The 72,089-nt window shown below is 41.0% G+C and overlaps 5 protein-coding genes and 1 pseudogene across 6 annotated transcripts; 2 read left to right on the top strand and 4 right to left on the bottom strand.

Moving 5' to 3' along the window:
* Nucleotides 1–2,161: 2,161 nt before the first annotated feature.
* On the bottom strand, nucleotides 2,162–9,612 carry znf1035 (zinc finger protein 1035). Its single transcript, XM_079274786.1, has one exon. It carries the CDS (start codon nucleotides 9,504–9,506, stop codon nucleotides 2,856–2,858), a length of 6,651 nt encoding a protein of 2,216 aa, XP_079130912.1. The 5' UTR covers nucleotides 9,507–9,612; the 3' UTR covers nucleotides 2,162–2,855.
* Nucleotides 9,613–26,712: 17,100 nt separating this feature from the next.
* LOC306782547 (uncharacterized protein) lies at nucleotides 26,713–32,787 on the bottom strand. Its single transcript, XM_079275962.1, has 2 exons — nucleotides 32,665–32,787; nucleotides 26,713–29,325 (listed from the first exon to the last, which is right to left on the bottom strand). Exon 2 carries the CDS (start codon nucleotides 29,160–29,162, stop codon nucleotides 27,249–27,251), a length of 1,914 nt encoding a protein of 637 aa, XP_079132088.1. The 5' UTR covers nucleotides 29,163–29,325; nucleotides 32,665–32,787; the 3' UTR covers nucleotides 26,713–27,248.
* Nucleotides 32,788–36,202: 3,415 nt separating this feature from the next.
* Nucleotides 36,203–38,486, bottom strand: LOC306782758 (chemerin-like receptor 1; annotated as a pseudogene). The gene is made up of 4 exons (XR_013773163.1): nucleotides 38,452–38,486; nucleotides 37,761–37,825; nucleotides 36,439–37,544; nucleotides 36,203–36,329 (listed from the first exon to the last, which is right to left on the bottom strand). The product of XR_013773163.1 is annotated as a chemerin-like receptor 1 (transcript).
* A 3,993-nt stretch (nucleotides 38,487–42,479) lies between these two features.
* On the bottom strand, nucleotides 42,480–46,252 carry fpr1 (formyl peptide receptor 1). The gene is made up of 2 exons (XM_079275244.1): nucleotides 46,197–46,252; nucleotides 42,480–45,527 (listed from the first exon to the last, which is right to left on the bottom strand). The coding sequence occupies exon 2, from the start codon at nucleotides 45,508–45,510 to the stop codon at nucleotides 44,362–44,364; it is 1,149 nt and encodes a 382-aa protein (XP_079131370.1). The 5' UTR covers nucleotides 45,511–45,527; nucleotides 46,197–46,252; the 3' UTR covers nucleotides 42,480–44,361.
* Nucleotides 46,253–50,140: 3,888 nt separating this feature from the next.
* LOC306782073 (trypsin-3-like) lies at nucleotides 50,141–53,681 on the top strand. The gene is made up of 5 exons (XM_079275253.1): nucleotides 50,141–50,282; nucleotides 52,560–52,719; nucleotides 52,862–53,124; nucleotides 53,234–53,370; nucleotides 53,473–53,681. Exons 3-5 carry the CDS (start codon nucleotides 52,929–52,931, stop codon nucleotides 53,620–53,622), a joined length of 483 nt encoding a protein of 160 aa, XP_079131379.1. The 5' UTR covers nucleotides 50,141–50,282; nucleotides 52,560–52,719; nucleotides 52,862–52,928; the 3' UTR covers nucleotides 53,623–53,681.
* Nucleotides 53,682–56,458: 2,777 nt separating this feature from the next.
* has1 (hyaluronan synthase 1) lies at nucleotides 56,459–60,237 on the top strand. The gene is made up of 5 exons (XM_079275239.1): nucleotides 56,459–56,546; nucleotides 57,490–58,186; nucleotides 58,276–58,501; nucleotides 58,633–58,765; nucleotides 58,864–60,237. Exons 2-5 carry the CDS (start codon nucleotides 57,503–57,505, stop codon nucleotides 59,537–59,539), a joined length of 1,719 nt encoding a protein of 572 aa, XP_079131365.1. The 5' UTR covers nucleotides 56,459–56,546; nucleotides 57,490–57,502; the 3' UTR covers nucleotides 59,540–60,237.
* The last annotated feature ends 11,852 nt before the right edge of the window (nucleotides 60,238–72,089 follow it).

Here is a 72,089-nt window from a genome sequence, read left to right as displayed (position 1 = left end):
CTGGGGCATTGGGCCACATTGGGTCCAATTGATTCAGCCTTGACAACCTTAGCCAATCTCAAGCAATTCAATTAAATCCCTTCACCAGCACAAGTAATGTCCAGAAAGCGTTGTCCGCTGAATGGCCAGGCCTTTGACGTGGTATCCCGTGGGAAACAAGGGCATTGGTCTGCTTCACCAACCTGAGGTACAGTAGGTCCACATACATCCGGTAACCACATTGTCTCCACCTACTGTAGTTCTTCAGCATTGGGAACAGTGGGTTTCTAACAGTACACATGTGATAAACGTCAAACTGCTTCCTATTCTGCAAACTGGGCACATTGCCACACTGCCTTCCTCAACCTCTTGAATAAAGCAAGTGCTGCTGGAATGAAAGACTGCAATTACTGGCTGCTCTGCGGAAGAATGTGTGCTCTCATATTGCTATATGTTATACTCGAAGCACCTCAGCCAGGCTGAACATGAACTATATCTTCTTTTTCAGGATATGGATATTACATATTCTTGAATTTACCAAACTATTCCCACATCTCATGCAGCTCCTCAAGGCCTCCACTGATCCGGCAGTAAGAGGTTTAAAGTTAAAGACTATCTTCCTGACAAGTGTTTTCAGAGACACTTACTCACTCTTGGTGTGATGTCACGTAGGTCAATCTCCAACCAATAAAACTTCTCCTCATGAAGGAACCTTTTGCAAAGAAGTCAATATTCATTCAGTAACTGTTCGCTGAGTGGACTGGCAGTTACTCCCGATTCCCTAAAAAATGGGAATATCCTTCGTCCTGCTTGGGAAGATGACAGGGCATGCTCTCAGCTTCTTTTGCGGGATCAAGTCCAGTGCATCAGTGGCAGGCACTAATGGATCTGTTGAATGGGCCTTGGATCCTGGAATTACCCTTAAAGCAAAAGAAAAAGTCGCCAATGTTCAACTTTATCTCTACCTATCCAAGATCATAGTATGCAAAAGGCCTGCAGTTGTTACTGATATTCTGTGTCTCTGGGGTACAGCAGCTAAATCTGTTGTTTTTCCGTGTCCCATAGGTACTTTGCATAAGGAAGAACTACAGAGTATTACTTCAGCTTCTAATACTTCTTCTCATCGCTTGGCATCCCAAAATACGAGTGTGGAGGATGTTTATTATTTTTATTTATTTTATGGTTTCTGTCCGGTTTGAATGAAGTGTGTTACGATGAGTTAAAAAAGGCAATTAAACCTGTCTTAGGTCGACGTAGAAGAGAAACTTCAATTCAGAAGATGCAAGGTTGTATCTTTCTGTTAAGGTGTAGCAATATTTCCTTCATTAACATTTTGTGAGTTCATTTTATTTTTTTATCATACGTAGTTTGTGCACAATGAATCCTGGTACATGTAGGCACAGCCGGCTCTACTCCCCCAGCAGGAGATCAGCTTTCTCGGTCAATAAAGCGCGCACTTTATTTGCTGAGTAGGTGCTTCAGTCCGGAGCATCCATCCAGACTGAAGCAGTTTTTAGTACCTTGAGTCCTTCATCTCATTATACAATAAGTCAGATATATGTATATTTCATTTTTCTTTTTATAATAAAATGAATACAACTTCATACGGTTAGGTATACCTACTCACTTTAAGCTTGGGTGTGAATCAGTGTTAAGATGCAAGAATCTCACATTTTAGATACAGGATGTATTTTAATAAAAGTCTGTTTGTACTGAAACACCAAAATAAAGATAACTACCAGACGGTGACTCTGGGCATTTCCACCATTACTTTCAAAAGGGTAAGAGTTCAATTAGATAGAAGAAACAAAATCGGCCACGACATTTAACAGCATTTCGGAGTGCAGAAAACAAATGGTATATTCTTTTGCCTTTTCTACAAAAAACAATTCTGTGTTGGCAAACTAAATGTTCAAAGCTCTTTCCTAAATGTTTTTGCTCCAGTATGTTCACAAAGTATTTACTCTGTTTTTGTTTGTGCCAGTAATATCTACTTCGTTCCTCATGTGGAGTACATTAATGTAGTGCTCTGTGTGTGTCGACTTGGCTCATATTTGGATAATGGAATGAAGCGTAGCTTTTCATGGCAAGCTTCCTTTCTGTTGGCTTCCCACAAAGTACACAGAAATACAAAGAAAGTACACAGAAGCACAACGAAACAGAGACACAAATTGATTTTCTAGTTGACTTTACTCCTCAATTGAATGCATCAACTCAAATTTCTTAAGAAAGTAACATTCTCAGGTTGTTTTTGTGAAAAGAATATTCAATTAAAACATATTTCCAATGCATGTACAGTAAACTTGCAAACTACCAACTTGAAAAAAAAAAATGCAACCCATTATAAATACAGGGAAATGTTGAACTGAAAAATACAAAATCATCTATAGTACATTAAAATGACCAGCGTGAAGTTTATCTTACATATTATCAACAAAACTAAAGGCTATTTCAAAGTAATGATCATGTTTGATAACAACTACAGCCTTTATCCAAGACTTTCCATAAGCATCTTATGCCATCATGCATCATCTGTATTCATCAGACAGAATGTTTAACAGCTTTACACACGTTTACGAGCCATAGATTTACAAACGCTGTCAAGAAATGATCTGGCTCATTTACTGAATACAAATTTTATATTCGAACAAAAAAATATATTTACACTGCAAATACAATCGCAGGTGGAGAGGGTCTGTCATAGAGACATGAGCCAAGCTCTTTGTTAGTATGTTACAAGAGTCAAAAATACAAATTGGATCTAAATTGTGATAACAATTGGAGGTACACAGTCACATGTAAGGCATGGAAGGGATTTCAAGTTACTATAGCTAGCTATTCAAAAGGAGGATAAGGTAGATGGTTTGCAACAGCCCTTACTGAGAGGACCCAGCATGAGTCTGTTGATGTTCCTCCAGTAGGTGAGGAAAAGCGAAGGCTTTGTCACATTCTGTGCATTCATACACAACTTGGCCGACATGGCTTTCTTGGTGCCGCTTCAGATGAGACCACTGGCCGAATGACCTGTAGCACATATCGCAGCGGAACGCTCCAACTTCATTTTCAGGGTGCACTGTCATATGCGAGGTCAGATCTTGCGCCGTATTGAACTTGGCGGAGCACTTGGTACATTTTAACTTGCTTTCGACCGGGGATGAAGCCGGGGTTTGTTGACGATGTCTTTGCTCGTGCACTCTGAGGTACCGCTTCCTGGCAAATGTTTTTCCACAAAGCTCACAATTGAATGGCTTTTCATTTCGGTGCCGTTTATTTTGATGCTCCAAAAGACCACTCTTTGAGGAGAACTGCATTGAGCAAACGGCGCAATTGTACAAGTCCTCTCCAGTAACGTCGATCTCCTCCTCCTCCCCTGCTGCTTGATAAAAAGTTAGAGCGGATGTCTTAGCTGATGGATTTGAGTATTCAGCCTCTTTCGATGCAGGCTGATGATGGGAACAGTGGTGCTGTTGGAAAGCATCTTTCCCCCAAAACCTCTGACCACACTGGCATTCCACAGCTGTCACATGACAGCGCTCGTGTTCTTCGAGCTTACTTTTAGAGGGAAGTGTCATTTTACAAATTTTGCACTCAAAGGTACCATCAGGATGCGTGGGGAAATGATAAATCAACTCAGTGGCACTGGCAAAACAGTGATGGCAAACGGGACATATGAAACCGTGTGATTGAGCCACATCTGTATCTTCAGTGTTTTGTTTAATTTCTGCTGCAGCATCACCATGGCTCTTCAGATGGCAGAGGAAGCGCTGAGAGGTGGCAAAACTATTGTTGCACTGATTGCACGGATATTCACTATTAGAAAACGATACGTGATGGGTGGTCCTGTGCTTTTTCAGGTGAGACGCATGCAGAAAATATTTATCGCAGTCTGAACAGGAGTATGGCCGCTCCTTGGCTTCCATGCAACCATGCTCCGAGAGCTCCTCTGGGTCTCCGAAACACTCGCCACAAACACCGCAGCGATATTTAAGTTCCTTCGGGGATACTGATGAGCAGTCAGAGAGCAGAGCAGACTTCTCATGTTCTTCCCTTGAAATTGGAGGTGGGGGGCTGTCACTTGACTTAGAGTGGCATTTACGATGCTCAACTCTACTACTCTTGGAGAGAAACACAACACTACAGATATCACATGGGAAGTTCTCTTCACGGTGGGTAGACATGTGTTCCGCCAACTGCAACGGCCCTGGGAAACTGAAGTCACACTTGGAACAACGGTAGGGACGGCTCTTTCCATGAGTATGCTTGTGTTTACGCAGCGCAAAGAGCGAGACAAAGCCCCTACCGCACGCCTGACACTGAAATTCAGACTTGTGCATTCGTTGATGCTGCTGCAACTGGGATGCCTGGAAAAAACATCGACCACATTCTGCACATTCGTGTGGTTTATCACCCAGGTGACAACGCTGGTGGTCCTCAAGACTTTCCGATGTTGGGAATGTCTTTCCACACACGTGGCAAGGGAAGTATGGCGAGTCTGAGTCGCTGTCCTCACTGCCGGTATTTTTATCCTCATCGCTTTCACCAGCTGTGCTGACTTGACTGCTGGATGGTTGTTCAGCGGGGCTCTTTTCCTGTACAGTTCTCGCAAGATTCCTCTGCTCATTTCGATGCCATCTTGTATAATGTCTTGCCAGTGATTTTTTGACGGAATAGGCCTTGCTACAGAAACGACAAGAAAACACATCGTCTGGATGCTCTTCTCTGTAATGATTACATAGAGATGGTCTAGACCAAAACCTGTGATTACACAGTTTGCAAGGAAAAGGCCTACTTGGGTCATGACATGTTCGGTGGATTTCAAGATCAGATGGGGTCTTAAGAACTTTGGGGCAGTCAGGGCAAGAGTATTTCCCATCGGGTCCATGCATCTTCATGTGTCTTGCAAGATTTCCTTGACTAGCAAACTCCTGCCCACAGTCTATACACGCATTGCGCTTTTGCGCTTGTTCTTGTCTTCCATGGTCTTCAAGGTGACTAATGAGCATTAAGCCATCCGTGAAGCTCTTATCACATTCTGAACATTGGTACTGCACAGGTTTCTTCTCTTTACTTGAGCTGCTCTGCACCTGTTGTCCTTCTGAATTTTCGGAGGAGTTGTCCATTGGCTCATCTTTGCAGGAGAAGTTGGTCTGCAAAGCGGCAGTGCCACTTGATTCGGAGGCCTCTTTGAACACTAGAACAGAGTCCGTCAGCACAAAATCAATCTCTCCTTTCAAAGGAACTTCCAACTGTTGGGTTGTACTTCTCTCTGAAATGTGCCCAGATCGACATTTCCTTTTGTGATTATGGAGAAGCCTTTTATTCCAGAAGCCCTTCTTGCATGTTTTACAATTGTAAGGATAGTCCATTCTGTGTACACGCAGATGACCAATTAGTCCAGCTTTATTTATAAAGGACATATTGCACTCTGGGCAGGACAATGGATTGGGGACCGTACTGTCAAGAGCTGTATCTAGTTTACAGATGAATTTAGCACCATCATTGATCTGTTTGTCACAACTCTCATCCAAAGGCTCTTTTTTGATGTTTGCTATATTTAACAGATGGTGTTGTAAGGGAGCAGAGGATATTGGTGGAACCATTGTTTCCAGCTTGTGTGCATTTAAAAAATGCTCTTGAAGCTGTGAAAATAGCAAGAACCGGGAACTACAGTATGCACAAGAAAAGCCTGGTGGGCTTTTGGTGGTTGACTGTTGGCAAACTGTGGACTTGGATGATATTGGTGTTACAATGCATCGTATTTTGGTGCACTTTGCGGCATGACGAGTCACGTAATCCTTCCTTATAAATCTCTGGCCACAATCATCACAGGCAAATGGCTGCTCTCCTGTGTGCAGGCGGGTGTGCACGCTCAACTGCCAGGTGTGTTGAAAAGCACGGGGGCAATAACTACATGTGTATTTGTGCTTTTTGCTCAAATAAGGCTGGATACGATGTATTATTTTATTTCTCAGCCCTATAGGCGGGTTTGTTGGTGGATTAGTTTCCAGTGGCAGAGAAGCATCTGTTTCTTTGGAGAGAGTCCTGCACCTCCTCATCTTCTTGTGGCTTTTCAGAGATTTTTCATGAGCAAATGACGAGCCACAGCGTGTGCACTTGAATAATTTTGTAAGATGGAACATAGTGTTATGTCGGGAAAGCTTAGATTGAGTGGAGAAGCTCCTTGAACAGACTTTGCACTCAAATGTCTCCTGCTTTTCAGCAGCTGCCAGCATACCAAACCTATTTTGCCAACCCGTGCCAACATCATCTAAACTGATTTTGGGAATACGGACTTCCAATCGTGTTTTTTTCCCTCTACAGCGAGTCTGATGTACTTTCAGATGATCATACCTTGAAAAGCAGCTGTCGCAGGCTTTACAGAGATATGGTTTCACTTCATTGTGTGTCAAAATGTGACGTCTCAGGCTTCGTGATTTCATGAAAGTCTTGGTGCAGAATTTGCACTTTAACCCAGTTTCCCCTTCTGCTTTGGGCTTTTGTGCCACCTCACTGAGAGTAGGCATCTTTGACAAAGGAGTTCCAGCAGAACCATTGCCTTTCGACTGCCCCTCTTTGTAAACACCATCACAGAAAGCTTCATGCTTCAAACACATCGTCTTCTTTCTATAACTGTGTCCACAGCGCATGCATGCATAGGGGTACACACCAGTGTGTGACGAAAGATGTCTCAACAGTAACGATCTGTACCTGAACCTCCTTGTACAGTGCGGGCATTTAAACTGAAGCATCTCGGTTGCATTGGACTTTGGAGGCATTATGCGGACATCCTGGCTCGTCTGTGAAGTGCTTTTACAAACATAGTCATTGACAGATGATAAGCCATTGTTGAGCTCTGAAGTTCCTGTGCAGTTCCTCCGATGTTGATTTAATTTTGTAAATCCAAAGTACTGCCCACATTCTGAGCATAGAAGCAGAGTGTTTGCCTTGTGGCCACGATGATGATTTTTCAGACGGTTTCTCTTAAAAAATCTCCGTGGACAGTAGAGACACCGATGTGGCCCTATCTTACCGTCAGACTCCATTTTCACCAGACGTATGGTTGGAGTAGGCAAACACTTCTCACTGTGAAGTTTAAGATACAAGTCACGGTAAAACTGTTTTCCACAGTTGGTGCAGGAAAAGGGCATGTCTCCAGTATGTTTGAACATGTGGCGCAGCAAATAGCGGCGATTCACGAAATCAGCTTTGCAAAATGGACACTGGTGTGACGAGCACCCAGATATATGTGCAAGACAATGTTTCCTCAATACTTGGGCATCATTAAATACCTCTTTGCATAGAGAACACTGTAGCTGCTTTGGCCCACTCTGCTCTTTTAAGGATTCCAAGGACTCCTGTGGTTTTAATGATGGTCTCTGTCCAAAACGACTTGCTCTCCTTTCTCGGTTTTTGTGGGCGTCGAGGTGCCTAAGGAGATGTGCAGGATACTGGAACTGCTGATCACAGTCTGGGCATCGAAGCATTCCCCTTTTATGATGGGAGCTTCTGTGCTGGATCAGTTCGCCAATAGTTGGAAGAATCTTTCTGCAGACAGTGCACTGTATCCTCCTCTGGTGAACAATTTTATGACCAATCAGATACGCACGCTTTTTGAATCCTTTGCCACATTCCAGACAGCTGTACGGTTTTTGGCCTCCGTGACTGCGCACATGTTTCTTCAGTGACTGTGATGATTCAAAACATCTTCCACAAAACTTACAGCTCAGGGCAAGACTGCCAGTTGTCTCAGTTGATTTTGAGTTATCCATATTCTCTCCAGTGTTTGAACTACTTAAAGTTGCTGGTTTAGACATGGTGGAGAAAACTGAATTCCTGTACTTGAACATTTTACCAGTGAGTTTAAACACCTCATGTTTCTTCATATGTCTGTACTTTCCGGAACCATGACAAAAAACTGCTGGACAAAGACTGCATTTGTAACGTCGTACAGGCCCACGGGCTGTTAAAGTTGGGGGTGTTCGTTTTATCTGTTCACTTTTCTTTGACGGCATTTTCTGCTCAATTTCCTTTGTTTTTTTCTGTTCAACCTGTTCCTTTGATGTTGTCCTCTCTTTAGCAAGCCGATTTACACATTCTCTGAGGCAAACTGTTTTAATATGTCTGTAGCGGTTGCTTGATAAAGTGAAGGTAACGCGGCACAAGGGACACCGATATTTACCGGAAATCTTTCCCTTCCCATCACATATGGAGTTTCTTACGCAGTCACGCAAATGCCGAGCTCTGTTGTAGGAGTACTTGAAAAGCCGTGGACAGAGAGGACACTTATATTCACCCTTTGGGGTTTTCTCACCACTGTGTTTTGTGGTACACTGACTTGATGAAACTGCCAGACTTTTTCCCTTGTGTACGTTGAAGAAGTGCTTTTTGACCTTGTCTGCAGTTGAGAAGTTTTTACCACATGAACTACACAGATGAGTTGTAGAGATGTCGAAAAGCTTTACATAACATCCAGGTAGATCTGGATATGGTTTGTTCTTTACATGGTCCTTTTGTAGAGGTGTTTTAGTTTCTTTGATATCAGAATCAGCATCTGTAACTTCACGGTTTGACCCCTTGCATCTGCCCGGTATTTTCTTGTGCCTTTGCATGCTACTAGACTGTGAAAAATACGATCCACATTCATTGCACTTATAGGGTGTTTTGCCAGTGTGAGTTCGTATATGGCTGATATATTGAGTTAGTGTTGAAAATAGGAGTCTGCATCGAATGCACCTGTAGCTGCCATGGCGGTTTCTTTTCTTCAGTCGGCTGGAGTCAGAAGAGAGCTGAGGGCTATCTTTGGTCACCCTACACACATGTTTCTCCGATTGTTCATTCCTCATCAGGTAGACATTACAAGTCGTGCAAAACTGAAAGTTTTGCACCGAATGGAAACAATGGTGGTGTTCAATTAGATGATGTACATTGTGGGTTGTGTGTTGGCAATCGGCGCAATGATAAGAGTTAGTCGCTCCATTTACTGACTCGGATGTCTTCAATATGACAACAGGTTGCAGGCGTTTTCTCATTTGTATAGAGGCTTTGAGTTGAGGATTTGAGTTGCTCTCAGGTCTGGCCACAGAAGTGTCGTTATACGGACTGATGTCAAGGTTTGTTTCATCAGAATCACATGAAGAATCATCTCCTGACAGTGGTTCACCATAGAGGACACCAGACAAGGACAGCTCATCTGCAGGTGTGTCCAACTCTTTGAACGACTGTTCTGCATTTTCAGAAACATCTCCATTAAGACTTCCTTGTTCTACAGCCACTGGACTTTGATGTTGGGACTGTTCTGGAGAAGAAGTTACATTTGTATTCTCTGCTGGAGTTGTCAATTCTTTTTCTTCACAGGTAGTTATGTCTGTGCTTAAGGTGTTTGACTTTGAACAAGATTGTAAACCGTTCGAAACACTTTGTCTTTTACAGTCGCCAGTCAGAGCAGTGTCACTACAATCTGGTGCTGAGGAGGTTGGTGTTCTCTCTTCTGGTGAGCTTGTCGATTCCATTTCGAGACATGGATTCATGTCTGTGCTTGAGCCGTTTGGCTGTAAGCAGGATTCGACATTATTAGCAACACCTTGCTTGTTCTTGTCACTTGTATCAATAAGAAGACTAGTGACACCAGGGACACTACAATCTAGATCTGGAGAATTGGTATTTTTATTCTCTGCTGCACTGGTCCATTGTTTTTCTCGACAGGGATTGACATCTGTGCTGGAGCTAGTTGGCTGTAAGCAGGGATCTGAATGACTTGCAACACATTGCTCATTCTTGTCACTCGTCACAATTTCTTTCTCCTGACAGTTGGTCTCCATGATTTCATCTCGATCATCAGTGGAGTTGGGATGTAGGGATGTCTGCTCATCAAAAGTCTCTTTTTTTAATGAACTTGATTCAGTTTCTCTTTTTAAGACTTCACTTTTATCCTGCTTGTCCTCTCGCATAATTCTAACTTGATCATCTGTGGAGTTAGGATTACCATTTTCTTGGTTGAATGATTCCTCAATTTCCATTCTTAGGACTTTTTCGCCTGAAGGATCTTGCACATTGTTCAATGTAGTCATATTTGGCACAGCTGCAGCAATTGGCTCTTCGTCATTGCCATCTGGGTACTGTATTCCGTCAGTCAACTTTTCATTGCCACTTATTGAGATGTTGGAATTTTTTCCTTGATGGACATCTCTCTCCACATCCTCCTTTTGTTTCTGACCTGGACAACCACCATACTCATTTCTCTCCTCAACAGTCTTGCTTCCTGTAGTTGTCACCATGTTAGAAGTAGTAGAGGACTGATTGTGTCCTGTGTAAGATGCGACAGTTTTATTTTGACGTTCCATCTTGTCTTTAACTATGTTTTCTCCTGCCATCACATTTGAAGCACTTGGCAAAGCTACATTAGTCTCTGACATATTGGGGCACAGACTCTCAGTCGGAACCATCATATTTCCATTTTCAGTGAAAAGCCATTCTGATGAGCTGGGTTTTGTAGTAACAGCAGTTTTGGGTCTTCGAACTGAATTGCTTGCCATAAATTTACAAGAGGGCCTTGTTTCACCCACATCTGCATCCGAGCAGCTACTGACATCTGAGTAATCCTCAAGAAGTGATGTAGCTAGCATTCCACAGTCTTGCTTAAGTTCTTGCAAATCTGTCGCAAACGATGAAGGAAAAGATCCCGGTGTCGATAGTCCATCTGTGGCCAAATTGGAGATTTCATTGTTCCCACATCGTGGCAAGTAATCTTTTCCCATTTGTTCTCCATCAGCTTGCCACGGGATTTCGTTGTTGTATCTTTGATAAAGGCAATCTGAACTGGGATTTTCTATACAAGGATTTGAGTAATAGTTTGTGTTGAAGTTTGAGTTTGTTGCAGAGGCTTCATGTGAAGTCTCTGTGACGGGGAACTCATGATGTCCAATGAAATTCTCTATATGGTTGGAAAGACTTCCCTGTGACTCTGATGTCCTAGTCAAAGTGCTTGGTTCTGATGATAGAGGTGGAAGGTTGTGAAAGTATGAATCCCACCCATTAGCCATTCTCTGCAAGGATTGGAAGCTATAGCATATTTTGCCCAATCCTGAAAACAGAAATACGCATAGAATTACAAAACAGAAACTACAACCATTATCACTTAAAAAATGTACACAATACTTGACAAGAAAATTCTGACCTTTTCTAGGACTCACAAGGACTATCCAGGATGATGAGTTACATCTGCATAGAAACCTGGAAAATATATATATGGATCAATATTATTATTGTGAGGATTTTACAAGGCCACCAAAAAAGCAAATGCTGTCAAAATTCAATCCAAAATGAATTCATCATCAGATAGATTTACAATTTACTGTTCAGTCTGTGACGAGTTTGGATGGTGAAATGTGGCCTGACACAAGGGGGGTGAACTACACAATTCAAATTGGACTGACAGGATTGTATTTCATGTCTCCCAAGTAACTGAAGCAACGCGTCCCTCTGCAACATTTTAACGCAGGGCTGATTTATGCCTGAACATCCACTTATCTCTCTTTTATGGACAGTTGGACTCAGCCAAGCCTGTTCCACGCCAACTGGGAGGAGACCCTAGGCCACACCCAGAACATGCTGGAATACTTATCCCATTGGGTCTGGGAAAGCACTGGGATGCCAGAAAGAGCTGGATGGCATAGCTATGGGTAGAGGGATCTGGTCTACTTTGCTTCAGCATAGGACCCTGACTTGGATAAGCCTCAGCGCTGTATAAAAGGGACAGGGTTTGAAGCTGCGCCCATCCCGCTCTACTCTCGCTGGCACACTGGCAGTGTGAGTTTGGAAGAGACCCACATCATTTGGCAAAGTTAAGTAAGAAAGTAGAGTCCAAGGAATCACAAATACATACAAAAAATACCCACCTATTTAGATTAACTCAATGATTACGAGTCTTAAAAATATATGCAACGCTTTTTTTTTTATTAGCTTCTGTGAGTTTACGCACTGCATGTATTCTTTGTTTACTTGGCTGTTTTCTCTTGGATGCAGAAACATTTACAATCAATCAAATTAAGTTTGAAGAAGTAGTAAAAACAATAGTAGCAACAATCCTGCATTTGAGATGTTAATTTAATGGAATCCTTCAGATATTTCACATAAATAATTTCCTTTAAACCCAGCATTGCTCGAAGACAAAAACAAGCACACACAAACTTAACCAACATTAAAAACCTTGTGTACCTGGTGTTAAACGTCTGCTGTCATCCAATTATTGAAAGACGCCAATCCTGGCGGTCTGTAAAAGGGAAAGAAATACAATTATTATTACCATTATAACATGTTTTGCATTTACATACCAGTATGGGCTCCAATACAACCGCACCAGATACCACTACGGCAACGTGACAATAACCTCTCGCCAGTTGAGCCTGAAAAGCCGCCCAGCTGCAACAACAACCTGATGAACAAACCGGTTAAACATAGGGCTGGGCGGTATTCCGGTTTCAATTTCCCGTACGATATGAATTTTTCATATACCGTCATACCGGTGCACAGCCGAAACAACTGCTGTCGCTTCAACAGACAGCAAAATATGCTGTTCGCCGCTAAGCGCGCTACGGTCGGAGCTAGTTCTCTTAGCTGTATTGAGAGGGAACCCTTGTCATGGTTCTAACTTTATAACAATTGACAACTAATGCTCTTTAACAAGGCAAAACACCACAACACAACAGTTTGTGACAGATAAACAATTTGTAGCACTAATAATTGTACATTTATAAAATTTCTCCGCCAAACTGCATGCTGGGTAAAGCTCGCTAACCGTCTGCTAACCGCTAGGAGCTAACGTTACATTAAAGAACAATGTAGGCTCTGAGGTACAAGGCACCTTCATACCAGACTATCTGCCATAGCTTAAAGTATGGGCAGACTCCTTCACCACACTTGGCAATGCTTGCAAATATGGCCACAGAGCTTGTTTGTGAAACACATTATCACTGTTACCAAATTTAATTTTAGCTTAAAGTAAAAGGCACCCTAGTATTTAGACAAGGGTCATAACTGGCAGCATAACTGGATCCCAGTATACTGCAGTATAAAATCATACCGTGCACATTTCCTTATCTACAGTATTGTGTGTGTGAGTTGAAGGTACAGACAGGAGCAGACTGACTGCGCTGGCGATATGGCTGGGTGTCATTACAACGCTAGTACCAATACTAATACCGTTAAAAGGGATACCAACGCCAATCGAGTACTTCATTAAATACCCATCTTGTATATGGAAGCTGTGTGTGTGTGTGTGCCCCCTCCCCTGGTTATAGCAACTGTGCCAGGAATAAATGCAATGGAATAAAAAGTGGTGACACAACAAGCACGACAATCTGAGACGGTGAGAACTATTCTAGAAAAATGAAACTAAAGCAAAATGAAACAAATCAAATCATACCCTCTAAACCAGCGGTTCCCAAACTTTTAAGGCCACGCACCCCCTTCTAAAAAAAAAAAAAGCAACAGAGCCTATTTATAGCCGCATAAAAATCGGACTAATGAGAACAGTTTGCTCCCGCGTGGAGTTTGTTTACAAGATAGAAAAGACAAAAAAAACTTCCTGCACCGTGCCTTCGAAACGGTAACGGACGTTCACCAGAAGATTGGCCAGATTGGCCACATCTGTAGGCTCGTCTACTTGCAGAGAGTAAAACTCACTCTTCTTCACGCGACCGATTAATGTAGCCAGGATGTCTTCGGACAAAGCATCGATGCGGCGACACAGTGTGGTTGGACACCGGGATCACATCCAACTTGTTTGCTTCCCTCTCTCCAATCATACATTCCACCATCTCTTTAACATTTTTTTCCCTCTCCACCACCGCCTCTCCTTCTCCCTATTACGCATTCAGAATACTACCACAACACGCCGCCTGTCTCCGGCATAAAAGCGCTCATCCACGCACGGGAACAACACCGAGTTGTAATATATACCTCCATAACACCCCGCCACTCTCGGCTCATACCTCCCCAGCAACGAGGCACATCACCCGGTCACAATACCTCCAGAATATCCCCCGGGTCAAATCCGGGACTTGGTTTTATGGTTCCGAGTGGCGGGCGCTCACCCGTTGGCGCCGGACGCGAGGTCTCCAGCCGCCCCCGCCACGAGGCACCCGATCGTCAGGTCTGTCAGCCCTCGGAACAGGCCGCAATTTTTAGGAGACAGGACTACACCATTAGACCACCATTACATTTTTCCTCTCGCGCACCCCCTAGAGGCAGCTCGCGCACCCCACTTTGGGAATCCCTGCTCTAAACTAAAGAAGGGTTTTACCTGAAATCAAACGTGATTACTGAGCTTGTTCACAAGATGTGTAGTCAATGCTGATCTACAGAGGAAACCATAACATGCATTTTTGGATGGATGAGTCCTCATTAGAAAAAGGACAAGGTATGAAGTGCAACTTCAAACTCCTTAATGTTGTCAAAGTGGTGAGCTACATTAAAACTGAGCCCAGAGAACAAAAGATGTGTGAAGACCCCGAGGTCTGAATCAGACAAACGGGTACCTTCCAACATCTTCCAAACAGTCTAATTTCCTTTTGTTACACCTTTTTATTGCACAGCTGCAGAGGGGTAGAAACAAGAGGAGGGAATCCTGTTCTATAAAAACACAAGGTGGCATACGACACATACAGGAAAATCAATTTAAGCACAACACCGTAAAACATGCCATTTCAACTGGTCTTGGCGGTGTCGTGTAGATGAATTGACAGTTGAAAACAGACGAGTTGATCGGGCTCGTCAGCACATGACAACAGCTAGCGGGGCAAGGTGAGTACTGGTTGTCATGCTGGCAGAGCCTCCTCCTCCAGTTAGAAGTGGCACAAGCAATTTACGCATCCCCCCCCACCACTCACTGAGGGCTATCTGCATCTGCAATAGCTACTGAACTGCTTGGCCTTGACAGGAATGGCAGAGGCAGCCACTAAAACGGTGCCTGTGACACCTGGCAGTGGTGTGTAGCACACTCAACAGCAAAACAGCAGAATGCAGAAGACTCGTGTGAGCCAATAGGATGCATCTAATATTTTGGATCTCCAAGAAGAATGCTCAATTGTGATGATTTACAGCCTTTCTTATGTGAGCCACTATGTTTACATGGTGTACCACACACGAGGACAGAAAAGCATTGAAAGTTAATACTCTCTTGCAGAAAACACGATGCCTCACCCAGGCGATCTTCTGGGTAGACACGGACGAGTACTGTATCCCTCGCTGTGCCCTTGCTCGTTGCTGTTGACCTGTGACATGCTATGTTGCCTCTATGTCAGCTCTGGTCTTGAGTGGTAGGATTGAAGCAGGTCAGCTAGAGCACACCATGTCATGGTGTTAAAATATCAACTGCCAACTAACTTCACCGTCGTCGTAATAAAGCTACAGGAACGCGAGATCTGCTCGTGATGAGCTCGCAGAGTAGTGTCCAAAAGAGGATGCTAATTCAAACTGCTGCATAGCAATGAGTAGGCCTACAGCATGCAAACAACAAACCTCATATCGCTTTTGTACACAATTGTTCAACAGAATGGACTCTCCTTCATGACGATGGCATTCAAAAAAACATTTTAAAACAAACAAATGAGAACACAGCTAATGCGACCTAGCCCAACACCAGCCCAAGCCAGGCACATCAGACCACAGATTGCCTACTAAATGACAAGAAGGGCTGTCGTGATATCAGATTTTCACTACACTTGTGAAAATGACGAGTGTTAGGAGGTGGAGAGAGTCTGTAACCCTAACAATACAACAGCGGGATATAATAGGTGCTGGATTATGTACATGATGTTAGATGTGTACTCTTAAGATTGTATCAATATTTCCCCTTTTTTAAATATCACGGTTATTGTCAATACCAGTGTACAGAGACACCCCGAATTACTGCGGATTATTAACACATCATGCTGGTATACTGGTATCACAACTTTTCATTAGTTCCTCTCTTTAAATGGCTTTTTTGGAAAAGCCAAAACATGACACTATATTTTTCTAAATCCATATCTGAGAATAATGGTTGTCAATTCATTATTTGTACAAAGATATTGATGTTCTGTTTTGATTGAAACTGTCAGAGGTGATAATAACTATGTGTTTGTTGTTGTGGTTTTAGTTTGCAGTGCTGTTGAACTGGACTTGTGTCTTTCCCACCCCAGTTAAAAACACGAGTGGACATTTCAATATAATGCGGTCCAGTGGAACACCATAACTACGACCTCTGTAAAGTAACACATTAACAACACAGTAAGACATAAAATGTTGTTGATGATGAATTTCTCTGCTCAAATTGTACTCTGTAGTGCAGTTGTAGACACTTGTTTATCTCAGTTTACGGACAGATAAATCCCCTTTTACCTGGTTTTGTATTACAGACATGTTAAGGAAACACTATGTGACAGAATGGCTGAGGCTAGTCAGAGACTAGCCCAAAAAAAGGGGGGGGGGGATTTTTCACTCTTCAAACATAGACTCCCTCATTACCTGGAAAGCAGACCTCAGGTGCATACACTAGGATAAATGGTCCCACCCATCCATCAGCGCCTTCAACTACAACCCTGCCAGAGGACTAGTGAATTGATATGAGAAATACATCATCCGAGATAGTGAAACTATTTATGTAAAATATATTTGGGCCAATTTATAGGACAGATTATACATAATATACTTAAGGGCGACGACTTTGTTGCTGAAGAGTTCACTGAGCATTTGATAAACCCGTTTAGAGCAATTAAGCCACAGGTCAACAGAGCTGCCACACTCCATGGACTTATAAAAGTTAACCAGCAGGTGTTCAAATATTACCAGAACTTTTCCAGATAAACAGGTTATATTCTCGGTGATGCTATGGACTGAGGAGCATTTTAATCCCCCCCCCCCCCCCATGTTGTAGTTTTAACTGGAAATAACGTGGAAGCTGTGTGCTGTTCTCGTCTTGGTCGTGACATTGTAAGATGCTGCACTGGACGGAGGACATCGGCTCAACAAAAACAACCTCAGCAGCGGTTAGGTGTGCGACTCTAGCCACGCACTGACGCTGATTGATGTTATGGGTGAAGCTAACTAGCTAGCACCATGCTACCTAGCACTGATAACCAGCAGCTAACGGCGAACGACTCCTCTGCAGCTGGTCTTTAGCAGGACCTCTTACCAGATCTGTGCTCCCGTGTTGCTCTTCACGTGCTTCACCACCAGTTCCTTCGTGGCTTCGTTTTAGAGTAATCACTTCCAAAGACAGTACGTGTCGTCTTTCTTTTGTCAGGACACGAAGAAAGCCCCTGTCCTCCTTGCAGATGGCTTCCGTCTTTACTGGCGAAAATCGTCAGGAGAAGATCTTTTTTTCTTTCTTTCTGGAGAGTGAGACGATGGGGATCGTTCAATCCAACAAAAAAGTGTTTCCCCCGAACGACGACGTGGGCTACACGGCTTGTTGTGCCCCGCGTAGCGGCGTTAGAGCCAAATCCGCCTCCATTATCTTGTATTTGCGCAATTTTCAGACAATGTGCCCGAAAATGTGCGTACGTTACACAACGGTCTGGTCACAACCAATAACAAGGTGCGGGTACTCCGAGAGAGCCCGCCCCTGCGTGTTCTATGGCTGACACAGCCAGAGACGGTCGGGGTAGCAGCGCGACTCCTTCCGGGCGACCGCGCCACAGTTCCCTTCTTGCTGCAGCAGCTGCCCCTGTAACAGGAAGACTACTTGCTCCGACAGTAATGTGCACTGATCAGAGAAGTCCTAAGTGGGGCTTCAGCGCTCCCCTGTGCAGTTTCGGCACCACTTAGTTTGTGATACATGAGTATGATCAACGTTACTGGGGAACCCACCAATCTGACATGCATACTGGTCTGCTGGACTAGATGTAGTTGGTCTTTAAAGGGTTAAGTTGCATACCACCATTTTGTGTTCAAGGCTGCAGTAAAATGGCGCCACCTGTTCTTGTTCTGGTCTGACAAAAAAAACCTTCGGCTGGTTGCACATAAGAACCACTTACCATGGAGGAAGAAAACTCATTGTTCTTGAGAAGAAGAAAAAAAACTCCAAAGCTACATTTGTATCTACCAGGTGAACAGGACCCTCTGAATATGTCATTCTGTTACCAGACAATTTCTTCTGCTGTGTTATTGCACCCATCTGGTTTACTTTGCGTGTACCTTAGAATGTGCAGATCACAGAGCAATTGATCTTACGTCACTGAATATATTTGAGTGTACAATGAAATTATGAAAATGAATATGGACCAGCTTTTACCGCTAAACCTGCCACCCACTGATAGAGAACCAATTAGAAAACTGTCTCTATTGTGGCAGTCCGCAATAACAATGGGTCTGAATGGTACTACTCCCTATATATTTTTTGGGTATTTTTCATTTTCCAAAATCAAGCACTGAAGTTAAGATCCATATTCTCCAAGCTGTACAGTTGCCTGCAACCCCCAAAAATGGTAGAAACACTACACTTTACCCTTACCCCACCTAAAGCCATCTATCAGAAGGCTGTGATTGTGGCTCGGAAGTTACTGGTTCAAAGCAAACTGGCTGTAACATGCTGAGTTGGGATAGAGAAGGAACCCCCTACATTTCAAAAGTCCTAATAAGCCCTCTCCCTACAATGCAGTACTGCCCCTGGCCTCTAAACCAAACAAGTGAATAACCCTCAACTGTGGCGGCATTGGGCACCTCCCATATGTCACCAAAAGTACTGTAAGAAGTGGTCTCTACAATGTCATATGTTTAAGGCAGGGGTATCCCAAAAACTAGTTTGAAGTTTGAATTCCACCTCTCTGACCCCTGCCAACAGACAATGTGCTTCGAAACCCATTATTTGTAATGGCTTGCACGGCTCCTCTGCGGTTTTTGGCAACCGAAGTGTGCTGCGATATGCTCTGAACCCAGCGGTGAGTGCAACGCAAACCTTGTCCTGTGTTACGTCCTTAGGGTATAGTTGTGAAAGTTACAAAGGAAGGGGGGGGGGGGGGGGGGGGGGTATTCTGACATCTGACAAGCATACTGACACTTTACGCCCAGAACTTCAAATATTAGGTTTCCTTTGTAATCCTTACCAGAATGCATGCAAGTAAAAGTCTACATCCAGACTGCAGACAAATCAATTTGTATCTGAAATAAAATCTTTAAGACAGACTGCCCCCACTGTTATTTACAAGTGATCAGATCCGATTTGTGTGTCCAGATATCAGTAATCAAACTGCAAGGGTTACTGTGCTAACGACTTAGGCCATAGTGACTCCAAAGCTACGTTGGTAATGCAACTTTTCAACGTTGAACCATTCGCCCTCTCACGCTGTCAAGTCACGGTGCAGAACTCCTCCGTTGCACCAGACAAATATAGAAACGGAGGAGGCTGGTGATTGGCGGGAAGCTGCAGAGGGGAACTGAAAGTGCCAGCAGACAATGTATTTCATTGCCCCTGTCCCCTGACGGTTGTTCTCCTCTATGTTGTCCTCCATAGCTCTCAGCTAGAAGCAGCATGGATTCTTCAGCACTTCCACACTTTGAAATACAATTTAAGCCGGCAGAGCGTCCCGACTGAGAAGCATCTGCATAAAACCAATTGGAATTGCATTTCAAAGCACCTCCATGTGCGCAATTTATGTGGCGTTTGCTAAATTCAGTCAGGATATGGATGGATATGCCAAAAAAAGAAGAAACTCGTGTAAATGCTCTAAGGCCCTGGAGAACTTTTTGGAGTATACACCCAGTGTGCAACTTTCAGAAGAATGAATGGGGCACCATCTTGGAATGTAGTGCAGATTTTTTTTGATACATCCATTGGTAACATTGGAAAGTCAGGTTTTTTTGATGATCATGGAGCTGTAAGTGGATGATGTAATCATAACCCAAACAAAGTGCTTTTGTCCACTTTGTCCTTGATTATTCAGCCCAGTGCATTCTTTGCAGTGGATATTGAACCCAAAGGGTGGATCTGCCAATAACAGAACCATGTGCTCGACAAAGTCAGAAATCCCATAAGTGGCCCTCAGATGGTCCTTTAGTCACCCATGACTGTTGTCTGTTTTTTTGCCTTTTCTCTCGCCTGGAAAGTGGACGAGAGCAGGCGGTTTTCAGCCGCCTTCAAAGAAAAAACAGGAAGTCAAAGAAACAGTTACATCCATTTAAATCTGATCTACTTGTAGTTTACAGACCTCATTCGGATAAATTCATGCGTGTTTGTAAATATATATTTATGTAGACATGTGCTTGTATCTGCATTGTATTATATCTTATGTTCTTTTTATGTTTGCCTTTGAAACACTTTGATGCTCGGTTTTATATGTGTTGTATAAAGTTATTATTATCAATCACACAAGACATGTTTTTAGATTAAACCTTCGTTGTTCAACATGAGACTAATAGCAAACAATCGAGCGTTAAATATTACAATTACGCGATAGCCAGGCATTCTGGATGTATTGTACTTTGTTGATGATTTTGGCCGTACAGGATGCTGTAGCAGTAGTCCAGTCGAGCATGGCTGTAGGCTGCGGCTGCGGCTGCAGCGGGGCTGAGTCGAGAGGTGATGAAGGCGTCGATTAGTGTTAAAGTGTAGATGGGCAATGTTTTTGATATGAAAGAAGCCATTTTTTTGTGATGTGATTGACGTGGCGTTCAAAGGAGAGGGTTTGTTAAAAATGATACCAAGGTTACGGATATGTGTGGAAGCAGGAACAGTGGTGCCATCGATGCAGAAGGAGAAGTGTTGGGATTTGGGGCCGATGATGAGGATTTCAGATTTGTCCCTGTTGAGTTTGAGAAAGTTTGCTTGTATCCATGTATTTATATCTTTGAGGCAGTTGGTGATTGTGGAGTGGGTGGTGGGGGGGATGGATTTAGTGGAGCTATAGAGCTGGTCTAGAGTTATACACAGTCTATGGGTTTAGCATCCAGTAGTAACAAGTGCATTGGAGGACGCATATGGTGTAATCACACTGTATTTAGGAGTCAACCAAAGTTACTGATCTGGACAAGGACACTTGAATTGGTTAATGTATTCTAGTAAATTAGAATGTGCCATTTTACTGATTTACCTAAGACAAGGCAACTATTTCATAAGAGGTATGTTTGTGTATGTGAGAATTGCAGACAAGGGTGGAACGTTTTCTGGTAATGGGAACACACCTGACCATACAAGACAAGACTGATAACATGTACGGATGTCAGACTACAGTGGTCACAGGTATTGTCATGCAGGGACCTTTGTCTAGAGGTCAAGAACCCATTGCCAAAAGTGAATGGTAAATTCCTGAACACAGATACCAGTGACACACAGGGAATTATGGGGAAAGCTATAATGGACCAAATGGACTTGCTTGGGTCACCTAAAAGGGGCAGTTCGCCCATCAGTTCATGTGCTTATGACCACGCTGATTGTACTGCCTTCAATCAAGTCTGCCTGTGCAGACACATTAGCATACAGAACCCCTTGAATGTCTGCTGTCTGCGTTTGTTTTGGAGTATATCGGGGCCTTTAGATCATTTATTGACCTGAACTTTGTCATGTCTGTTTTCTTGGCTTGTTAAGAACAAGTTATTTACCAAGCAAACAGTTGAATTTCCCGGTTTAACCCAAGGCCATTTAGGCCATTGCTGTTGGCTGCCCATATGAAGAAAGGGACATATGGATGTTCTTCTGTCCATCAATTGTAGGGTATGACAAGGCACAAATCCTCTTAGGGTGTTTTGAAAACTGTCAGATGTGCCACATAATATAGAACAAGGATGAACGCCTGGCTTTGCAGCAGCTGAGTATGCTGATGTCTGAGCGGATGGGGCAAATCATTAAGGGCAAGAAAGACCAAAACAAAGAGCAAACAGAAACAAAAAACAAACAAAACCATACTAGCCTGCCCCCTGGAGGGAAAAAAAAGTTCCCTTTTAATCAGCAGATGGTTACATTATATAGAGCAAACAGAAAGGTATCGGAGACAATTCTAATGAATGTTTTCATCAAAGGAGGCCAAAAGTGACCACAGTGCATGTTGCCATGTAATGTGATCTATTGTATCGATACACATTGTGATCTATGCCTCTATAAAGAGAATCGGCATTCGTATGCTGTGGCAACTGGACAAGATTTTGGTATCTGAAGGGTTCTGGTTTCCGTTGCAGTATTGACCAATCACCTTCGAGCAGGCTTTGGTTGAAGTCAAGTATACCATCCATTTGAAGAGCAAAAGAGGCAAAACGCATTGGCTTAAATGCAATCTTGGAATCCAGTGGCTACCATCTGACGATTTTGCTTTATATTGGTTTAAAATTGGATTGTAAACTGCCCACTTGTGAAACAATCCAGTCGTACAGGTCAACTCCCACGGAAAAAGAAGTCTTGGTCCAAATAACCACTGGCTATTAGCTTTTATGACAGGTATAAAAGGCAGTGCTCACAAGGCATTAATTATACCTTCCTTGCTGATATGCAAGTGACCAATGGCTACGTCCTGTCCTGCCCCTCGAAAGTAGACTGACCAATCATAAGAGTAGCATTGGCCAGCTCTGACCAGGGTCCTTTAACTATCCAGGTGTGCTCAATAGACTCTCAAGCAATCTTTTCAGATTTACTTTATTTTCAGTCTAGTTTTGTGGATTTCAAGCAAGTCACGGTTAAATGGTGTGCTTGAAGCACATCTAATAGTGATTCTCAGTACCCACAGAAGTTGGAAAGAGATATATACAGTATTTTTACTTGATTTCATTGTTCTCTGACTCGATCGACAGTTGGTGGTTCACTTGTGATCTGTGGGCTTTAGCTTCTATCTTTCTCTTTTTAACACGTTTTTGCTTCCGAATCAGTTTGATATCCTGGCCATATCCTTCAAATGCAAACCTTTCCGTCTGCTTCTCTATGAAATTGCTTTTTAGTATTTCCTAAAATGAGATACAGGGAGTGCAGTTATTGACAGTGTGGGCTCCATGGTAGCTGACAGCATGATGGATTAGCAGCAGGTTGCGTTGCTTTGCAAAAGGTCAATTGCATCGGGAATCGCGTTGATAGAAAGTATTTCACCTCACCTATAGTTTCAAGACTGCTTGTGCAGAATCATAAGGGTAGCAGAGTCGATGCAGGATGTCTCTCTCATAGATAGGTAAAGACAGTAAATCAAGGTTTGCAGAAGACTGGAAAAGTTTGATTGCTTAACTGCATGGTCCCAGGAGAAGGACTTCAAACACTACTACATGTTTTTGGCTCAAAATAAATGTATTGCTCAGTGCCCAAATAGTACGCTAGTACATAACTCTTCCAGCTCAAACTATCAAGCAAGGAATGTCAGTCTGTCTGTGTGTCCTGCACATATCTTATGAACTGTCCATCTGATCTACTTCACACCATGCAGGTGTATTGTTTATTCTATATTCATGAACTTTGATTAAACAAGCGAATGGTGCAGCAGCGGGGGCGGTGCTTCAGGGCTCTACGGACTGACTGTTGTCCGCAACAGGCATTTACAGGCTGTGACTGCAGTTCACTTTTGCTGCTGGACACTGGGTACACTAATGTTACAACCGAACTCTTCTTCTCATCCCTAGAGTCAAAGAGTGACAGCCTACTGGAACAGCAACTCATATTGTTTGTCATACTAATTTACAACACTAGTTACTCAGCTAATTAAATCCATGTTGTACTTTATACCGTGGTTATGTGAAAGCAAGAAACTAATACGCATATTTGGTAATTAATAGCCCCACTATGTGCATGTCACCTGTGTTTCTGACTGCGAGTAGCCACAACTTTCAGGGGCGGATTTAGTGATTTGAGGACTTTGTGTTTCTTTCTCTAAATGAGAATGTTTATATTCAGAGTGGTAGTGGTAGGTTTTTCAATCAATATATTTTATTTTGGCATTTTATGCCTTAAATTGACAGTGGAGCCCAGAAATGTGGGGAGCATGAGTAGGGGAATGTCATGCAGCAAATGGTCCGCCAGCTTGAAATCGAAACAGGGACTCGCTGCTCAGGGCATTTGAACCCATGTGCGCCCTAACCACTTCAACACAAAACTATGAATCCCACACAGTAAAAGACCTGCATTCATTTTTCTTGAAGTGTAGTGTGAAAGAGAGGCACAAGCACAATGTACTTGAATTTACTTAACGTCTGTCGAGGTGAAGCTTTCAATTCTGATATGATAGTTTAGTTTAATGATTAATGATCATCATAATCACATTATAATAGTTGTATATTGTGACTAAAGTCAGAATCTGCAACGTAACCAGTAACATTTTTCTGTCAGGTAAATGCAGCAGCACTGCCAAATTTGTCCTGCCAAAATTGTGTAAGTGCTTAGGGAGTCTGTTGTAAGTTATTTAAGGGTACAAAGAATAATAACATAATTCAATATTTGTTTTATCTAGGCCAAACATAATTTATCAATAGCTGTTTGCGGCCCCTTTAGTTGAGGGCCTCATGCAGTTGCCTATCTAAACTTATGATAAAGTCTGCACCTGTGTTCATCAGTGTTTCTGACCATGAGTAGCTGAGACTCGGGTACGTGACGCAACTTTGGGCTGGGAAGTGGATTCGCTCAGGACCCAAGGAAACTCAATGTTAAGAGTTACGTTTTTAGTATGAGCTGTTCTTAAGAAAGCTGCAAGCAGCAATACCACATGCCAAGCATTCAGGCTTCTACACACTGTTGTCAGAGAACTAGGGAACACACCCACTCAGTCCTCTATATTGAATATGTTCCACTGAAAGTCACGGAACCAGTATGTCTGCATTATTTCAGTTTCAAGAAATACTGAAGCAAAGTAAATGTTTTTCATTAAGAGGTGTTTCCACAATGGCTAGCCTATGAGAATGTTTTTTTGGCCATAGCAGATGATTGCAGTACTTTGGTTGGCCACAAGGTCTAAAGCGTAGTTAATGGTCACCGTAGTGGAGCTGGTTTCGAGGCACGCGCCAGAAAATGACGGAATCACAGCGTGAAGGCTTCGCAACTGGCTTCTATAAATGCAATCAAGTAGTGGATATGAGATATGAGTTATCAATGAATTACAATCCCTTCTCGGCATTGTGGAGGTTTGTTTATGGCATTTTGCCGTTTACACTCGTCCGGCTTATGCTATACCCTCTGGCTTTTTGGACAATAATGCAACACACAAAAATTCTTGTGAATGCTCGTGCACCATCTGCGGCGGTAGGGCTGGGTGGTATGACCAAAAATGCATATCATGGTATTTTGTAAGATTCTGATGGTTTCACGGTATATCACGGTATTTTTTTTCCGCATTAAAGCATTAATTAACACCGAAAAGAACCTGCGGTCAACCGGCCAGCTAGCGGTGAACAGCTGTTTGTGTGGCGTGTCTTCCGTTCCGTCACTTCCTGTTTCCTTCATCTACATTCCCCTGGGTCCTAAGTACCTCCCAGTACAGCTTCTTATTACCCTGTATGTACCAACGTACATTTATAACAAATACCACACATATTACATGGTAATCAGCGTTGCATATGTGTAACCAAAATACCTTTTGTTCAGTCTTTGTTCATCCTGCATCGCTCTTTTCTATTCTTTAATGTAACGTTACTGGTGCGACAGAGCCTCTCCCAGCTGTTAGCAGATTGTTAGCGAGCTTTACCCAGCATGCAGTTCGGCGGGTAAATTGTATAAATGTACAATTATTAGTGTTACAAATTGTTTATGTGTCACAAACTGTTGTGTCATGGCATTTTGCCTTGTTAAAGAGCATTAGTTGTGGGTTGTTAATTGTTGTCAGCTGCGAACAATATATTTTACTGCCTGTTGAAGACCGACAGAAGTTGTCTCGGCTGTGTGACGATATATGACAAATTCATATCGTACGGGAAATTAAAACCGGTATACCGGTTGAACCGGTATACCGCCCAGCCCTATGCGGAGGCTAGGGCTATGTTGCCAAGCTCAAGTATAAACAATGCAAAATAGGGAGTAAGGTCGACTCTGATAAGCTGTTACTATATCTAAAATGGACAACATTGCTGTGATGCATGGTTGTTACTACATTAGTAATTTGGCAAGAGCAGTATAATAGAGATGTCATTAAACTTAATTCAGGAATACAAAATGCGCCATTGAAAAGTTATGATGATACGGCATAAGGTTGACTCTAGGCATTAAGTAGAAAGGGCACGCAAAGTAAGCTGTACTGCTTTGAAGATATTGCAACATGTGTAGCATCCTTTTCCGTAGTTGTTAGGTATCACCATCTTGCTTGTCATTGGATACACTATGCTCACAAAGCTGCTATGGACATTATCTTTTTAGTTAAACAGTTCAGGACCTTGTGGACTCAGGCTAGCAGTGTGCATTGCTGCCTACCACAGTGTCTTTTGATACTAGTACTAGGTAGGAGTCACCAAAGATATTTTCCATAGAGGCCATAATAACCAATATTGACCCAATCACATTAATAGTTTCTTCTGAACCATTTTTTTGAAGACTCACAAAATCACAAGAACCTTGTCAAGAATTTAAAAAATCGAGTGGCTGATGCATGTGCCAATATTTCAGATCCACAACCCACACAATGATTTCTCTCTGTGCAGTTGCCATTCATTTGCTGTACAACACAATACAAATGAGAAATAAGATACCTTCATAGTATGTAGAAAGGAACTAAATGATTTAGCCAGTGGGGTTTTCTTATAGACGGATAACTGTGAAAAGGGAGTCAAAGCAAAACTGATGGCACATAAAATAATTTCTCTGTACAACTTTAATGGCACAATAAAAAATCCACTCCGTGACAATGCTACCCTTTCAAAAGGAAGACATACACATAACACTTATTACAGGCAATATCAAAATCACAACAATTGGAAGTAAAACATCATGGAAAATGTAGTAATATGATTGACAATAACAGCATTGGTAGCCACTTAAAATACAATGAGAAGCCTCATGTACAGTTCAAGGACAGTTAACTGTACCTGAACCCTGTGGGAGAATACTAAGGTTTGCAATTAACCAATGTCAAAAGTTTTGTTTTCATTATTTTAATACAAAATGAATTTGGTATGCTCCCCATCCAAGCCTTGTCTCCTGATTCCCATTGGTTTCTGAAATTCACTAATGAACAGAAATGTTCTCTTCATGCCAAAAGTAAAAAGTGTGTATAAAAGTAGTTATTCAAAAAGAAACATTCTAAACTTTACATCAATAGTTATTAAAATAGTTGCATTACTACTGAGAGTCAAAAACACTCAACTACTGAACACTTGATTGTTGGCAATAACAAATGGGTCTGACAGGATAGTTACCCGTTGTTTTCTGAGCCATGAGAAGTCTGGTGCTGAAGAAACGTATCCAAGCATAAGAATGTCTCAGTGCACTCAGTGCATTCATAGAGAACCTCTGAAGAATTTCCTTTATCATTTTCAGTATGGTCCATGAAGTCATCCTCTATGTCCTCTGCATTACCCTTCTCTAAGACAGGGTCCCTACTGGAACCAGTGCCGTGAGAGGTTTGTCCAACATCATCAGCTTCTCCCATGCTCGGATGATTTTGAAGGTGAAGCTCCAGGGATGAAGGGTTCTTGAATTGAGCAGGACACCTCGGACACTTACTAGGTTCCTTTTTATGATAGCGCAAGTGGCGTTGGTACACACATAACAGGCCAAATCGCTTTCCACATTCCTGACACTTGTAGTTAACTCGGCCCGCTTTGCCCGATTGTTTCCCCTTTGGATGTTGCTCTGATGATGCTGTTTGGTCATTGTCAGAGGAGCTCTTGGTTATCTCATCAGGAGAGCTTAAGTTTTTGTCGCCATTAAGAATAGGCACAGGACCATCTTGTGGATTTGTGAACAAGTGTTTCGGACCTGGTTTCTTTTCCTGTTCAGTTTTGTGGTACATGGCTATATGCCTTCTCAAATCACAGCGCTGTGGAAAATGTCTACCACAAAATACACATGTGTGCATAGTACCCTTGTGGTATCTCATGTGCCGGGATAAACTACTGGAATGATTAAAGATGCGATGACAGTGCTTGCAAGGATGCAGTTTGCCATTTGGATTACTCGCCCTTCTACGTCTGCCTTTAGGTGGCATTCTTCGCTTAAAGGTTTTTTGTGATTCTTGAGTCAGCTGATCTATTTCCGCCTGAGTTTGATGTGTGAGATGATGCTCCTTCAGAGCGGTTAATTTTTGGAAACGATCCCCACATAAACCACATCTGTATGGTGTGGAAGACAATTCAGTGTTGATCTCATCACTAGTATCCTTTACGATTTTACCACCAACATTCTTAGCATCAATAGATGTACCATTACTGTAGCAGTTTTGAAGAGGTACATCTATGTTCTTAGAGTTCACCTCAATTTCGATTTCGGATGCCAAAGTAGCATTCGGCCCTTTTCCTTTGCAGTGGTGCAGTGCATGCGTCTGAAAGTCTGACATCCAGAAAAAATTGCACTTGCACTTTCTGCAAGCATATGTTTTCTCGTTCTTCTTTTCCTGCCTATTCAAAACTAAAGCCTTGGGGACGACGTGATTTTCTTTTTGATGAGCATTAAGTGCATCCACTTTCAGGAATCGCTTACCACAATGACTACAGCAGTGAAACCTTTCATTGGCATGGTCTTCGAGGTGTTTCTTAAGGTCCTGTCGACCTTCAAAGATCTTACAGCACAGAGTGCACTTGTAACCTCGCTCTGTGTTTCGATACTGCTGGTGACGATGTAAACTCTGTAGGCTGTTGAATGATCTGCTACATATTTCACAACGGTAATGGCCCTGACGAGTCTTGTCCAAGTTTGAGTCTGATGGCCTTGGCCTGAACACATCTCTATAAGGAGAAGACTGTGGCCTGAGGGTTGGAGACACTGGTTTGATGGGGGGTGGGAAATGCGATGGCAGGACTCCAGGAGATACTGGTTTTACAGAAGAATGTGTCTCGAAACCATTCACAACTGTCAGTGTACCATTTTCTTGTAGCACATATTCTCGGGGGACTTCAAATCCATTTGAAGAGCCATCCAAGGAAAATGACTCCAAAGGTCCATGAATAGCCAACATGTGGGCCAACACATTAGAGTACTGCCTGAACCCATCACCACATTCAGTGCAGATGAAGTTACTCGATTCTCCACTCAACTGCGTTGAAGCAATAATGTTCACTGATTTCTGATTTTCCATGACGAATATATATTGCCGATGTGCTGATGGCATCACTTTTTCAATCTGCAGTATTAGTAAAGATATATCCAGACAACCACACAATTGGCTTCCATGTGAGAATCGGTATGTCCACTCTTCCAACAGACTGGTTCTCAAAAAATGTCCTTGCGAGAACGATCATCCCTCTGATAGGTTTTTCATTTTGTATCAGCACCTGGGGGGATAAAAACAAGAATTAACAAACCACTGAAGCCAAAATTTGTCGAACTAAATATCTAAATATATGCCAGATGACTATGCAGTATTACTTTGCATTAATTTCAAATAATCCAAGTTGGATGCCACATTAACTAATTCTGAATATTTTATTTTTTATACTATATTTATCCCGGTACGGGGGAAATTTGTCTCTGCATTTGACCCATCCCTGTATATAGGGAGCAGTGGGCTGCCTATGACAGGCGCCCGGGGAGCCGTTAGGGGTTCAGTGTCTTGCTCAGGGATATTTCGACACATGACACGTCCCAGCCAAGGATCGAACTGTCGATTATCAGACAACCCTCTTAACCCAATGAGCCACGGTAAGAGGCTGCATACCTAACAATTTTCCCACTCACTCTTCTACTTATAAAAGGCCTTTGAAGAATTGTGTTGGCCCAATTCCTGTCATCCTGGTGTTGGATCATTGTACCTTGTTTGACGACTTGGGAAACACCGATCTGATACACCAAATTGGCATCGCCACCGGTATCTTATTTAGCAAATTAGGTATTGGTCATGGAGTAATTGATCTACATTAAATGCAGTTTCTTTGTCAATGTCATAATGAAATTCAGTGTTTCTGCTATCAGTTGCATTCATTCAGATAAGACAAGCCGATACCTCAATTTTTAGTGTCACAGCACTAGGTGGCCCTAGGTTACAAAAATGATTGAATTCAATGCAGTGATGTTAGCACGTTTTAATCTAAGAGAAAGAGCGATTCCTGAGGCATCGTAATCCGGAGAGATAAAGTTGGATCGGTGAATCCCTCCCTAACTACTGGCTTTTTGGAAAAAACGACAGAAAAACGCAGTAACAAACGGATTATTCATGTTATTTACGTGCACTCGTTTCATTTCAGCTACGTGTTAAAGTCTCCTGCGTTCATCTTATGGTGCATGGTCTTTCACAACAGATTCATGTAAACGGTGCAATGGATTTAGAGATGACGAAGAATAATACTCAGTGGAATACACTTCGTTCAGGTAACTCAGGCAACACCAAAGCAACAAACACAATTTTCATTCTTTGTTTTTCTGTAAAAAATATCAGCTTTGATGCAGGCAATTTTTCCATATTGCAATGCAAGGCTATCCAGTAGTCAAATATATACATTTTATTAATTTGAATAATCTTAATATACTTTAAGTGTGGACTGTGCAGCTTTACTATCAAGGAAGAAACAAGTATCGGTCGGCATTCAGTATCGGCAGATACTTTGCCTTGCTGTCCCAAGGAAAACCATTCATGCTGGACTACATCTTGAGTAGTTGCAGTTTCACATAGCTCACAGAGAGTTTCCCCAACCCTTATGGCAAAATGCATAACTCCTCTAGAAAGGGTAAAACTAAAACAAGGTAATAAGTTTCCCTTAAAAATTTAAATGCATCACTGAGGGCTCTACCATCCAAGGATATTAGCAGAAAGAGGTGCTTGAGAGAAGGCCTCTGCATGACTAAACAAGTAAATGGACTGTACTTGTATAGCGCTTTTGTAGTCTTCCGATCACTTGAAGCACTTTCACACTACATGTCATCATTCACACCCAGTCACACACTGATGGCAGGGGCTACCATGCAAGGTGCCACCTGCCCATCAGGACTGTCTAATCATTCATGCCCATTCATACACTGCAGAAACAGCATGGAGGAGCAATTTGGGGTTAAGTGTCTTGCCCAAGGATGCATCGACATGGACTATCGCAGCCGGGGATCGAACTGCCGATCCTCAGATTGAAGGACGACCCTGCTCTACCACTGAGCCAGTCGCCCAAGTTCAAGTCTCTCATGCCCCTTTCAGACCAATATAGTGTCCCCAGATGGGTTGCAAGGCATGCTGGAAGCTGCCTGTCTTTGGTAAAGTGGAAAATGTGGATTCATCACGTGTGCGGAAACAAGTCGTGACCACAACTTGCAATAAATTGCTTATTTACAACCAAACTAATTTTGATAAAGTGAAGATAATGTTGTATTCAGATTAATATTATTGTACTTGTCAAAATACACAATCCCAACAATGCAAACTAGTTCAGGGTGTTAACCACAAACCCACAAAGAATCCAATTGTGGAGTGAAATCTGACAAAGAAACCACAGCCATGAAATCTGACCCTGTGCAAAGTCTTTCAATGTGTACAAGGGCAACTTACACTTCCTTATAGCATTAAAAATCATTGAACCTTGAAATGTCTACAGTAGGCAAAATATGCAACAATACACATATGCAAGGTAAAGATACACTATTATATATCCGCCTATCAGTGACCCCTGCTGTGTATCATTTAAAAAAAGGAAGTTTGAGAAGTGAACACCATGTATTTACTCATGCTTTCTTGTGGCATTGTGATTAGGACTGATAATGATGATTTGGAGTGATCGTACGAGAGCTGTCACTGGCTTTATTTTTAACCTTTACTAATTTACACAATCCTTATTTGCAGGTGGTAACAGTTTGCCAGGTGAGGCAACTGGAGAAACAAAAACATTAGAAATTGCTTCAAATGACAGATTAGACTTTACAGTTGAACAATATCACACTCCTGCTACAACAGATCCAGCCTGATGCTGCTCTCCACAGATCATACGAAACACAACAGGACACTAAATATCAAACAAATCGCGTGGGTGGAGGTTATATTTTCCGATAGATTCACATATTGCTTCATTACTTCTAATGTGGGCTTATTGTGATCGGGGTATACACTGAAAACAACCGAAATCAATAAAGGATCCTCTTATCTCGCCAAGGAAATATATACCTGTACAAAATTAAATAACAAGCATGAGCGCATCCGCTATGAGGACAGTGTTATTACCAACGTCAACACATCTAAAGCTCACGCGCACAGGTGAAACTGTCTCATTTGTCCTGGAGCTATATTCAGTCTCCAAAGCTTTGACAGATATTTTCCAGACGACGACTTTCCGTCTGTGTGCATGATTTTAGGATGATCGCGAGCAGCCGAGTGTGTTCAGAAGACGATGTGTGCAGCCAGGGGACGACTGGACCCTTCACAGACGGATATATTTCAAACAGACAGCATGATTTGCAAAGTTTAAGATTAATTTAAACTAATACGCACATGTTGAGGGCTCATTGCACGGGATAAAGCTCACGTACGATCAGCGCACACATTGTTTCAAGTGGACGTGGAGCTGATATTGTGTTCAGGAAATAGCTAACGTTAGCTGCTGCTGACTAACGCTACATATCAAGGGGAGAAACGCACGTTTATTCACGTGTAACAAAACACGTAGGACTCAGGCAATCAGCTCGATGTAAACACCACTCACCACTTATCATGGCACATCTCAGCATGAGGCGAACTTCATGTGCAGCGACCCATCGGTGCTGCTCTTTAGATGACGGCTGTCTGCCGCTGCAGGCCGGAGATATTTCTCGCGGAACATCTTAAAATGGTAACAGCTATGACATCATGACGCACGCAGCAGACGTTTGTGACGTTGCAAAATACACCCGACCCTGTAGTAAAATGTGCCCATAAACCACACAATTAACTTAAAAAAAAACAAATGTAATGAGAACACCTATTTTTCAACGAACTAACAATTGCATGCAGAGCTTTATTGAACACATGCTCATAGAATATATTGCTTTCCTGTGGAGTATGGCCTGGATGAAACGGACCCACAGTTCACTCACAGTTAGTTGACTGGAGTCAATTTTCCCCAAATATAGCTTAATTATATAAAACAATATCTTATCATTGATAGAAAATGACAGGATTACAAAAAAAAAGCTTGCACACACACCATCTTATGAAAGATAGAAAAAAAGTATATAATGTATTTATGTTTACATCCAAACTATTATGCTAACAAAATGTACACATGTATCATAAGTGCTGCCTGAATTATCTGAATAATACATAACGATGTGAAAGCTAGTATTATATATTTATACATCATCACAAATGACTGGGGAGGTTCCCACATTCTGCCTGGAGTACATATGAGACAGTTCTCTCTGCTTGTCAAGGAATATAATGAAGACAATCATAAATCAATACACACAATACTTGACAACATATCTAACCAAAGTGAAAATGGATTGTGTTTTAGGAACATAATAAGCCTATAACAACTACTTTATGTATTCATTAGGCTTATATTAGCCTCTCCTGACAGTAAAATAAAAATACAGAACATACAGTGTCGATCAATGTGAATCAGTGGCAGCCAGGTCAGTGCACCATGAGAAATAAACATTTCAGAGTTATTCAGCTTGAGAAAATGACCATAGTGGCTAAAAGAGGAAATGACAAAGCAGACCGATATCCAAAAAGGGTTCTGATCAACCAAAATAAAGTTTTATGGGATTGTTATTGTGCCCAATTTTTCTAGAGGGTGTTGGGTTTAATTGAGCATATATACACCTACACTGTAATATACACACATATTATATATATATATATATATATATATATATATATATATATATATATATATATATATATATATATATATATATTGTATATAAAGTGTGAAAATCATTTGTACATTTTCCGTATTTGTTTCTTTATGTCATGGGCAGCTTTAACGGCTGACATTCTTTGCTCTGACTGGTGTCCACTGACATTGTGCCATGTGTGAGAGACAAAAACCTCCTGCTGGAAAGCAGTCTCCACTGCATTCAGGGTGGATTTGCATACTTTATCCGTAAAATGTTGGCCATTAAACAAGTACAGCAGCGGGTTCAGGCTACTGTTGAGAAAGGCCAGGCTGGTTTCTGGGACTCCAATAGTGGTGATATGGTCTAATGTCTCACTTTGATTAACCATGATCTACCGACTCAATTCAAGCCATGACGTGATAAAGAGAATAATAAGAATAATAGCACATAATGTACTTTGCACTATATTTATGGCATAATAAAGGGTGCAAACCAATCAGTGTGCCCCAGGGATGTATTTATCCTTCTGAAGTTCGCTGTTCTTGATCTGAGAAGCACAATATGTCTAAAACAGCTCTCTCTCTACTGGCCAAGACTAAAATAATAGTGATAAAGAGTCTAGCAACACCACCCAGATAACCAATCCATTCACCAAGAACAAAGGCCAGGCAGTGAACAATGAGTGGCATGATGTTTAGAGACTGTCTCAGCTGAGCGTGTTGATCATACTAGTCGTCATCAGATACATCTGTTGTATCAATGTGATAGAAAGGTGCAGTACACATGAAATATAAATATTCACTTATTTCTTCTTTTCCAGCTCTTCGTTATTCCTTTCTTCTTTTTATCCAAGATGAAAGATGTTTCTGAACTTTCCATGCCAGTCTCATATGACATCACATGTAGCACGTAGTAATTCATGAAAAAACTACAAGTCCACTTCTTTTTTCTTGTTTATTTATATGATTTTTTTTTGTCTGTTCCTAATTTCAGTTTAAAATATTTTTGTTTTGGTATTCAGACACATAGTTGAGGAATCTCCCATCAGCTTTTAGGTGTGACAATGATGGGGCAACAGGGGGCAGTGGATCTCTGTGCATGTCCTGCATCTTCACCGATGAGAATGGGGTTGCAGAATTTCTTGCTATGACTTGTTTGCCTTTTTCAAATGCTACGAAATAGAGTCTCTGTCCTTTGGGGCACTCCAAAAGAGAAATCAAAAAGTAACCAAACAACCGAATGCTTAAATTGTGGGCTGTTAGACGACTGCATCTGGGTTATCTAAGGCGTTTTCCTCCCTGTCAGCATCCTCTTCCACTCTTTATCAGATATCCGCTGACATTTGGAGACACATATGACGTGCATATGATATCTTTAGTTTAGAAACTACTTTCTCAGTTCGAACAAGCACAAAACCTTCCCCCAAACACTTCTGGCAGGACGTAAAAATACGCAACAGTATGACGTTGGCTGAAATGTTCACTCAAAGTTCTAAATGTCTCCTCTTTTAGTTTGACAGAAGACATTAAAGAGGATCTAAATGTTTTCATGACTTTTTCCTCAATGCGTACAAACTATTTCACTAATAAAATAAACCCAATTGAGATCATTAACAATATCTATAACTGTGCAACAAATCGGTTTGCACAATTGAAATCCATTTTTGTGCTGCAGTCTTTATTTCTCTCTAAAGTTTGCTGTCCTTGGTCTGAGAAGCATCTGATTCTGCAGCACATTACTGGATGTTGTGTGGAGAACTCCTTTTGACCTGGCCGCCACTTAAATATGTATAACAGTTCCCTCTGCTGGTCAATTAATACAATGAAGCAAGTCTGTAATAATAGAAAGACTATCAACAACAAAAAGTATATCCTGATTCAAAGCAGAATCTTTTATAAAATTATGTTGTGATTAGACATCCCAGGGGGAAAACAGTGAAGTCCAAATCATATTTTAATAACATAAAATCGTAATAGCAAGAGAAATTACAAAAACAATCATCATTTTTGATTCAAATAAACATCTAGTCAAACACATTAAGCTTTTAAAGACAGGTTGCTGCATGTTACAATATTCATACCCACATATTGAATCAGTGACCATTTCATTTTTCTTTGGTTCCGTGTTGTCTGACAGTTAAGTCATCATTTTTGATCAGACTATATTAGCCTGTCCTAACAGTAATTAAACAAATACAAATGTTTATCAAGCCAGCAGTCAGTACAGGAAGAGCAGCAAGTACATCGATGGCATCCAGGTGCTCAATACACTACAATAAATATACATTTATGGGTAATTTGTCCAGCAACAATAATCATACAGGCCAAATTAGCAACATTTAAAAATAGAATAGCTACATTCAAAAATGGTGGAGATAAAAGCAACTTGGACTTGTTTGCATGTTCTCTTTTTTTTGTCTCACACGGGCAAGGAAATATCGTAACACCTATTGTGAAACCACTGCTGGGTTCTTTTGTACAGGAAATCCCCTTTCGCTCCATTATGGTACAGACTGAAGGCATCTTTACAACTCGTCTTCAGGGTTCTAAAAAAGCAAAAAAAGTAATTTGATATCTACATTTATATTTGTGTCAAGATTATTTGCTATGTACAGTTTCAGAATTAGTTTCTTCATATCATGGGAAACCTTATACTTCAGTATTATGTCTTTGCTCTGACTGGTGTGCATAGACTGTGTCAGTGTGAGAGCCAGAATCCTCTTCCTGGAAGGCAGTCTCCAAAGCATTCAGGATGGATTTGCGGACTTTATCTTTGAAATCTTGGCCCATGAACACGTACAGCAGTGGGTTCAGACAACTGTTGAGAAAGGCCAGGCCGCTGCTTAGAGGGAGTCCAATAGTTGTGACATGGTTTAATCTTATACTTCGATAAGCTGGTAGGAAATTCACCATCTCTATTAAAGTTATGATGTGATAAGGAGCCCAGCACAGGAAGAAAATAGTGATAACTGCAGCGATGATCTTAAAGGGGCGACTTGAGTGGCTGGCCAGAGTGCGGTTTCTTCTGATGCGATGGATTATCACAGCATAACAGGAGACAATGACGGTGAAGGGGACAACAAATCCCAGCAGAACGCGCGTGATGGTCATGGCCTGAAGACGAAGCAGTCGCAGCTGATTGACAGACGGAGTTACGAAGTCATCAGAAAAAGCAAAGTTGTTGAAGCAGTTGATGACGTCTTCATTGCCATATGACGGCCCAGTGTCCCTGAAGACGAAGTATGGAGTGCTGAGAATCAGAGCCAGCACCCAAACACCCAGACTCACAAAGGATGCCTTGCGTACATTTCGGTGGTTCTGGGTCCAGATGGGCCACACCACAGACACACATCTGTCCACACTGATCACCACCAGCATGTAGACACTGGCAAAGATGTTCAGAAAGCTTATTGTGCTGTTCAGTTTGCACATGAACTTGCCAAAAGGCCAGTGGAAATCCAAAGCTGTGTAGGTCACACTCAGGGGCAGACATGCTGTGAAGAGGAAGTCGGCCACGGCGAGGTTGAGGAACCAAACTGAGTTAACTGTTTTCTTCATCTTGAAGCCGGTCACCCAGATAACCACTCCATTCCCGAGCACACCAAGAACAAAGGCCAGGGAGTAAACAATGAGAGACATGATGTGGAGAGACTTTCTCAGCTCGGCATACTCATCAACATATGTAGAGCCATTATTTCCAGAGACATCTGTTGTACTGATGTGATAGGAAGGGGTAGTATTCATCTTCAGTGTTTTGAGCCCTACAATGGCAACATAAAGAAACAATATAAACATTTTTCCTTTTTTACCTTATCAATAACAGAAATTATATCATGATACAATCGACAACTCTTTGACAAAACACAATTTTTTAAAATTTCATTATTATTCATGAATATTATTGTACGTCTGAGAAGGCACAGCTCAATCTGAATACTTGTCTTTTACCAAAGGTGTGCTACAGGGGTTCTGCTCACCATTTGTCTGGTTGTGAAATCCATCTTTACGCATCCTGTTTTATACCGTGTTGCTGATCCTGTCCCTCATTTAATGAACAGCAAGATGCAAGTATTCATCTTAAAATAAATCAGCATTCAACAAATCTTTGAAATTAAAACATTTTATATCGCATCTGTGCAGTTATTGGTTTATTCTCCAAGAGCCCGAACCAGAACCAGATTGGGAAAAACTGCTGTCTCATTGAATGATCTGCGATGTCAACTAAAAACTAAAACAGTTCCCTTTTCTACAACTGTGAGACCTTGAACCCAATAAGTGTCATCTTTCTGCTACTTCTGACCATGAACCTCGTTTGACAGTAAGTGTTATTTTGTTTATATATTATTCTACCAAAATTAACTGGCCGTTGCTCCAGAACGATCAACATTGAGGCATACGTCAAAGAGGAACATATTTTATGTCCAAAAGCTTTTGTTTAACTGACTGTTTTCTTTTAAATAAATCATAAATGACCCACAAAAGCACCATGGAAGCGGTTTCGCCTATAGGCTATCAATTCATTCTAATGCCTTATTATCTTATTATTTACATAAAGGGTTGGAGGTCTCAATACCCCAAATCAGACTTTTGTTCGTGTCATATTTCATTTTAACAACCTTGTTAGTTGAATCTCGCAAAAAAACACAAAATTCTAAAAAGAAAAGATACCTTTCTCAAAGATGTTGCTCAAAGGTGAATCCGTGGCAGAAGTAATGAATCTGTGAAACCTCACGCATTTAAGTCTTTGGGGAGAAATGTGACGTCTGTCATGCCAACGCCCACATCGAGGAGGAACTAGGTCTACAGCCTGCACACACCCAATTTTTAAATTTTTTTAAAATTGACATCTCTTGTATTTGAAACTATAAGTGTAGAGCAATTAAAAGTTTCCCTATTTGCTAGAAAACAAAAATGTGTCTTCATTTATATGAACAACTTCAGTGTTGTAGCTACTACATTAGATCCGCCGCCCTATTTCACTGAAACCTGGCTTGGTGAACACATTCCGGTGACCACATCCCGGTGACCACATCCACATCAGCAAAGAACAGCCTAAATACAGAAAATGTATTAAGTGTATGCACCAGGGACAAAAACACACTGGACCACTGCTACACTGTCATAATAAAATCTGCAGAGCCTGTGGTCAAGACTGTGAGGAGATGGACCAACGAGGCAAAGCTAGAGTTACAGTCCGGCTTTGTCTGCACTGATTGGAGTGTTTCTGAGGCTGCTGCAGACCTGGATGAGCTCACTGACACTGTGACATCGTACATCAGTTTTTGTGAGGACATGTGTGTGCCGACTAAAACCTTCTGCACGTACAACAACAATAAACCCTGGTTTACTGAAAAACTCAGGCAGTTTCGTCGGGCTAAAGAGGAGGCCTACAGAAGTGGGGACAGAATCCTGTACAGCCAGACCAGAAACACACTGACGAATGAGATCAAGGTGGCAAAGAGGAGCTACACTGAAAAGTTGGAAAACAGGATTTCAGCCAAGGACCCCTCGTCAGTTTGGAGAGGTCTGCAGATACTCACCAACTACAGGACATCATCGCCCCACACTGAGGAGAATCACCAACTGGCTGACAACTTATATTTATATTTACATAGTCGTTAAATGTTTATACTTACATCTGTTCTACTTTTTTGTTGTCCTTGTTTTATCGTTTATATTTTTCTAGTTTATTTGTAACCTTGTGTATGTACGTTGAGAGCAAAGTTAAAACCGGAGTCAAATTCCGTGTATGTGTTCGCATACATGGCCAAAAAGCTGATTCTGACATTACACTGAGCAGCATCTTGTCGGTGCTGATTTGCATTGACTGAGGACTGTTTCTGTAAAACCTGAAAGTAACAGGTGAGATTATATCTTTTCCGGACAGATTATTTGGTTCATATCAGGGCAGCTGCACAAGTCTTGGTCCATCCTGTTTCGACACCTAATCTGTATCCTTCTTTTTAAAGACGCCCATCAATGTCACAGCGGTTTGCTTGCATGCTCATACAAATTTGAGGAACTAAATTAGAGGAATTAAAAATGTGGACAGATGAAGCTACAGCTGCTCTAAAGCAGTGGTTCTCAACTGGTCTGGCTGTGGGACCCACCATCACCCCTTAATGACAAGCCACGACCCAAGACCCAAATCATTATATATATATATATATATATATATATATATATATATATATATATATATATATATATATATATATATATATATATATATATATATATATATATATATATATATATATATATATATATATATATATATATATATATGTTAGTGCTGGGCAACGATTCAAATATTTAATCGCGATTAATCGCATGGATTATTTGCGATTAATCACAAACGCGAAATTAACGCATTAACTTGCCCAGCACTAATATATATATATATATATATATATATATATATATTGTATATCTATATTCAAGAAGTCGTAACGTCTCTGTGTAGTAAACAACTGCCAAATCAAATAAAGAAAGTACACACAGTTATATTTTAACAAATATTATTCTCATTTTTCAACTTTAACTGGATGAATTATTAATAATACATAGAAATACATGAATAAATGTTCTTCTCATTTCAAGTAAAATAACAGCTGGATTAAAGAATAAATTACGTAACACAATTCATTTTAGAGAAATTATTTTCACTGAATTGTCCTGCAGCTTTAAACTCAGTTCATTCAGGGTGAAGTGAAAAAGCCACAACATTATTTTCTCGTCTTCTAAAAAGAGAAATGAGTGTTGGAAGAATTGCCCTATATGAGTCTGTCCAGTCAGAGTCCAATGACTGGTCTCTCTGGACATTTTCTCTTTTGGAAATCGTCCTATGATTTGACTTTCACAACTCATACTTCAATAGGCTGCTCTGCTGTCTATTTCCTCGTCTCTCCCCCGTGTGTCACGGTGTGTGTGCGTCTCACAGTCAGGAAATGTGTCAGAATGCCCATATATTTGATTGGCTGAGCTGCATCACGTGATGTGATTCACACCGCATTGGTCGGTGTTTTTCCTGCATGCTGAACAAGTACCATAAATGCTGGAATAATTCCGCTGCATAAAAAATGCCCTTCAAAATAAAATCACAACATTTTTATTTTTTAGCCAGGCAAAGGCACGCGACCCACTGAAAACGGGTCCGCGACCCGTTGAGAATCAAGGACTGTTTTGAAAGTTGAGACTGGCACATGTTCAGGGATGCCTCCACCCAGGAAAATGTCATCAATCATCAAAGAGCTTGTTTTTGTGTGTGTTTGTGTTTTGTTGTGTAGCAAAATGGGACTGCAATCTGCATTTCCACCCTGTTGTACAATGACAATAAAATAGCCTTGTAACCTACATGTAAACATTTACCCATTCACAAATTGATGGCATAGGATGCCACACAAGGTCCCAACCTGCCCATCAGGATCTAAACTCAATGCTCATTCACACATTCAAGCTGATGGAACAGCCTTGGGTAGCCATTTGGGATTCAGAATCTTGCCCATAGACACATCGACATGCGGACTGATGGAGACTGGGATCGAATGGTCAATTTTCCAGGCAGTGGACTCCTCACTCCTCCTGCCACAGCAGCCCCTCAGGCTGTAGACATGGACAGGTAGGAGGGCAGGGGAGGCTGGTTTTATCTCAACAGAAAATATGTCCCATGTATTATATACTTACACAAAATGTAATACTATAGTGAGTAAATATCAGGCTACCATATAAATGATGAGTAACACAATGTACATCATTAACTTAACATAAACAACTCAAGCATCAAGGTCCTGCATCCATAAATGTACAGGGAAACTCACATTTTCTCTCAGACAAACAACTGTAGCCAGAACAGAGACCAGGGTTTTGCTGCAGATATTGCAAAGGACTCACACCTGAACTCAATCCCATATAGGCTCGGATCAAGCTGGGCTCCTGCCACTTCCTGCTCCTCCTGAAACAGGCCCGCCTCCAGACCTGTTCTTCCTATCATACCACTTCATTTTTTAGATCATATCAAACAACAACTTAAAGCTGATCATGACTCACAAAATAATTTGCATAAACCAATATAATTATATTGTGAAAGGATACAGATAGATCTACAAGTTTTCATTTATTTTTCTTCAGAAATTTGAAATAAACAAAACATAAGGTATCATAAATACTATTTCATTAACAAATCCACCATTGACATTAAACAATTGAGTTTATCAGAATAATAGGACATCATGTAAAAGCTACTGATGATTACTGACTTTGCCAATAAAAGTCTACCCATAATATTTATACAATCACAAATGTCTGATGATTTACCCGCTTCCTGACTACTTGACTGGAATGTTTATATTATTGGAAACAGTGCTACAAATCAGTTTGCACTAATTCAGGCATATGAAAGGGTACAAATGAATCGGTGTGCTTCAGGAATGTTTTTTGCCTTTTGAAGTTTGCTGTTCTTGATCTTTGGTAAAACAGCTCTCTCTACTGGCCATGACTATTATAACAATGATGAAGTGAACAAACACAAAAAGTATGTACTGACTGGCTGCTTGTTAGTTCTGCGTTACATCAGATAAGTTGTGTATGTGATGCACACTTGCACCTCTTTCTGTTCAAGGAAAAGAGATTCCAGGATCTGTGTTTTGTGAAGTTATGTGGTTATTATGAGATGCACATAATGAGAGGAAACATGGTCCAAATAATATTTTAATAATGGAAGTAATAGTAACCACAAGAACCACAATAAGATCAAAATCAATATCACCATGTATGGACTCTCTGCAGAGTTGGCCACTAAGGACAAAAAAAATCTTAAAATAAAAACAGTCAAATCATAATTTACATTGTTTACATTAGAAATGTTATGGAGAGGTTCATCACAATATGTCACTATACAAGTCATACAACACACGGAATAATTGTGTCCTTTTCCCTTTTTCTCCATTCAATTAGTCGATTGATTTACAAAAGTCAAATATTCACTGATTCTAGTTTCTAAAATGTGCTGGTGCTTTTTCTTTATCTTTTTTAATGGTAATCTAAATATTTTAATTCATCAACTTTGTTTGTTTTTGCTGTCGGTCGGACAAAACAAGACACTTATAGATGTCACCTTGGACATGTAGTAGAGTAAAGGAAAGTACAAAACTGGCAGATAAATCGATACAATGAAAATAGAAAACAATCTCCCCCAAAAAGTAACTAACAATGATCAAAAGATTAAACCAAGCCAAATATAAAATGCAGCTTCTACTTTAAACCTTATAATATCATAGTCACTATAAAAGGTATTTATTAGGCGTACATTAGCCTGTCCTAGTGCTGAATAACGTTGGTAAAAAACATGTTTATCAAAGCATGCAGTATACATGTCGCAGTCAAAAGTCAGTTGAATCAGTTTCTGTTGCCAAATGGCAGGCGACATAAGAAATAGACATTACAAGATGACATTACAGGCAAACTGACTAGACTAAATGAGTTAAGCAAAATCTAGTGTAACTAGGTCGTGTGATTTGTACCAAAGATGGTCTTTGCGGTCGTGTGCCCAGTTTTGTCATGTACACACATATTGGGATCAGTGGTCAGGGGAGAGTTGGTAAATTGATTTGCTATAAGTCTGTTTAAGCAGTGGTTCCTCATCACTATGTCACACTATAGATTCTTTATTATTACTTTTCAGTGTATTAGTTTGCAACCTACTATAGTCTATGGCAAGAAATGCATTGTGTTCTTTGTCAAAATATCCTATCGAGGTGATGTGCCAGACTTTTAGATTATTAATATAGTCTACACTCTTGGCCTATAAACAACTAGGACTTGTTTTATTGCTGGTTTTCCTTGCCGGCACATACAGGCTGGGGCATAATGTACGAATCAACATCTGAAATGTATGCGTGGGATGAAAAACATAAAGCTCCCTTTGTCAACCAAATCTTAGATACTTGTTGCTTGTGTTGCACAAATTAAACCATAAACTGATGTGATATCTATTTTTAAATTATGAAAAAGATGGCACAATACATATCCACTCGGTCTAGTATGGTAGAAACTGAGGAGCCTGCTGTGAGTCAAAACAACAGGACTGCGAAGTGAAGAAGCACCATTGTTACTCAAAAGATGATTGTAGCCTTTTGCTCTGTAGATTATTTAATTTGGGGAAAGTTGTCTTCATGTGTTTATTTATGCATGAATGTTATTGTATTTCTGTTTTCTCCCTTGTAAAGCTCTACATAAATAAGCCTTATTATTATTATTAATAAAAAACATTTCGCCTTTCCATAAATTAAAAATGCTTTATCCCACAAATGCATCACACATAGATCTAGAAGTCACTGTATAATATTACCATTTGTCTGCTCTACCAGATTGTAAATACTGTCGGTGAAGTTGCCAATGATAAGTCTCATATAAATCAAACAGTAACAGGTGTCATGTTTCAATTTCAGATAATACAGATTGCCTTGAGGGTCCTTTGATAAAAAACAACAACAACAACAGAAGCCAAGGTATTTGTTGTATACAGTTACATTTGCTATTTACAGTTCCAGTATTTGTTTATTTAAACCATGGAAAGCCTTATACCTCGGCATCAGAGACAGACTTTTCTTTGCTCCGACTGGTGACCATTGAGTTTGTGTAGGTATAAGAGCGAGAAACCTCTTCCTGGAAGGCAGTCTCCAAAACATTCAGGATGGATTTGCGGACTTTATCCTTGAAATCTTGTCCCATGAACACGTACAGCAGTGGGTTCAGGCAACTGTTGAGAAAGGCCAGGCTGGTTGCTATAGGGACTCCAATAGTGGTGACATGGTCTAATGTCTCACTTGCATGACGAGCCATGTGATTCACCAACTCAATTAAAGCCATGATGTGATAAGGAGCCCAGCACAGGAAGAAAATAGTGATAACTCCAGCGATGATCTTAAAGGGGCGACTTGAGTGGCTGGCCAGAGTGCGGTTTCTTCTGAGACGATGGATTATCACAGCATAACAGGAGACAATGACGGTGAAGGGGACAACAAATCCCAGCAGGAAGCGCGTGATGGTCATGGCCTGATGACGAAACTGTCGCAGCCGATTCACAGATAGCGTTTCATAGTCATCAGAAAAAGCAAAGTTGTTGAAGCAGTTGATGATGTCTTCATTGTCATATGACGGCCCAGTGTCCCTGAAGACGAAGTATGGAGTGCTGAGAATCAGAGCCAGCACCCAAACACCCAGACTCACACAGGATGCCTTGCGTACACTTCGGTGGTTCTGGGCCCAGATGGGCCACACCACAGACACACATCTGTCCACACTGATCACCACCAGAATGTAGACACTGGCAAACATGTTCAGAAAGCTTATTGTGCTGTTCAGTTTGCACATGAACTTGCCAAAAGGCCAGTGGAAATCCAAAGCTGTGTAGGTCACACTCAGGGGCAGAAACGCTGTGAAGAGGAAGTCGGCCACGGCGAGGTTGAGGAACCAAACTGTGTTCACTGTTTTCTTCATCTTGAAGCCGGTCACCCAGATAACCACTCCATTCCCGAGCACACCAAGAACAAAGGCCAGGGAGTAAACAATGAGAGACATGATGTTGAGAGACTTTCTCAGATCAGCGTGCTCATCCTGATAGTCATACTCGTCGTCGTCGTCGTCGTCATACAAAGAGACATTTCTTCCAGTGGTGTCGGATGTGTTGTTGTGATAGAAAGGGTTAACAGTCATTAGCTCCATCATTGTTGTCTTGAGACCTGCTGTAAAAAAAATAAATAAAAAAAACACTTTAACCAGAGGTCAATAAATGTGCCTAATAATTCCTAAATAATTTTCATAAAACATAAAACTGCAGTCCACTCCTGAAAATGACAAATTGTACCTTCACATATGTCAGCTCTGCAAAAAATCCCCCAGATGATGGTGTTCACATCGACATCACTTGAATTGTGGGGCACAATAGACATTAAAGAACGTCTTAATGGCCTTTTGATCTATGCTAGTTAGAGGCTTCATAACAGAACATGAATAAATAAACTAACTTGAAAAGTATTGCACAACATGCACCACTTAGACACGCACGCAAAAAGTGCACCAATTTTCCCAGTGAATGAAATGAATCGGTGCACATATGAAACGTGAAATCTGGAAATCCGAGTCTCGCCACAGAAAATCAAACCACTCTGTTGAATAAAAGCAAACGTCCCCACACCCTTTGCTGTAGTTTATGGGCTTAATTAACCGCTTGGCAGTAGGCGATTTGCACTGTCAATTTCTTACAAAGACTTTTGTCGACCTCGAAGAGCAGCATCTCTCTGCGAATACCAAACTAAGACTTTTGCCAGAGCCAACAGCCAACATCAGATGCTTTTACCGACTATTTCTTCCAGAGCAAAGCTTTCTGAAGATAACAAAGGTACAGCACCTACCTAAAAGCGCCTGTCCGATGAGGATGTGTCCGCTGGAAAAGACACACCGGACGAGTCTGACTGGTCCGTGGAAGTCGCGGAGTTCTGATCCATGGCTCCTTAAATATTTGACGTCATCGCTCATATTGAGGCGGGACCTCAGGCGGCACGCACCCCCTCCTTTGAAGGCCATTAAACCGTATACGCTATTCTTTGGCTGTTTATGCATTGCAGTTCAAGTTAAATATTTTTTGTTTATTTAACTTTTCTAAAACCAAACACAATTTTTGCTTGATTGAAGTGTTATGCATACAGCATGGAGATGCAGTATATATGTGAACTTCATGACAGTAATATACAGATATTATATCGGCCTACATGCTGCTGTCTCTGCAAGTGTGCTGCTCTGCTACTAATCTGACCTAAAATCCTGCCGAGACATGCCTTCTTCAAATGCCAAACAATAGAGCCTATTTGGGAAACTCCAAAACAGCAAGTAACCAAACAACTAAATACATAAATTGTGGGTTTTTCGATGACTACCTGAGAATGAGTGGAGTTGTGACTTCTCATGTGCATCAGTGACTCTGTTGTGTAATGTGTTTTTCTCGATGTGGGTTGACCTCACGTTGGCTTGAGGTTAAGTGGGATTGCTCTGTGTTGAATGTGTGAATCAGCATCTGATCGTGTGGGTTACATGTCCCCTCTCTTCACCCTGCAGCACGTGTAAGAAAGTCACAGGAGCATCTGTCAATAATTTAGGGTTGCCGTGCAGTTAAAAAACAAATTGCAGGCTACACCCTCCGTGCCACTGTCCACTTGAAGCTGGACACCACGGTGCTTCTAGATTCAAACCTGCAAACAAAGAGATCTGTTCCTATTTGTAAGAATCCCATTTTGCACGATCAATCCAATCTATTTTCAAAGTGCTATCATACTTGTAAATGAAGTAAGTAGAAACACTACAGTACTCAAACAGTACAGGGCTGCCATACTTTTGCAGCTTAACCATTTTCTGTGATTTAAATAAATATGTTGCATGAATTCATGTCGCATGAAATTGGGATTAGATGGGATATTCTTGGTCACTCATTGCACTGAGCCATGCATTCCTAAAACCTCTGACATGTAAAGTAAAGGTGCATAAGTGTATAGCATCGCTACATAAGGGGACTGGCAACCAACCGCAGACCCGATTGCAACTTTAAAACAAAAGGGAATTCATGAACCCACCCTGAAGCAAATCTAAGCAGTAAATCTAAGCAATTGCATCTTTTAAAGCCTGCCTGGATCATTCCTGTTGCCTTTGTAGCTACTCCAGATATATCCGAGTCAGATTCTCAGATTCCTGAACATTTTGATCCGTCCCAAAACCTTGCAATAATATGGAACTACCAATTAGCTAAATAATTAGAAGAGCTAAAAACAACAAATAACAGGGCAATCCACACACCCAGACTTGATGAAAGTTTGTGCAGTGCAATGAACATTTTTTGTTGTTTAAGTGGCTGGAGGCATGGACATGGGGGAGTGTTGGCTGAAGGAGACTAAAAATCAGTCTAATGTCCCCAGAGTACAGCCCTACCTTTCAGTGGGGAAGAAATGTTTCATGGTCTTCATGGTCATATTTCCTCCCACATGTTTCCTCTTTACTCTCATTTTTTCTGCTCCACTACCCACACATTTGAGCATATGCAAGACATGGTTGTGATTACATTTTTTTCTTCTTAGAATGTTATGTGGAATATTGCAAAACATGATGAATGGACTGTTTCCTGGATGCAGTAATCTGTGTTTCTTCACTTTCCCCACACTGACGTTGAGACAAGATTACCAGTGTGCAAGATTCATTATTTTTAAGTTTATGTGACTCATTATGCATGGTATCTGGATAAGCAAACTTTATCAACAGGAATTAAACAGATATTGAAAAGCACTCAGCCAATATCTACCACAGAAGCAAACTTGTTGGCACATCATTTATTGAAAGTAGAATTTATAGATTTAAGGCCACTTACAATACAAATCCATTGAACAAATAATATGCCCCAAATCAAAACTGTCTTAAAACTCTAACTTCGACATGAAATAAAGAAATTTGTATTCTTCCAAAAATAAAGAGTTCATTTGAAAGAAAAGATGAAAGCCATTCTTAAAATCAATAAACCAACACCAGTTTGATTGACATTCCATTGAGTGCACAATGGAAAAAAATTGGATTTAGGAAAATAAAAAAGAGACACTTTCATTCAATATTTGCGCCACTGAAGAAAGAGTTATAAAAAATAAATATCTACCATTCAAAAAAATCTGACAAAGGAGCATCTCCTCTACACTACAACAGTTGTACACACAGTGAAACACAATGAGGTTCAATATCTTACTGATCAGATTCACACGGTGTGAGCTGCTAGAACCTGCCCAACCCTAAAAAGTGAGTCCCCTGCCGATATACACACAGGAACTCTGTCCTGCCAATACTCCAGATGTGAGGGGGAGGAAGGAAGGAGAGAGAGAGAGAGTGAAAGAGTGAGAGACACTACATATGTCTCTGTACATGCTCTCAGTCCCTGCGTGAGTCCAGAGCAACACCCTTATTTGAGTGTGTGGGTGGACTAATGTCTCTGTTGTCTTTGCCTTTTTTTCACATATATATATATATAAACATTCAGCATCTGAATATTCATCCCCACTGGGAAATATTTCACACAAGGTCCAAAACCAATATATTCTAACGACAGGAAACAGGTTAAAATAAACTGACCCAGTTACCTTCCTCATCTGAACTGGTCAGCTCCATTTGTAACACTAAATGGCATTATTGTTTTAGTTAAAGTCTAGACCGCATGACTACTTTGTTTCATTTGGTTTTGACCCTCTTGAGCAATACATCCTCCACTTTTCCTTTCTGTTGAAATTTGTTTTTTGAATTTTCTGCTGTATAGTCTTGAAACAGAACTTAAAGGCAGATCATTTTGCTGGTGTCTGTAGGAGATATTAATAGCTATCCCAAGGCTATAGTTTGAGGGGAGCCTTCAGAGCCAAGGGCTTGCCAGAGTTCTTGATTTACCAACCAAACATGCAATTATGCGTGTGCCGCACAAATACCAATTTGGGTGTGTAAAACAACTGGTGGAGGTTTAAAGGGAATTTAGTTTTAGTATAGAGGGTGATATACGCAGTTGGAGTTTGGGGGTTTATTTTTCACGACAGCAGCTGGGAGGGTGGGGGAGCAACCTGAAAGGCACACCTAAAATGCATGCATGTTTGTGTCTGTGTGTGGGACAGTGTGGTACTAATGACATACTCCTGCTCCCAGCGTCATTGTAATACACCCAGTATTTTTCGTCTCTGTGGAGTGCAAAACACTGAGCTCACAGCATTTCTAAATCCACAACTGCTTTCGTGAAATGCTGGTATACTAACTGTTGTGTTGAGACTCCCGTGACTCTACGATAAAGGCACAAATAGTGTAAATCCGCAGACTCCTAAAACCTCAAAGGTTTGTTGATCTTGTTGCGGCACTGACTGGAAATCAAACCCTTGTCTCATGGGTGCGGAGAGGTCAGGAATTTTGTTTTTCAAGTCGAAACGGGTGCCAGCGACGTTTTCTTTCCATGAAATACACCACACACAGGGGGAAAAAAAGCTGAGCCTCAATAACCTCAACCACTTCCTTACATTCGTCCCTACTTTCAACCACAACGCCTGGTCCCCCTCAGCAGACCTAAGGGATATGAATAATCAGCCTGGGCTCTGTCTGACGGCAAACACGCCTGGCAATGCATAAATCATCCAGTGCCCTGCCACAGTGCTCTCGCTGTCTCTCCGAGGGTATTTTGAGGTCCAGTGGAATGGGATTAGGGGAACCGGAACTTGTTAAACAGGGAGCACAGATGGTGAAATGAATGGAAGTTTGGATCCTTTCCATATATTGTAACCAAGGGGTAGGGTGGCGCATGTTGGGGAAAAATAGCTGCGGTCATTATAATAAGAACGATGCCAGTTTTAGATTCAGCAAAGAATTGTTCCTCATTCTTCCAGCGGATCACATCCTGAATGCTGTTTTGCACATGTGCAACTGAAACACGCATCTGGGTGTCATATGTGAGTCTATATCGAAGACGTTTCAGGGCAATGAGCTCAGGGACTTTTTGCTTGCACATTTGAACGATTTTGCCAAAGTAGTTTTCTCTAATGAATGCCTTTGAAATATTCTGTAGCCTTGAGTATATTATTGAAAACGTAAAGTGGCGATAGACAACTTTTGAACTATTGTCCCCCTAGGACAAACTGCATTTTGTTGTCCACGGTTACTTCGGTTTCCACTACTGGGGATAGTAACTGCATACAACTTAGATTGATGCTCTTTTGATGACCGAGGATAGCTACTGATAGCTACCGGGGAAACAAGAGTACCATGCTCTCCCTGTTTTTGTGGTGCAGTGGTTGATGCGCTTCCTTCCCCCCCCCCCCCCCCCCCGCCGTAAATCGAGTATGAGAATTGCATCGTGAAAGCGAAGCTTATTGGGAACCAATCTAAACTTCGATGGTGTCATTATTTAGGGCAGATCTCTGCCAGGCGTGTCTGCGATGAACTGTGCTGTCATGTTTAAATTAAATGAATACAAACCGCAATTGCCCCATCTAGAAAGTAAGCGTATCAGATGCGTTTTTTCACATTTCAAGCAGCAGTCACACTCTCATTTTAACTGACGCAGCTGTCTGCACCTGCTCTGTGCAGCAAAAATGTCACTGTGTCGTGCTTGACGGTCAAGTTGTTGCACTTGATTGCAATCAAGGACTACAAGCAGTGATGCGCAGGTTGTAAAAGGAACGAGGCAGACAGTGAGTGTGCCACCCGGTAATGATGGGGGGAGAACTTGCCTGTGCTGGATGGGAATGCGTTGTATTTTAGCCTTAAGTGTATAATCATAGGGTTTGGTTAAATGTACCCTCACATTTAAATGTTGTCCTGTCTGGTGCTCATGAACACCTATGCTCATACATGAGCAACGGAGCCTCGTACCTTTCAGTACGCATCCATCCTGAGGCATTGACTCAGCAATGACATACAGTTTTGCAATGTCTAAACTCTGAGAGGTCTTACTGTCTTTGAATATTTCATACCTCAACCAGAAAGATCGAGGAAAAAGTTACATAGCAGTTGACCACAGGATTGTACAACGAAACTCTCAGACAAAGTTCTGCTTTAGGGAATCTATCTTATTTTAACTCAGTGAAATTGTGCACATGCTCCAAACCTAGACAATTGTATAGAAGATAATAACAATGTCAACACAATTGTTGTGTTAGTTACAATTAACAAAACATTACTAAAATGAATGTTTTTAGTGTCAATAAATGACACTTTTCTGATAACTTACAGGAAACTGAAACAGCTGACACTGTCAGACAGTTTCTGAGTATATTTTAATTCTGTGTGTTTGGATTATTTCTTGTTCAGGTTGAGCAATGCAGAAGTATTTAATACCATGTATTGCAACACAGCTGCATACTGCTTTTTTCCAGACAGCAGCTCACTGATAAGCGGACAACCTGTCTTGTAAGAGGAAGTGGACCATTAAAAAAGTAAAATACTTCTAGTTAAGTTCTTTTCTGAGTTCTCTGGATGTTGAAAATGGCTCATTTGCGATGGCACACTTTTACTGTGGCTCACATCTTTAACCAAAAGAATTACACCCACACACCAAGTCTTACTCAACATCCACAAGTATGAACGTCTCTTTGTGGTTCACTTGAAGGCAGTGCACGTCTCTTATCCACAATTTATATGTGTAATAAACCTGTTGTACAGAAAGTCATTGCCATAGTGACATAGTTTTATAGCAAATGTACTGATCCCAAAGTGAGCTCAAGCTTAAGAACTGTGAGCTCAAAATCTAATGAAAACCACTCTGACTCAAAGCATACTGACAAAGGGGAATTCCAAATGTCAGTATTTGCAATTCAAATTCTTTACTTATCTAAGCTGTTTTTCCCAGTTTGTCTTTCTGTCTTTTGCTGTACTGTACATTAAACCCAGAGTTCTGGGGAAACGTAACACATGTTCATTATTTGAAGTGTACCTCTGACGATAAGAGAGAGATAAGAGGACTAAAATACCTGAAACTAAGAGGGTGAGGGCACATTAATCTGCGAGCCAGACGGACAGACAGACGGCATGGAACTGTTTCTTCTTCTGACTCTCCTTGGAGGGGCAGGTATTGTACAGAATTGATAGAAACTGTAAAAAGTCAGACTGTGGGGGCATCGAATGGTGCCACAGTCTCACGTGTTGATATGATAGATGTCAATTCACTGACAACCTCCTTTCCTGTTTTCGTCACTTCTTTATTTTCACTTTTTTTTTTTTTTTCACAGCCGCAGCTGCCCTGAAGGAAGATAACAAGATTGTAGGAGGGTATGAGTGTCCAAAACATTCTGTGCCCTACCAAGTGTCTCTCTTCACTGGGTACAACTTCTGTGGCGGGACTCTTCTGTCTGATGAGTGGGTGCTCTCTGCTGCACACTGCAAAACAAAGTAAGAAAGGTGATTGGCTAACCTCTGTTCACAGCATGTAAATCAAAACCTTAGCAGCTGGTTAACAGTAATCGTTTCATATTGTTTTTTTTCCCCTTGTGGTTTTCCAAAGTCACCTTAAAGATGGATTTATTTCTTCCAGGTCAGATGTAGAAGTTCGTCTGGGAGAGCACGACATCTGGGAACCTGAAGGGACTGAACAGCACATTATGTCTGCCAAGTTTATTCGCCACCCTGACTACAACTCGCGCACACAGGACAGTGATATCATGCTGATCAAGCTGAGTCAACCTGCCACTCTGAACAGCTATGTACGCCCTGCTACGCTCCCTTCAAAGTGTGCCAGTGAAGGGACAATGTGCCAGATCTCTGGATGGGGGAGTCTTCGTCCCAGTAATGAGGGCTGTGAGTTTACAGACAAACTATCTGACTGCCTGAGAAGGCTCCAAAAATGCTATTTTATGCCATTATTGTTCATGAAAACACCCTTTTTTTCTTTCCTTTCTTTTTCCAGCGAGGTACCCTCATCAGTTGCAGTGCCTGGACGCCCCTCTCCTGAGCGATGACACATGCTTTAATTCATATCCTTTCCAAATCACTGAAAATATGATCTGTGCTGGTTATCTGGAGGGAGGAAAAGACTCCTGCCAGGTATTATAGAGATCATGGCTGCTGTAACACAAAAAAAGTGTGTCTGCCTCTTGATTGAAAGGATGTACCAGTTGAGATAATCATCTTTTATTTCATCTTCAGGGTGACTCAGGGAGTCCCATGACGTGTGACGGGGAACTCCAGGGAGTTGTGTCTTGGGGGCATGGCTGCGCTCTGAGAAATAAGCCTGGGGTGTACACAAAAGTTTGCAATTACATCTCCTGGATCAAGAGTACCATGGCGTCTGGCTGAGCAGCAAAGATATCAAAGAATTCACACGTGAACAGACAGTAAAGTCAACTGTGTGACGAGCTGTGTGTACTGTGTGGTTTTTACAGGTCTATCTGTGAGTCATTAGAATGACAGTATCTAAGAATACAGCATCCTGTCTTTTGCCTTAAACACCCAGACTTTACATTACAGTAAATTGATTAAATTGCACTGCAGGTGTCTAAAACAAGTGTGTCTGAAAAGCCACTTGTGCTCAGCACCATAATTCATAGCTTTGGTAAGCAGCAATGTAAAATAGCATATATCTAATTATCTAAGAGTGTAAATAGCTGCCTCCCATGCTGCCATATTATTGGACTCCAGGAGCTCTGACTCAAAATGACTTCAAAATGAATGGGCAGACATGTTTCTTGCTCATGGACAAACCTAACATTTACAGTCAACCAACAGTAAATCACAAAGGGCAAAAAAAATGCTGCTACACTGCTCTCTGTGGGCTGAAACTGTAAAGCATGTTGCACACTCTGGCCACACTCCATAATCACTGGTTGGACCACTACTGTCTGCTACAAATGTGGTACAGTTGGCTACGCAGTAACTTTTCTTGAGCTGTATTTCGGCCTGAATGTTGGCACAGGTTGTGTTTGGAGTAAAATGAAAATATAGGAAGACATCGTCAACCAGAGCCACTTTAACTCCCTGCCAGCATCTCAGCTCTGTAACCTTTCTGTGTAAGGGCGCAAACTGGCAATCAACAACAGGTGCACACATGAGAACACTCGATCACAAAATGGCAGAGTGATTTAAGTGGATTTTGGTTGCTTGGGTGTGGCTCAGAGCAGCGGGGTGAGTCACCGGGCATTTTCTTGACCACCGAATAAAGAGGCCTAACGAGGACTCAATTATGTACAAAAAATAGCCCTTATCAAGCATGCTGGATGCTGCACTATCATATTTTTGAAAACATGGCTTTGCAGAGGATGTTTATTCTGGCAACACAGATTGTTGTCCATGTTTTGATACAGAATTTCACAAACCATGTTTACAAACTTAGAAGTGATGGCAGCTTGATAAAATAGTCCTTTTACTTCTGCAGTGTCCTTCAGAGAACACGTTCTTGATGTGGCCACAGACGAATGCAGTTTGTCCCTCAGCGACTGCAATGATTAGCCAGGGACACGACAGAAGAGCAGTTTAGCCATGACCTTTCCATAAAAATGGAGCTAGAAAAAGGAACAACAAAGGCAAATAGTTGACAAGCTAATTGTAATAATCTAATTATAATAATAAAAGATGACAATATATTGGAGATGATGGATTAAAAGTGATAAAACAATGTCACAGAAGCATACAGTGAAGCACATATATAAAAACATACAGATGTCACAGAAAAAGCCCACAGAACATGTGCAGAAAGTTGAGACCGTGCGTTTGCTGTCCCTAAACACATCGACTGGCTCAGCCTCCACACATGACATCAGCGGCCTGGTGGCTTCTATATTTGGCGGCCCGGGCCAGCTCCTGCGGCTAAGGGTGTGGACCCTCATAAGCGGTCAACAGATTTCCCTGTAAAGTAACTCTCCAGGGATGTAATCATGGTTAAGTCAGGTCAGTGGTAGCAACTCAGTGAACCAGAAGGGGCAGCTTTAGTCCTCTGAAGTCACAGATAAGTAGGACGGAGCAGAGAAGATTTCCTTTTCCTCAGTGACACCAGCTTTGACTCCTCTGACAATACACTTCACAACGAAAAGTGTTGCTGTTACTTTACTATCACTTTGGTGTCTTGACATTTGCAGTGTCAGATAGGAGCCAGCAGAGGGCAACATCCAACAAGTGTCCAAGCTCGAGAGCAGCTTCTGGGGATTCTTATCTTTTCTCTCTCAAGGTTAATGTGATTGAATACCTGGCATTCTGTTTAGTTTCTGGCGAAACAGAATAACTTTGAGACTTTCAACTTCAATATCAGTGGTGAAAGAAGTATTCAGAACCTTTACTTATGTAAATGTAAATACCAGAGTGTAAAAATACTCTGTAACAATTAAAGGTCCTGCAGTCAAGATTTCACGTTAGTAAGAGTAAATAAGTGTCAAAATATACTTAAAGAACCAAAAGTAAAAGTACTCAATATACAGAATGGCTCATTTCAGAATATTATATACATTATATACACCACTGGATGATCAGTGATGTATCAATGTGTTCATCACTACATATTGCAGCTGATAAAGGTGGGGCTATTTATAATTACTATAAATACTGCTGGATAGCATAACCTATAATAACATATCATAATCAATTCGATGATTTATTATTAATAATCTAAATCTGTGGAGTAACTAGTTACGAAAGAGTAAAAAGTACAATAACTCCTTCACAAATTTAGTGGAGTAGAAGTAAAAAGTACAAGTAAGTATACTGTAGTACTGAGTGCAACTTTTAAAATATTTGTGTAAAAATACATCTCTAAGCTACAGCTGGTTATATCATGAAATAAAATAAAATGTATTGGTGTTATTAAAATAGTTCTAGGTTCATGTTAGATCTTTAGGTTGGCTGTAAAAGAAGGAAATTGTGGTCAAGATAAGAACAAACCTCACAATAGGCAACCCCAAAAGTCCCTAGAGGGACTGCGTAGTTTGGGAACCTCTTTTTTTAGGAAACAGTCTGGTCAGAGGTCCCAGACGTAACATCTCTATGGCGTATACGCACCGCGCGCTCAGTCAGCGGGACCACCGCCTTGCTCCTGACGCACGACTGAGTCAGCGGGAGCGCGCGTAATTGATCATTCCCATAAAAATGGGAGCACCATAAAAAGCGCGGACATGGATCCATCCCGCGTTCAACCTAGAGGTTTATAAAGCCAACCAACTTCACGGCAGGTTTCCATACAAGAGAAAGCATCGAGTGGATGTCTTGCAAATAACACCAGCGGAACTTGACATCAGGTAAGGTTGAAAATAAATAAATTGTCATGTGTTTAGCCACGTTTTTAAATTGCTGTTTTGCTGATGAATTAGCCATATGTATAAACTCCGAAATACAGTAATCACATTATAATTACTAGAGTTTGGTTGTAGTTGAAATATAGCCCAAATCATGTCTGTAGAATCACGGTAAGTCATTCATGATTTGAATTGATTTAAAAAAATAAATAAATAAAAAAACCATCAGATTTTTGTTTGCCGTGGTAAGATGCATGATACTTTTAACGCTGTATTTACCCGTTTATTTATTAATTAATTTAGTGTTGATTTAGTCAATTGATCAATACAGTGTTTTCTTATGCAGCGACGTTTTTGTCAGCTGTGGTTTTCTTTCAGAATAATGTTTTTTTGTGGGTGTGGGTTGATTTAGTAGCTTGTAGGGAATCTGAAATAGTCTAAATATGTAATACAAGCATTTAAAAAAGATGATGTCATATTATTGTGCTTTAAACAGCAATATAAATATGATATAATTGAATGAACTACATTAAAATAACCCAGTAAATAAAATGAACAAGAAAATGATAACTCATGTCAACAAACTATGAGTCTCTTGGACCCTCTGAACCTTATTGTTATTAAATTACCTAAACTGTTACATGTGTTTCTATAGGGCACAGTTGCCAGTGATATTCACATTTAACAGTCTTGGCAACAAGGATTAAAAACAACAACATAACCCTTGAGCTTAAAGCTTTGTGTATGCCAGCTGTATTATTTTCCAACTTGTTTCTGAACATGTCTTACAACAGTCCACATAAAACAACTCCATTTAAAACACATTTTCCCCAAAACCACAGTGAGTGTCTGCATATATTTTTAGCATGACAAAGACCAGTAGGAATCCTTTACGCACATACAAGCTATACCCAATCAGGAATGTGGTGTTTTTGTGCTCTGTTAGGTAAAGAAGCACAATGGAGCTGAAACCTTTACTGAAGAAGCTTGGCTCAATACTCCGCACCATCTTCACATTCACCTTTGCTCTGGTGGTCCTGGGCGTGATGGTGTGGGCATACGTTGACGGTTTCCAGTTAGTGACCTCCATGTATGGAATCATCTCCTTTGGCTTTTATGGACTACTCCTCTCACTCCACATGTTGGTCCAGAGCTTCTTCGCCTTTATTGAGCACCGTCGAATGAAAGCTCTCACATACCCGTGCACCTTCACCAAAACCATTGGCTTCACCATTTCAGCTTACCAGGAGGACCCTGTCTATCTTAGAGAGTGCCTTAACTCCATCAGGGCCCTCAAGTATCCTGCTGAGCTGCTCCGCATCATCATGGTGATCGACGGGAACACAGACGATGACCGGTATATGATGGAGATGTTCAGGGAGGTGTTTGCGGACATGGACCCTGGCTGTTGTGTGTGGAGGAACAACTACCATACATGGGACCCCACCCAGGCCCAGGAGGATCTGGAAATGAGCCCAGGAAAGGATGCTGATCATATCACAGTTGAGGATCCACAGCGAAAAGAGGTCGAGCAGCTGATCCAGAGCAAGAGTTGCGTGTGCATCATGCAGAAGTGGGGCGGCAAGCGGGAGGTGATGTACACGGCGTTTAAAGCACTCCGGTCATCAGTTGACTTCATACAGGTATCTATTAGAATTCACATTCCTCATGTTAAGAAACTTTTACTGCAAACATTTTTTTAAGAATGAGACTTTCTTTCTCCCTCCCCCAGGTGTGTGACTCAGACACCAAGTTGGACACTCTGGCCACCGTGGAGCTGTGCAAAGTGTTGGAAAGTAACCCCAAGTACGGTGCTGTGGGAGGAGACGTGATGATCCTCAACCTGAAAGAGTCCTACATCAGCTTCATGAGCAGTCTGAGGTACTGGATGGCTTTCAACATCGAAAGGTCCTGCCAGTCCTACTTCAACTGTGTATCCTGCATAAGTGGTCCTTTGGGTAAGGAAAATACATTTTTTCCCCATCTGACATTGGTCAAAGTTATCATTCTACATGTCAAGCAGTGGTAGTCATGGCTTTAATGCACTCTTGTAACTCATTGTAACTAATTCCTGAATTGTTCCACGAAGGTCTGTACAGGAACGATCTCCTCCAGCAGTTTCTGGAGTCCTGGTACAATCAGAAGTTTTTGGGAAGTCACTGCACATTTGGTGACGACAGACATCTTACCAACCGAATGCTGAGCATGGGCTTTGCAACAAAGTAAGATGCTTCCATCAGACGCAACTATCTTGATAGTGCAATCTTTGCTGTCATGATAAAGGTTTCATAGATATTATTCTTTTTGCCATTTCCTTTAGATACACAGCCCGCTCCAAATGCTACACGGAGACACCTGCTCAGTTTCTGCGCTGGCTCAACCAGCAAACTCGCTGGACAAAATCATATTTCCGTGAGTGGCTCTACAATGCAATGTGGTGGCACAAACACCACCTCTGGATGACCTACGAGTCCATCGTCTCAGGCATTTTCCCCTTCTTCGTCACCGCCACCATCATGCAGCTGTTCTGGAGAGGCACGCTGTGGGACATCCTCTGGATCCTGTGCTGCATCCAGCTGATTGGGCTGGTGAAAGCGACTTACGCCTGCATCCTGCGCAAAGACATGGTGATGGTGTTTATGTCCCTCTACTCGGCTCTGTACATGACCAGCCTGCTGCCTGCTAAGTACTTTGCCATTATCACCATGAACAAAAGCAGCTGGGGGACATCAGGCCGACGTAAGATTGTTGGAAACTACATGCCCCTCCTCCCTCTGTCAGTGTGGGTAGCCATTTTACTAAGTGGGCTTGGTTACAGAATTTACGAGGAGAGTCAAAAGGACTGGTTCACTGAAGCCAAGATACTAGAGACTAGGTTTATCATCTTTGGCTCTGCGGCATACACGTGCTACTGGCTGCTTATGATATCCCTCTACTGGGTGTGGTTCCGCAAGTCATGTAGGAAACGCGTCCAAAGTTACACATTGAGTGTGTAGATCCAAATGGACCTGTGAAGACCTAAGAGAAGGAAAATAATTTATTAAAATCCAACCACTGACCTTATTTTATTAAGTGGGTTTCATTTATTTATTTTGTCTAAGATGTCATGAAATAATGGACAGGTATGCAGCTAAACCATCAAACCTAAAAAAAAGAACTAATATTGTTTGTATTGATGAATATATTTCAGGGCAAATGTTTGATTCATATGGAGGTATTGCACGTTTAAAGGAAACTGTACTGAGGGCTTATGAGCCCATGCACTTCTCAGGTTTCTCTTATGGACGAGATGGCTTTCCATCAGATATTTGTTTATGATATCTCAAGTTGGGAAAACTGCAATTTAGATTTAAAAAAAGTATTTAAAGGTGTGGGAAATATATCTTGGTTTATATATATTTTTAATATTCAGACACTATGTCCACATATGTGAATATACAGTAGATTACTTTAATAACACATTGAACTCCACTTGCTTGACTGTGTCGGTCTATGACCATACATGTACCACTGTTGTTGTTATTGCACTGGATCCTGGATGACACTTTCTGCAGCATTGCACATTTACTTGAAAATACAGAAAATGGCAGTTGAAGTATTGCGCAGTAGGAAAAATGGACAAGCAGAGAAAAATAAACTGTACCTCTATGAGAAAACTGGACAATGTTGATGATGGCAGTGGATCAAAATATGGAGTCTCTTACTGAAACCTGAAACCTTTATGTAGTTGCTGTACCTACTCTAAGGATGTGTGTAAGATGCACGTTGTTCAGTGTCATATTACATGCCTGGAAATTGCCGGAATGTTTTTTATGGTTTTGGGAACTTGTATAGAAAGGTAAAAATAAAATATTTTTCTAATGTGCACTGCCCTGTTCTCTTTGAATCAAGATTGCATTATATACAGGGAAAAACAAAAAACTTGACTTGGTAAATCAATGTACAATTACATAATACAGTATAAGGGCCACACACTGATAAGCAAGGCAAAATATAACTGGACCTCAAATTAGGTTTCATGCTACACACCAGCCTCCGGAACATGTATTTACTAACATCAGTGGTACTAACAGGAGTGGCCGTGAATGTCCAAATTGTACATCATCAAAGTTACAATCTTGACTGCACTGATAAGATAAGATAAGATAAGATAAGATAGACTTTATTGTCCCGAAGGAAATTTGTCTTGGAAACATACATACAGTGTCTGCTGTTAAAACAATACAAATAACATATGGCATACATACATTACATACACATACCCGCACACACAGTACCTACAGTACATGTAAAAGACTGCCACCAGTCAACAAATAACTTTCACACTACCCGTTGTACAACGCACCAGTAGTGTATAGTTAAGATATTAAAAATAAATAAAAATCTGTGTTACAGGGCTTAAGCTCTGGCTAGCTTGCCATTTAGGGCTTTGATGGGCAAGGGGACAAGGGAGTTCTTAAAGAGGTTGAGCTGCACTGGGGGACTCTGAAGCGCCTGCCTGAGGGAAGAAGCCGATATTCAGGGTGGAGGATATGAGTGGGGTCTGAAATAATCTTCTGGGCCTGTCTGATGATAGTTTCATCAAAGACGGCCTGGAGTGTGGGATGCTGTCTGACTCCCATGATTTTCATGGCTCTTTGTGTTCGCCGGGTGATCTGGGCTTTCAGCTGCACACTGAGGTTGACAAACCAGGCCGAGATGCCAAACCGCAGGACGCTCTCAACTATGGCGTGGTAGAAGAGGAGCAAGACATTCTGGTTGACACCAAAGACCCTCAGCCTACGGAGGAAGTGTAGCCGCTGTTGGACCCTAGTGCAGACTTGAACACTCCACGCATGTCAGTTTATTGTCTGTGTATGCCCAAGTATCTGTAGGAGTCAACCTGTGCTATGTTCTGGTCATGAATAACCCGTGAGTGGTCTCCAATGTATTTGGGGTCGAATACCATCTCCTCTGTTTTCCTGACGTTGAGGATGAGGAAGTGTTTGTCGCACCACTGGACAAAGTTCTGAATCTCATGTCTGTACAGAGCTGTATCCGATGTGTCAGACATGAGACCCAGGACGGCTGTATCATCCGAAAACTTGACCATGCAATTGTTAGCAGTGCTGCACGTACATTCATTTGTGTACAGGGTGAACAGGACTGGTGAACTGACGCACCCCTGGGGGGCTCCGGTGTTGATGGTCAAGGGTTCAGACAAGGTCCTGTTCACCCTGACCTGCTGGGTACGGTTGGTGAGGAATGAGTTGTACCACTTAATAGTGAAGGGGTTGACATTCATCAGCTGCAGTGTATTCAGGAGAACACAAGGCTGTAGGGTGTTAAAGGCTGAACTGAAATCTACAAAGAACAGTCTAGCAGATGTGAAACTGCAGGATTGCAGGGGTCAGGCTAAGTTACGAGAATAAGCACAATGTAAAGTCACAGATTTGGGTGCAAAGTACATTCTGATCAGAAGACAAGAAAGGAGAAGTTTCCATGGAGGCAAACTGCACGGTTTTTCTCACATTGCTGGTAGACAGCCTCGCAGAATAGGTGGTTTAGTTGTGTAAACTTGGGTTTACTTGTCACTGAAATTAACTATAAATAATATGTTCTGTCTATTTCAGGTCACTTAACACGAACAACGAACGTTGTTGTTGATGCCACAACATTGATTCAAACACTAATCATAGGAAGATCACCTAAGACATTCATTTCTTCTTTTATTTTGCTTTGTAATCTAGAAAATGTATTCCCTGCCTCTTAAGACCATTTGAAAACCCCAGTGGACAGGCTTGTTTTTCTTTATCGGATTGATGTTCTGAGATGATTTATTATTATTTTATTATATATTTATTTTTCTATATATAGTGTGCTCACACCTTTCCCATCCCTACTCTCATTTTTTTCTGGCAGCCTTGTGGCTTTTTCTTTTTTCAAAACAATTTAGCTTGAGTATTTATTCATGAGGTATATTATTATTCTATCTCTTATGGTGTTGTGTGTTGTGAAATGTGTCATCTTGTGATGTGAGTAAATTCACATTTGGGGAAAAGTTCAATACTTTACATATACACCTTCCATGAAAATATCTTCCAATAAAACCTAAACGGAGCTCAATCGAACAATATTCCATTTGGAGTTAAGACGCTTGTGTCTCGTATGATTTAAGAAGTGTAAAAATAATGTAAATATCATGCTCAGTATCAGTATGAAGCTCCAGGGATTAGGAGGATCTTTAAGCAATGCAGGCAACCTGTAACCAGTTATATGAGCCGAGGGGGGACAGCAGTTTTTTTTAATCAAATTAATTCAAATGAATGATATGGCTTTATGAGAAATTATGATCTCTGTTTTAAATGGAAATATTAAGGACTTACATGTAGAGTGTAGTTCTTGCTTGTAGCATTTTGGCGAGCCGTAAAGGTGTAACAAGAACAACTCCTTGTTTTGTAATACTAACAAACGATTGTGGAGCTGCCATTCATAGGAGGAGCAGAGCTGTCACAATCCCATTGATGCAAAACGGATGCAGGACTAAATAAATGTTCATGTTCAATACAAAAACAAGGTCATGAACAAGGTGTTACCGGTTGCTCAAACAGATCAACACCCAAAGAGCTTTTCTTTTTTTCAAATGTCGAGTGCCCTTCAGTCAATCATCTTTACGTTTCTGGGCTGAGGATAAATGATCTACATTCTGATGTTAGGTGTGGATGAGGATGATTGCCAATGGAAAGTTCATGTTCATAATGACAACTTAGCTCAAAATAAGGATTAAATAAACAATGACAGGATATGTGCTTGAATATGATTTGTTTTATAATTGTATAGAGCAATGAGTCCACGGGCGCATACACGCACAAGGACATTAAACTTGTGTTCTTAGATAGCCATTAGCAATACAGTGTGTACAAGACATTGTACGTCCCAGGGCCCTCGCATCGGATAAGGAAAAACTCCCCAAAAAGACCTGTAACTGGGAAAAAAATGGAAGAAACCTCAGGGAGTGCAACTGAGTCGGGATTTCTCTCCCAGGAGGGACAGAAGTGCAACAGATGTCATGCGTACCGAATAAAAAACACAATGAAATTACAACATAATCAATTCAAATGACAGAAATGACATACATACATATACTGTATATAATGAGAGCAGTAATAACAGTAGGAGCAGAAATAGCAACAGAAAAATTATTACTATAACAAACAGCGGATATCGTAGAATGAGAATGATCATAGCAGTTATAAAAGTATAAATATCACAAGGACTCTTTTTTCTGCATAAGTACTTTTTATTGTACTTAAAGTACATTTTGCTGATTGATCAGCACTTTCGCTTCAGTTACATTTATATTCTCCTCCATCACTGTTCATCCAGGTGACAAATGAGGCTCTGAGAAGAGTTGTTTCTGTTCAGTGCAACTGATGGAAGTCAGACTACAACTTATAATATTATGGTCATCTAAGGCGTCTTACGATATGCTTCTTATGATAATTCGAATTTCTCCTCTCCACTGCCAGACTAGATGACAGCATGGGCTCATCAGGAAACCCTTCCGCCCTATCTGCCAGATAGTCAGTGAGTCAAAACTTCAGACCGTGGTTAAAACAACTGTTTGGCAGACAAAAACCTTTTCTCACATGAGTAAAAGTGTCTGGATTTCGTCAAGAGCAGCATCAACGTTACTCATCAGATTTCAAAATACGATCCCATGTTTCGTCTCAATAGCAACATTTTACCATGGATACTTTGCCCAAACCAGCAAATGTGGCTCTCAGAGGTCTGAGGTGATTTCCAAAAAAAAATAATTTCTATACAGTTATAGCGCCTTAATGAGTCATGGTAAGGAGTAAAAAAAATGTTGGGACCAAACCAAGAGTCTGACGAAGCCAAACATCACTTCCACTCATGTCTGTTTTCAATGAGCCTGTCCTCCTCACACCCTGTCTGGGCCGCCATCTCTGACGCACATGTTGGGGTTCAAGTTTGATCCGTTACAAATGGGGAGGAAAAGTATGTGTTGCGTCACCTTCAGCATGCAACTCTTTTCGGTCTCATTTCGCCTGAGCAGTGTTGTCTTGGAAGAAGCTACAATTTACAGAGATACTTTCCCACCAAATTGCAGTTGCTCCAGAAAACATGTAAAGTTATTGCGTCATGATTAGTACAAGATGATACACACTGTGGTAGATGAATCAGTACTACATGGGTTACTAAAATACATGATTATGGATAATTACATGTTCTTGCTCGACACAGCAACACAAAACAAAAACACCCTACAAGTTTGTTGTCATTGTTTTGTTGTTGTGGCTTGTGGTTTCCATTACCAATGCAATATTTTCAAAGATTTACAGTCTATATATTGGTATAAAAATAAAAGGTAGACATGAGACAATGAAGCAATTTATGGAATAGAAACTCTGAAGAACTCTGTAAAATCATAGTCATTTTTGGCACACGGTATTTGGACAAATTAGGCTGAGGGTGTTGCCTCAGTCTGCCGAAACGGCTTTCATGTGACGACCTCAGGGTCAGCTGCAGCTTGCACACTCATACTGGTGGCCATCATTTACTGGAACTTGCGCAAAAACACATAGTTTGAAGCTGCATTCATTCATTCATGGACATCAATCGGAGCCCACAACTTTCCCCAAACTTTTTGAAGTCACTATCAGTCACAAAAATATCACTTTTGTTTTTGGAGTTGGTCACTTCCCAGAGTTCTAATCAAAACCAGATCATTTGCTGCCTGAGATACTGTTCATGACAAATATACCTGGGGCAGAGAAACACCAAAGGGTAACGATTATAACACATATTTGCCAAAGGTCAGCTTTAGTGGAAATAAACTTTGACGTCATTGTGTCTTTTTTTCTATATAATAACGTGTTTAAAGTGTTTTCAAATTATGATAAATTGGAGGTAAACACGCAGATAAGTATGCTGATTGCTTACTTCTATTGTGATGGGTGTACATGATGGGCGTACCATATCATAAACCAGAATAAAAGCCTCAAACAGTTCAAAGTTACAGGCTAAGAAAAGGCGTCACACCTTTTTACATAGAACTCTGACATAAAGGAGAGATTTATGGCTCTGACAAATGTGAGACATGCTGAAGGAACTTTTATGACGTAAAATCTCAGTGATGCTTTTTACCTCACAGGCACTCCCCTCTGTGGAAAACTAGTTTAAAGTGAGTTGGGGCCCAAACAGTAAAGTGTCAAGAGGCCTGATTTTGGTTTCTTTGGAAACCAGTGGAAAAAAATACAAGCAATCTGCCCATTAAATGACAAGCGGAGTGTTGAGTCATGTTTGACTATATTTAGATGCTCTACAAGTGCTTTATAAGCCTCAGAGGTCCCAGTCAGTCCTCACACTGTATTTCCTCCACAGATAAGACATCATTAATTGAGGGAGGATTACTGTGGGCTTCCCAAGCTATCAGCAGACTGGTTTTATTTAGGCGCCATCAGATTCTTCAAATGAAATTATTACATGGAAAGGGAGGAAAAGGAAGAAAACAAAGAACAAGCACCCAGACATTAAGGCTTCAGGTGTAATCAGTTATAGTTTTTTAGCACTTACACTGTAATATGACAACGTATCCTCATGCAATGGTTCATATATTTTACGAAAAAGTAATCAAGCTACACGTGTCAATTTCTGCTTATTAATTAAATGTATACAGTCTTTTTAAAATGAACTCGTGGCTCTGTGAAGCTGCTTAGACATACAGGGGATAGAGTCAGGTGATCACAAAAAGTATAAGCATTCATCCTCTGGGCACCTTGGGTATCTGTACCTAATTGTACTTCAATCCATCCAGTAAATGTCAAAACATTGGACTACAATCCAAAAATGCCAACCTCTTGGAGGTGCTTAAGGAAATGTAAGGGGGTTGCCAAAGTCATTGGGATTCCTCCTCTGGGAACGTCATAGCATAACATCCTATAGACCAGGGGTCTCTAACTGGCGGACCGCGGTCCGGATCCGGACCCAGACGCAGTTGCATCCGGACCCAGGACCTAAAATCGATATTTCGTAATCATACATATTAGGCAGCGAGTTTTTACTTTTAAGCGGCGCATCTTATACAACCGTTACGGTACTTGTTCAGCGGTGCAGGAGACACCGACCAATGCGTTGTAAAGCTCAACCAATCAAATGTGAGTATTCTGACAAGTTTCCTGACTGAGCGAGGTTTACACACACCGTGACATACCGGGGAGAGACGAGGAAATAGAAACAAGAGCAGGAAAATTGCGCTGATCAGAGAGGTTATCTCACATGACGTTCTCCAAAAAGAGAAACGTGTTCAGAGAGAAGAGAATTTATAAGCATGAATGAACAGACTCTTCTATGTTAATTCTTCCCGCAAGCAGTTAAATCCAGCATGTGTCATATGTTCAGAAACCGTAACTATTGATAAAAGCGGCAAATGAAGCGCACTACGAGACAAAGCACAACTCCTTTGAACAAACGTACCCACTCACATCTGAAATGAAGACACAGAAAATAAACATAAGAGCCCAAAATGATCAGAATCCTAACGCATGAATTCACTGTCCAACAATGATGTTACAGAGAGGATATAGCTGAAACAAGTGGTTTAATAACCACAGATAAAGTCCATGCTCACTGATTTATGTTTTTAGAAGACAAAAATATTATATTGTGACTTTTTTTATTGACATCACTTCACACCTGAATGAACTGAATTTAAAGCTGCAGGACAATTCAGTGAAATTAATGTTTCTAAAATGAATTACTTTATTTTAAGATGCACATTTTTCAAAAGCTTTCTGTTATGCCAGTTATTCTTTAATCCAGCCCTTATTGTACTTGCAATGAGAAGAACATTTATTCATGTATTTCTATGTATTATTTATAATCCATCCAGTTAAATTTGAAAACTGAGAACAATAATTGTTAAAATATAACTATATAATTGATGTGTACTTTCTTTATTTGATTTGACAGTTCAATTCTCAGTTGACTACACAGAGACATTGTTACTACTACTAGGCTTCTTCAATATATATATATATATATATATATATATATATATATATATATATATATATATATATATATATATATATATATATATATATATATATATGGCACTAAATAGCGCGAGTTAGTTATTATTGTAATGTTTCGGACCTTTGCCCGAGTTCTCAATCTGGACCTTTTGGAATTTTAGTTGAAGGCAGCTGCTATAGACCGTTCAAACGGCAACAACTTGGGTCCATGTCTACTTCCTGTCAGCTGGTGTCATTCATATACACTGCAACAACGGATATATAAAAGTAGAAAGGTCATTACTCCACGGAACTCACATTGGTGCCAAGCCATGGTATTCTACATGTATTTGATTTGAAATTGAGCGTCTTTGTGATCAGTAACTAACCCACCATCTACCAACCAACCAGCTGATATTTAATAACGTTTCGGAGGGCTAATGTTAGCCAGGTCTGTCCATTTTTGTCAGTTAGTTGACGCCGGCAATTTTTATACCTTTTGTACTTGTTTATTGTTCTTCAGTGAACTAAGTTAGCATTTGCCCTTTGATTAGTTAACGTTAGCCAGCAATATCTCTGTTAAGGCATCCTTCATTCATTTGGAGATATAACCGTTAACTTTAGTAAGCAATAACCCTGGTGAAGGTGTAAAATAATTAGACAGGGAGCGGCAGGATTGGAGAGTGAAAGCAAATTGAGCAGCCTCTCTAGCTTAATCACTGTCATGACTTAGGGGTATGCTAGCTAATAACAGGCTGGATGACTGGTATGAATGGAAATAGCTGAGGCAAACTGCATGCATTGTAGCATACGGTCAAGTCCTATATTGACTGAAAGGCCATTGAGTCCAACCAATTACAATCAGAAGCATTAATAAATTGATCTTATAATCACAGTCAGCGATAATAGGTTGGCGCTGCCCTGTTTGGATATATATTAAAATGTAGCTGACTTGAGTTTAGCTATATTCCGTTGCTGGCAGAGCCATAACAAGGAAAACAAAGACGCACAAATAGATACCGTTTTTTTTTTTTTTTTGGTGGAAGCATATTTACAGTCAAAACAACACAGATATGATTTTTTTTTAGTGGGATTCGCCATGTCCGCCCCATTAAAAAGAACTGGCACCAATGTCTGGCACAAACACTAGAATACTGTCAGGATGACGCAATGACCCTTCCTTCTTTTGTATATTCATGCACTGCAAGAGGAAATAAAGTGGAATGTTTATGTTTACAACTGTGAAATTGTCAATAGTTAGTTCGATTTTTGACTCTTGATCAAAGTGGTGGACCAACAACTGACTGAGAAATATTAAGTATTTAACTAAAGTTTAGTAGTATTATTCGACTCAACATTATTCTTAAATGTGATCATTTTTAGGGGGATGGAACTGTGGACCTGGACTTATAACTTCGGATTTTCTAACATCAAGCGTGTGAAATGTGAAATCTTTTTTCATTACTTGGTCTTGCAGTGGAAACATTTGATGTAGTGTGTTATCTTTATCAGTCCTGAGTCCCTTTTGTATTAAGAATGGGTGGTCTCCAGCAAAAGGCAGGTACTGTATTGGTGTTAGTTGATGCCAACAAGAGCAGACTGTGCCTGAGCTGTCTGATGCCTCCCTCTTGTACCTGGAACCACCAACCACTGTTACAGCCTGCCCTGCAGTTATTAGAACAAGAGGTTCTTAGCAAATATGTAACTATTAAGAAAGAGGAAAACTATTTTGTAGCAGAGCATTCATCAATAGCATGATTGTTTGCTTCGGTTTCTCTAATTTACTGAGGATTAAAGTTCACAAGCTATAAACACGCTGTTGTCTTCCTATATGGAGACCGACTGACCGTTGTCTATGTGATCTCACTCAAATTGAAATTACTCCGCAGCTCAAAGATGAACATTAAGCATTGATGGCATGCAGTTTAAATATGTTTCTCTTCATAACACATTCAGTTAAAAAGTACCAATGACAAAGTAGCAGGATGGGCAATATGGTTCATGGTAAGGCAGAATCTGGAGTATCAGGTCTATATACTGCATCTGAATCCGTCACAAGGGCTAGAGACCAACGTATCCGCCTGATTCTGACGTCATATTGAGTCGACAGAGATGTGTGGTCATGACAACATACTTTGTGTTGGTATTTTAAGAAGGGAGTGGAGCGAGTAAAAAGAGAAAAGATAAAGAAAAAAAAACAGAAGCAGCCTAGGTTGCCTGGCGATATTTAGAGGACACACCGTGTCTGTAAAATGCATTTGTTAATCAAGGGGCTCATATCAAATTAAAATCTACTATTCAGTATCCCAAACGAGAGGAAGACTCGAGAAGAGAAGAGGGGCCGTGATACACCAAATAGCACATGCCCTTTGAATAAATGTCTTCAAAGCAGAGTGCTGTTCGGGTTTCAAAGTAATCTGTACTTTGAATCGCTTTAGAACAGCCTCGATAGCAGCGTTAATGTTCGCGGTCTCTATTGTTGTTGTGATTACTCCTTGGTTAGACGCACAGCTGACAACAGATTGACGGCTGTGTGGGTCCCACTCCCACGGGGCTGATTAGCTAATTGTTAGTCCCCCTCCCACGGCAGTCATTGGTTCGATTCGTCTTTAAATGGAGAAATCCCTGGTTTGTGCCTTGATGCCAGACCAATCAGTCAACTCGAACACGGTGGAGTGGGAGCACTCACAGGTCTGGAACTAGGCACACGTGTTGTCTTTAGAGCACATGTACAAAGTCATATCTGTGTGTGCAGTGACAAAAAGTGCACAGTGTTTCCTCAAAAAGACAAGGTGCTTTCCCTGTTACCAGATAAACAGCCCGTCAATAAATAATAAAGTAACCTTCTTACATTTAATACGTTTGAACACAATAATACAAGCCTTTGTAAATGCCCATTTCTTTCAGACTCTGAGATAACCCCGATGACCTCATCTGGGTTATTTTCTCAGACTGACTAAGTTCTTCCAGAATCACAAAAGACTTTAAAAAAGTGTGACAGGGAGAATGGAGTGTAAGTCAAACTGACCCGAAGCAACCAGGTATAGCCTGCCGCTCCTTTTTTGAAGGAGAAGCAAAGTATAAAATCACTCAATTTACTAACTTACAAAAGGATAAAGAGAATATGTTATGTAACGTTTAATTACTCAAACTCTGATTGACTGGTCCATAAAGGCTGGCTATGACGTCAGAGGGTTTTCAGCTTTGGTTTCCACTCTAACAAATAAGTTATTAGCAAATATAAAGTATGACTCAAGTGTCACATTCTCAGTAAAGATGTGTTTTGCAATGTACTTCCCCATCCTCACATATGATTCAGATTTGTGTTTGGGGATGTTGTATTTAGTTTTAGCAACCAAATATTCTCTGTACCACAGCCCCGATGTGACACAATGAAAATCTAGCAACAAAGTTCAAGCTAAATATCCGCTGAGAGGTCGAGGATGTCTTCTTCTTCTTGTGCTTTCTAACATGGGACGTAGTGTGTGTGTTGCTGCCTCCTTGTGGTCACCTGAAGGCTTGACTGTCTCAGGTGGCTGCATCAATTTGTTTTGTGAGATATTACATTTGATGGTAATTGGAGAACACTGCACAACGGCAAAAATGTTCATAACATATCAAAAGCATATTATGCAGAATGGTACCTTTTAGAGTGTTGGATATATTTAGATTATTGTATCATTATTCATTTCTATGACTTAACCGTCCTGTTACCTTCAAATTTACGAACATATTTTATCCTTGGGGTCAATTTGACCCCAGCAATTTAAACCTCCAGAAAATGATTATAAAATTGCTACCCAAGGTTATGTGTCAGGTACTTTATGTACATCCAGAATACCTGTTATGCAGCTATGGAGAAATATGCAGATCACCATAAAATCTCGCTGATTGACCTAAAGTTGGAAAGAGATATCTTTTTGGTGTTTTAATGGCTTTATATTATTTCTAAGTACATATTTTTGTGGAACGAAAAACAATTTCTGTTATCAAGAATAGTAACATGTATTATGTTCGGGGTCGATTTGACCCCAGAAAAAACAAACACAATTTCAGTATTGTCTGAAGGGACAGCGCCCACGAAATGCAACCAGACATTCATCCACAGTCACGTGGGGGCCTGGATTGTAAAGAAAGGGTAATCGCTGAACCCACTTGTCCCACGCATCCCGTATTGATGAGAGTTTGTCCCGCTCTCGTCGGCCCTGCCTTGTTTCTCTGTCATCAGAGCGTATAACACGGGAGAAAACATGGAATGTGTTTAGAGACATGCTGGCTGGAAATATTGCCCTTCCAGTGTCCGCAGCCCAAAGGCTTGCTGTTGCTTTGCCTTTTGACTTGTACACTCCTGCCAAAATGAGCAACCCAATGTAAAAAAAAAAAAAAAAAAAAAAACTTTCCTTAGAAGTAATTTTCAGTTGAGAGAGAGAGCAGAAAGAGAGAGCAGAGCACCTAGAGAAATGGTTGAGAAGGCTGCTGTGCAAGCTTTTATATGTTTGCTCGACCCCGATCAATATCATCACGGGAA

Source organism: Melanostigma gelatinosum (genome assembly GCF_949748355.1).
Source record: "Melanostigma gelatinosum genome assembly, chromosome: 9".
Taxonomy (NCBI): Eukaryota; Metazoa; Chordata; class Actinopteri; order Perciformes; family Zoarcidae; genus Melanostigma; species Melanostigma gelatinosum.
The sequence above is the reverse complement of the archived record's forward strand: the minus strand, read 5'-3'. Positions and strand labels throughout refer to the sequence as shown.

Excerpts from the sequence above, each read along its gene's own strand:
- znf1035 (XM_079274786.1), bottom strand. The coding sequence starts at position 9,506 with ATGAATCCATGTCTCGAAATGGAATCGACAAGCTCACCAGAAGAGAGA.
- LOC306782547 (XM_079275962.1), bottom strand. The coding sequence starts at position 29,162 with ATGCCATCAGCACATCGGCAATATATATTCGTCATGGAAAATCAGAAA.
- fpr1 (XM_079275244.1), bottom strand. The coding sequence starts at position 45,510 with ATGATGGAGCTAATGACTGTTAACCCTTTCTATCACAACAACACATCC.
- LOC306782073 (XM_079275253.1), top strand. The coding sequence starts at position 52,929 with ATGTCTGCCAAGTTTATTCGCCACCCTGACTACAACTCGCGCACACAG. Across the intron at positions 53,125-53,233 it reads TCGTCCCAGTAATGAGGGCT|CGAGGTACCCTCATCAGTTG; the intron begins GTGAGTTTACAG and ends TTCTTTTTCCAG. Across the intron at positions 53,371-53,472 it reads GAGGAAAAGACTCCTGCCAG|GGTGACTCAGGGAGTCCCAT; the intron begins GTATTATAGAGA and ends TTTCATCTTCAG.
- has1 (XM_079275239.1), top strand. The coding sequence starts at position 57,503 with ATGGAGCTGAAACCTTTACTGAAGAAGCTTGGCTCAATACTCCGCACC. Across the intron at positions 58,502-58,632 it reads CTGCATAAGTGGTCCTTTGG|GTCTGTACAGGAACGATCTC; the intron begins GTAAGGAAAATA and ends TGTTCCACGAAG. Across the intron at positions 58,766-58,863 it reads AGCATGGGCTTTGCAACAAA|ATACACAGCCCGCTCCAAAT; the intron begins GTAAGATGCTTC and ends CATTTCCTTTAG.